Below are 72,089 nucleotides of genomic sequence, written 5' to 3'. Positions count from 1 at the left end.
CCTAAATAAATCATTATATATCTGAAAAGAAATGCATTCACTTTTTTTGCTTTTACTGGAAACAAAAAACTTTCAGGCAAATATTAAGATTTAAAAGCTACATCAGAGTAAAATAATGACCGCAGTCTCTCCAATTCTTCATGATTATTTTATCCAATTTGATATACTCTTCACAAGAAGAGTATATCTTTGCTACCTTGGGGACATGTTCAGGCAGCTACATGGTATTACAGTAGTATGCCTCAGGCCACGAGTATCCTGAATTTAGTTTGAGCATTAAGGTCCAGTCAAAAATCATGGAAAGAAATATTGTGGAAAATATACAATAAAAATAGTTGCAAGACTGAAAGCATAACAAAAATACATGGGAACATCTGTTAAACTGCAACTTCAAATTACAACTTCAAAACAGAAAACTAACAGAGAGGGTTTAAAGCACGGTAAAGTGATTCTTTAAGGTCCTTGCTCCACTGTTTTACTGGAAACATACTTTGGAAATCTCTGAGGCACTTACTGATAGTACAGATTCCTGTATTCACGTAAGACTTACTGAATCACAATCTGACAACCCAGGGGCCCAGGATCATGTATTATCACAAGTCCCGTAGACAGTTTTTATGATTATTAAGGTTATGAGACAATAATACAGTGTAGTCCGAAAGGATATTTTGAGGGTACATATTAAAAAGGAATCATTGATTTTTAGAAATTATATGCATAGTTTGTATAAACTTTTCTGTCATCTCTGTCCAACATAAGAATATGAGAAAGTAACAAAAGATGTTTAATTCTGTTTTGTTTTGTTTTTAAATACATACTGGGTTCAATCAATGCAACTATCAGGGTTGGGAGTGAGTGGAAAGGCTGCACGTTATTCACATTAGGCCCAGTGAGAGAAGATGAACTTTATTCTGAGCTCTAAATCCTCAGCTTTAAGAATGAGAAATTAGCAGAAAGTGGACAGAGGTTCTACCACTTTCAGTTCAGTTCAGTTCAGTAGCTCAGTCGTGTCCGACGCTTTGTGACCCCATGAACAGCAGCACGCCAGGCCTCCCTGTCCATCACCAACTTCTGGAGTTTACCCAAACTCATATCCATTGAGTTGGTGATGCCATCCAACCATCTCATCCTCTTGTCCCCTTTTCCTCCTGCCCTCAATCTTTCCCAGCATCAGGGTATTTTCAAATAAGTCAGCTCTTCACATCAGGCGGCCAAAGTATTGGAGTTTCAGCTTCAACAACAGTCCTTCCAATGAACACCCAGGACTGATCTCCTTTAGGATGGACTGGCTGAATCTTCTTGCAGTCCAAGGGACTCTCAAGAGTCTTCTCCAACACCACAGTTCAAAAGCATCAATCCTTCGGCATTCAGCTTTCTTTATAGTCCAACTCTCACATCCATACATGACTACTGGAAAAACCACAGCCTTGACTAGATGGACCTTTGTTGGCAGAGTAATGTCTCTGCTTTTTAATATGCTATCTAGGTTGGTCATAACTTTCCTTCCAAGGAGTAAGCGTCTTTTAATTTCATGGCTGCAATCACCATCTGCAGTGATTTTGGAGCCCCAAAAATAAAGTCAGCCATTGTTTCCACTGTTTCCCCATCCATTTGCCATGAAGTGACGGGACCAGATGCCATGATCTTAGTTTTCTGAATGTTGAGCATTAGGCCAACTTTTTCACTCTCCTCTTTCACTTTCATCAAGAGGCTTTTTAGTTCTTCTTCACTTTCTGCCATAAGGGTGGTCTCATTTACATATCTGAGGTTATTTGATATTTCTCCCAGCAATCTTAATTCCAGTGCGTGCTTCTTCCAGCCCAGCATTTCTCATGATGTACTCTGCATATAAGTTAAATAAGCAGGGTGACAATATACAGCCTTGACGTACTCCTTTTCCTATTTGGAACCAGTCTGTTGTTCCATGTCCAGTTCTAACTGTTGCTTCCTGACCTGCATACAGGTTTCTCAAGAGGCAGGTCAGGTGGTCTGGTATTCCCATCTCTTAAAGAATTCTCCACAGTTTATTGTGAGCCACACAGTCAAAGGCTTTGGCATAGTAAATAAAGCAGAAACAGATGTTTTTCTGGAACTCTCTTGCTTTTTCAATGATCCAGCAGATGTTGGCAATTTGGTCTCTGGCTCCTCTGCCTTTTCTAAAACCAGCTTGAACATCTGGGAGTTCGTGGTTCACATATTGCTGAAGCCTGGCTTGGAGAATTTTGAGCATTACTTTACTAGCGTGTGAGTTGAGTGCAATGTGTGGTAGTTTGAGCATTCTTTGGCATTGCCTTTCTTTGGGATTGGAATGAAAACTGACCTTTTCCAGTCCTATGGCCACTGCTGAGTGTTCCAAATTTGTTACCACTTTACTTTATCCATTTGTCTGCTAATTAATCTTTTCATTAGGCTCAACTTAGGTCAACAATTCCTATTGTACATAGAAAAATTCTAAGGTCCTTAAGAATAATTATTCTGCAAACTTTACAAAATAAAAAGGGAAAAAAGCTAATGGTTTATATTCCAAATACACTGCAACATTTTGGGGATTTGAAATATGTTATCATCAAAACTGTACTTCTTCTACTGTTTGTGTTAGTTTTATTATCAATACAGTGATTTACAACTTTGGTTATACAGTGGCCCATATTAGAACTCTTAGAATCACCTTTAACTTTATTTCCTCTCTTCTCATTCCCTCATAATCAACCAACTAGTTGCCAAATTTAGGAAACTTCACACATACTTCATATGTCTTTGATCTGTCACCTCCTCTAAGTTCTACTACTATTGCCTTGGGAGCTGAAGGCAGCAATGCCCTTGACTTAATTGCTGCTGTTTTTTGTTCAATCACTCAGTGGTATCTGATTCTTTGTGACCCCCATGGACTGCAGCACGCCAGGTTTCCCTGTTCTTCACCATTTTCCAGAACTTGTTCAAACTCGTGTCCACTGAGTCAGTGATGCCATCCAACCATCTCATCTTCTGTCATCCTCTTCTCCTCCTGTCCTCAATCTTTCCCAGTATTCAGAGTCTTTTTCAATGAGTCAGTTTTTCACATCAGGTGGCCAAAATATTAGAGCTTCAGCTTCAGAATCAGTTCTTCCAATGATTATTCAGGATTGATTTCCTTTAGTATGGACTGGTTGGATCTCCTTGGTGTCCAAGGGACTCCCAAGAGTCTTCTCCAGTACCACAATTCAAAGGCATCAATTCTTTAGTGCTCAGCCTTCTTTATGGTGCAAATCTCACATCTGTACATAACTACTGGAAAAACCATAACTTTGATTGTATGGACCTTTGTAGGCAAGGTGATGTATCTGCTTTTTAATACTGGAGCATTATTTTAACTGTTTTCTCATTCTTCATTCTGGACATCTAGCAAATTCTGTAAACTGATATTCAAGATACTCTTCTAAATGAGGGACTGAAGATGTTGCTTACCTACTAAAAAATACCCCCTGGCTCTTACTTTCATTTAAGATCATGTCCAGAACTTCTTAGTATGGCATGTCTTTCCACAACCTGCCTTAACATATATTTTCAGTACTCTAAATATGCCAGCAAACTTGGAAAATTCAGCAGTGGCCACAGGACTGGAAAAGGTGAGTTTTCATTCCAATCCCAAAGAAAGGCAATGCCAAAGAACGCTCAAACTACCACACATTGCACTCAACTCACACGCTAGTAAAGTAATGCTCAAAATTCTCCAAGCCAGGCTTCAGCAATACATGAACCATGAACTTCCAGATGTTCAAGCTGGTTTTAGAAAAGGCAGAGGAACCAGAGACCAAATTGCCAACATCTGCTGGATCATTGAAAAAGCAAGAGAGTTCCAGAAAAACATCATTTCTGCTTTATTTACTATGCCAAATCCTTTGACTGTGTGGAACACAATAAACTGTAGAAAATTCTGAAAGAGATGGGAATACCAGATTATCTGACCTGCCTCTTGAGAAACCTGTATGCAGGTCAGGAAGCAACAGTTAGAACTGGACATGGAACAACAGACTGGTTCCAAATAGGAAAAGGAGTACGTCAAGGCTGTATATTGTCACCCTGCTTATTTAACTTATATGCAGAGTACATCATGAGAAATGCTGGGCTGGAAGAAGCACAAGCTGGAATCAAGACTGCCAGGAGAAATATCAATAACCTCAGATATGCAGATGATACCACCCTTATGGCAGAAAGTGAAGAAGAACTAAAAAGCCTCTTGATGAAAGTGAAAGTGGAGAGTGAAAAAGTTGGCTTAAAGCTCAACATTCAGAAAACAAAGATCATGGCATCTGGTCCCATCACTTCATGGCAGATAGAGGGGGAAACAGTGGAAACAGTGTCAGACTTTACTTTTTTGGGCTCCAAAATCACTGCAGATGGTGATTGCAGCCATGAAATTAAAAGATGCTTACTCCTTGGAAGAAAAGTTATGACCAACCTAGATAGCATATTGAAAAGCAGAGACATTACTTTGCCAATAAGGGTCTGTCTAGTCAAGGCTGTGGTTTTTCCAGTAGTAATGTATGGATGTGAGAGTTGGACTGTGAAGAAAGCTGAGCGCTGAAGAATTGATGCTTTTGAACTGCGGTATTGGAGAAGACTCTTGAGAGTCCCTTGGACTGCAAGGAGTTCCAATCAGTCCATCCTAAAGGAGATCAGTCCTGGGTGTTCATGGAAGGACTGGTGCTGAAGCTGAAACTCCAATACTGTGGCCACCTCATGCGAAGAGTTGACTCATTGGAAAAGACCCTAATAATGGGAGGGATTGGGGGCAGGAGGAGAAGGGGACGACAGAGGATGAGATGGCTGGTTGGCATCACTGACTCAATAGACATGAGTCTGAGTGAACTCTAAGAGTTGGTGATGGACAGGGAGGCCTGGCCTGCTGCAATTCATGCGGTTTGAAGAAGTCAGACACGATTGAGCTACTGAATTGAACTGAACTGAAATACACAAGAGGAATAGAGGAATATACCTCTATTCCACAAAAAGTTGAAATGTACCGTACTGTAACCTAAAGAAACTCCTGTAGTTTTCCAAACAAAGATGGTATATCAGGTTTTTTGCCACAGGGGTCCTCATAGTATTTGGGAGAAACTGACCCTGCTGGTCAGTTGCCAAAAAATGGAGCTATAATTTTCTCCAGCAGAAAGAATTTTATTTCTTGGTGTTTTCCCATTCAACATCTGTATTAACAGGAACACTCAGAAATAAATTGAGGTCACAGGGAACTAGAAGATAAGCATTTAGATGACAAAATATTGATTTTTTTCAAGGCAAAAGTGCTTTTATAAAAAAGTAAATAAAACTCTTTGTGGATAATTTACGAATGAAATATGTGAAATTGGCTTTTTTTAAACCATATATTGATTTGATGTTCATAAACACTTTTGTTTGGCAATACAGTGTGATCTTTGCTTGATCTTCATGAACTACAAAAGGATATAACTACCCAATTAAATTTAAGTGAAACATTATGTCAGATTAGCAATTATGAGATGAGCTTCTTTGTAAAGTTTGAATGCAAAATGTCACATCTAGACATTTTGCTAAAATGGAAGTACTTTATATCCCATTGAGTTTATTAATTTTATTTGTGTCTGATGAGAATTATATTATGAGAAAAGCTTTGCTTATATAAAGACACACCTGTACATTACAGTACTTAAATGGAAGCAATGTAAAACATAGTTGACATTTATGTAGTACTTGCTATATGACAGATCCTGTGTCTTTGATAATTGTCATTTGATCAAACTTGGTGAGTTACTGTCTTTAGTTATATAAAATCTATAATTTATGACTGTTGTAAATACATATTTTACATTTCTCTAGAAAATAAAAGATAAAAACTTAAAACATAATATTTTAGGGACTTCCCAGGTGGTCCAGTGGCTAAGACTGCAAGCTCCCAATGCAGGGCGCCTGAGTTGGATTCCTGGTTGGGGAACTAAGATCCTACATGTGCAACTAAGACCCAATACTGCCAAATTAATAAATATGTTTAAAAAATAGATAAAATATTTTAGAAACTAGTTCTACAAGTCACAGATTGGGAGGAAACATGTATCTAATAAAGACTATTACTCAAAATACACAAAGTGGTTGCAGAGGTTGTAGTGTGAGGAGAAATGAAGAGGGAGGGCACAGTGGATTTTTAGGACAGTGAAAATACTCTGCATGACACTGTAATGATGGATACATGTCACTATGAAAAGTGAAAGTGTTAGTCTCTCAGTAATGCACAACTCTTTTGTGACCCCATGGATTGCAGCCCACCAGGCTCCTCTGTCCATGGAATTCTCCAGGCAAGAATACTGGAGTGGTTAGCCATTCCCTTCTCTAGGGGATCTTCCTGATCCAGGGATCAAACGCAGGTCTCAGGCATTGCAAGCGGATTCTTTACTGTCTGAGCCACTAGGGAAGCCCACATGTCACTATATGTTTCTTCAAACTCACAGAACACAAGATAACAAAAAACATAATACAAGCGAATTGTAACATAGCACTGGCTCATCGGTTGTAGCATTGTACCAACTAGTGAAAGATGTCAATAGTAGAGGGGACTCCATGTGTTGGGGCCAGAGTAACATGGGAACTCTGTAGTTTTTGCTTAATTTTTCAGTAAACCGAAAATTGTTCTAAAAAATAAAGGTTATTAACTAACAAAATTAGTCCCAAGGCTAGTACCAATAGAGATATAATACTTTAACACTTTTATACACTTAATTTTTCTGTTCTGCTTCTTAGTTAACTGAGTGAATTAGATAATAAATTTCTCCTAAGCAACATAAGCCCATTTCATTACTGTCCACTGCACATTCTTAGCTGCTTTAGAGCCATCTCTTACTGGTCCATCTAACTTGGGGTTAATCTTCTGCTTGCTTCATTTAAGTGCCCCAGAGGCCAACAGACATAAGGGTTACAGCAAAGTACTAGAACTCAGCAGCTTTCAATACTCATTTCAAAAGTATACTAAATACTCCTCTCGAGTGTTATAATACTCCCCTTGAGATGCCTCACTGAAGATTCTTTGGAGCTGATTCTAAGAACAGTCTCTGGGAGGAGGAAGAAGCACCTGGCTGGAAATGCTCTCATGGGGAGTATCATGATAGTCGCCCTGCGTCCCTGTGGGGCTTTATTAGGAAGGCCTGCCCATGTATTGGCATTCGCTCTTCAGGCAGTTATATGGTGATGTTCACATGCTTTATGTGAAGTGCAATAGACTAATTGATGTTACTAGAGCTAAGCTATGAAAACAAAGAAGGTTTGGTAGACATATTTTTAAAAAACTGAAGCCAGATTAATTTCTAAATTGTTTGATTCTGAGATGAATTTTTTATATTCATGATAACATTATTAGAATTCCAACTAATGTAAATGTTTAAGGAATTACTAGATCAAATATACTTTTAAATTAATTAATAATATAATGCACAAACATTTACTTGAATATTTTGGTTCAAAACACACACTAAAAGAGTTTTAGACTGAGGTTTTACAATTTAAGGATATATTAATATAGTCCTAGGGTTACAGGCTGTTTGATTTAACTAGGAAGTACAATTTTTGTTATGATAGGCACTGAAATTTCAAACTGAATTTAATGTGTTGAGGGCAATTCTCAAATATGTACAGTGGCAATAAATATTCCATTAGGATAATTATGAGTAAATGAGAATTTTTTGAGCTATTATCAAGGGCAGGATTTTAATATCAAGATTTGAAGTATAAATGAAATGAAATGAATGAAAAATGCCCCAGCTCCTGGTCTCATGGACCTCTCTACTGGGCCATCTGAATGTCCCTGTGACATGGCAACTGGCCTCCATCAGAAGAAGTAACTGAGAGCAAAGGAGAAACCTCTGACACAGCATATCATCACTTCTAACATATTCTAGTAGGTATACAGACTGATCCTGGTACAAGTTGTGAGGGAAACACAGGCAGCATGAATTCCAGAAGGCAAGGATCATTGTGGGTCATCTTGGAGGCTGGCTACCACATGACTAAATGGTTTGCATTTGAAATAATTGTGCAGTCTTTGGAATAAGCTGTAGCTAATTCAGTGGTTAGTGATAGCCGAAAGCACATGGCACTCGGTGTACATAATGACACTTTATAATAATATAGACTTACGGACATAGGGAGAAGGGGAGAGAGGGTGAGATGCCTGTTGTAAGTGACTTGGAAACTTACATTACCATATGTAAAATAGATAGCCAACCGGAATTTGCTGTATGTCTCAGGAAACTCAAACAGGGGCTCTGTATCAACCTAGAGGGGGGGAATGGGGAGGAAGATTGGAGGGAGGTTCAAAAGGGAGGGGACATATGTATACCTATGGCTGATTCATGTTGAGGTTTGACAGAAAACAACAAAATTCTGTAAAGTAATTATACTTCAATAAAAAACAAATAATTAAAAATAATAATGATATAGTAAACCTTGAAGATGAAAAACTAAATACAGTTTGTAAATTTAAAGTAATCTCCTTGGATTTATAGGGGCTTCCTTCATACCGCAGTTGGTAAAGAATCTGCCTGCAATGCAGGAGACCCTGGTTCTATTCCTTGGTTGGGAAGATCCACTGGAGAAGGGATAGGCTACCCACCCTAGTATTCCTGGGCTTCCGTTGTGGCTCAGCTGGTAAAGAATCCACCTCCAATGTGGAGACCTGGGTTCAATCCCTGGGTTGGGAAGATCTGTTGAAGAAGGAAAGGCTACTCACTCCAGTATTCTGGCCTGGAGAATTCCATGGACTATATAGTCCATGGGGCCGCCAAGAGTCGGACACGACTGAGCGACTTTCACTCACTCACTCACTCCTTGGACTTTTACATAGTATTGACAATGCTGGTATTTATTAAAGGATACACTTTTCATTACGAAATTAGTTGAGAACATCAACTCCATATACCATAGAGCTCTCAGAAGAGTGTGTATTTAAGTTGTTGTTAATCTACACTGTGTAGAAGTTTAGAGGTGACAGGCTTCAATTAATGTCCTTCTATGATTCTTCCACTTCGGTTCTGAAGTTTCTAATTTCACCTCAAAATTGTCCTCAATCACAGAAAGGAGAAACTCTAATTACAGATAGATTTTCTGCCAGGCTCATTCAGCAGAACGTTTTACATACGTAAGAGCAAACTGACTTTGCCCAAAGAAAGAAAGGAAGTCTTAATTATCACCTTTTAAAAAACAATACTGAGATATTAAAGGGTTGTGGAAGGAGGCATTATGAGTATAAAATTTATTTTGATTTCTGGGGTGACATATTTCTGACATTTCAGAGCCCATTTACTATCATTTAAACTCTTCCTTTAAGTCGTTATTGAAATTTACTTTCAAAATCGTATTTGACAGTAGAACCTGTAACATTTTACACAAGCAATCTATTTCATATTCACTCATTTATGGTTCAAACCACTGGCCCTCCAGACCAAATTGCTTACCTGCATTCTTAACCAGTTCAACACCAAAGTCTAGTTGAAATTTGAGTCTCTGAACACATTTAAACACTTTAGTGATTTCAGCATTACATTTATTCCCTGTCCTTATACTCATATTGATTTGGTAAAACATATCATGTTTATAACTAAAATGAAAAGATGAATGTCCCATAGAGTTTTGGGGAGATTCAAGAAATAAGTGTAAAGTTAAGAAGAACAAATGTTTAGTAAATATTATTTTTATATATTTTAATTACAAATTAAAAGATTTTAATTACAAATCTCTGCTATACTATACTAGTCTCTATACTAATTGAGTACATGCAAAAAGCATTGTGTAAAAACTGCAAAAATGTGAAAATGAGGCATTAACTTAACTACAATATTTAAACGACAGGGGAAAAAAACCACTTTGGAGGAGCTGGGTCAAAGTAGACATTAGAAAGGGAAGTGGCAAATAACTGATCATGAAACAGAGAGAGAAATATAAGAACACTGTGGAACCCAGGAAGGAATCTGAGGTATGAAGAAAGTGGAATTCAGTCACTATGCAGTTATAAGGCTTCTGTAGCAAAATGAATAATTACTCCCACTTTGAATGATCAGCTTTGCATTTTAACTTTTACTCCTGTCATAAAACCTAGCTGACTCACTAGTGCACGTGCGGTATGTTTTCTCACAGGACAAGCCACAGGACACACTTATCTGCCCCCAAATTCCACTCTACCAATTGTCCTGTCCTTTTAAACACATACCTATATGTTCTGTGGAAATTCACAAAGGCACAGTTTCTGTTGCCTAGATTATAAATTTGCCCCGAAAAGGAGCTTTATTTTAATTTATGGTATTCAATCAATATTTCCCTCTAGGTTATCAGTCAAAACATAGAGAAGTTACTCACTCAGTTGTGTCTAACTCTTTATGACCCCGTGGACTGTAGCCCACCAGGCTCTTCTGTCCATGGAGTTCTCCAGGAAAGAATACTGGAGTGGGTTGCCATTACCTTCTCCATCAAAACAATAGAACACAAAGTTAAATTTTAATTTCAGATAAGCAGCAAATACTTTTTAATATAAGTATATCCCATAAACTATATTTTTTATCTGAAATTCAAATTTAATGGCATCTTGTATTTTTATTCCATGCCATATATATAGAGAGAGAGACAGAGAGAGAGAAAGAGAGTTGTTTTTTTTTTTTTTGGAGGGAATGACAGTAACTTGTTGTTATTGATTTACCAAATGGTCCAGAACAATAGCATTTAAAAAGTGCCTACAGTGAATCAGTCACTGGTTTCTGTAAAGAAGGTAAGGGACAAAAAAAAAAAAAAAAAAACTAGAGGGACAAAGCAAGTGAAAATATTATGCTGTCTTTCTCTTATATAATTCAAAACAAAACTATCACTAAGCTATAAGATAGGTGTTAGGGAATCCAATAAAATTCCGATTTTCAATATATTGACTACAGTGTTTCAAAATGAACCATCCAATGTCATTTTTGCAGAAATATTTTTTCTTTCTTATTTTTTTTTCCCTATCCCACATTTGTAGGAGCTCTAAAGTTGAGCCTGCTCTGATTATACAGTACTTCATTATTGCACACAGAATAGAGTAAGATATCAATGATTTTTATGATGAATGAATAAAGGAAAGAATGAACAAAGATAGGATCTAGTAGAGGAAATAGTGATATAATATCTTGTTAAGAGACAAGAGAGAATGTAAATTCTGAACAAACAAAATGCATGGAGACCAACGGGATTTCATAATGCACGAGTATATTAAGAGGAACAGGAAAATTTTTGACAGAAGACCATGGGACAGGAAACACTGGATCACTATGAGCTCTTGTACTGACTATTAGATTATTAACATAGGATTGCATTTTCACGTTTTGGTTTCAGTACCTAAAACAGTGTTTGGTACATTTTTAGTAATAAAGATCTATTAAGAAAGTACAAAAAGAGAAAAGAAGGAAGGAAAGAATGAAGGGAGAAAGGAAGAGAAGACAAAAAGAAGAAAGACTATAAATAGTAGTTGTTGGGGACTGGTGTAGAGACAGGAAACTGCATTAAAAGTGTAGGGCAAAGAATAGGGTATATTGAAAAAAATATAAAAATAGAAATGAAATTGGGTCAAGAATAGGAAGAAATTTGAAAGCAATGATAAACAAATATTTTAGTTTTTTAAAAAATTGTTACAGTATTATAATAAATCATTTGGATGATTTTTAGGACAACTTTATGGAGAATATATTAATATTAAGGACTTTTTGAGCATCTATTCCTAAAGAAAAAACACTGACATCCCCAGTAGATGCATACCATACGTATGTACATAGAGGGCTATAAAAATATTCTATATGTTGTAAAACATACATTTAAGCATAAATTTAAACGAGATAAAAGGAACATAAGAAGTCACGGTATTGGTCTCTTGGATCAATGAGATGATCTATTGGGTCATCGTGCTCTTCCCTCAGGATGTGAGCATTTCATGTGGCAGATTTTCACACGGAAGTACTGTCTCTCATACCATTTACATAAACTGATTTTCTAACTACACCCAGAACAAGAACTGTGCATTTCAGCTTCCATGATTTTGTTCATGTCATTTCCCTTTTAAAATTTAAATGTGTCTAGCTGAAGTCTATTTATAAAAACCTTCCTTATGAACCTCATAGTAAATGACTTTTTTCTCACCTGAACAACAGATAGTTTTCTGGCTTATCCAAATATTTGTTACTTAGGATAAGCTGTCTTAAATTATATTAAACAGGTTGTGTTGATTTTGTGTGTGAATATGCCACATATTTCCATTAAATAGAAATCTTTTTTCTAGGGCAGGAATTTTTAATACATTTTTTGTTAAGTCTATAGATTGATAACCCAGTGCTTTATTTACTAAAGACTTACTGTCTGACTGCAGTAAACAATAAAAGCATTTGTAACTCTCCTTAGTAATCCCTTCATAGATGTTTCATTTGGGGTTCTAGAGTTGAAAGACAAGCTGACTAAAATAAAGCAAAATCCAAATGAAAGACAGAAAAGACTGATTCTGACTCAGGAAGAGACTGTTACAGCATGAATCTCATGAAACATTGTATTATTTTCTGTTCTATGTCACACACTGAAGATTACAATTTTCATAACACAAACTATGAAGGGCTGATTTTTAGACACTCTGGGTATAACCTTGATTGTATTCTACATGACATGCATTCCTGTAATCAAAAGTTGAAAAAGGGGAACTTCACCAAAAAAGTGAGTGTGGATGCTGCAAAGGTATTAATACAAATGTGTCACAAACTATATGAAACAAAGCATGAAGACATTTTGTCTACCTAAAGACGATAATTCTGAGATTACAAAAACATCTGCATGATGGTAGAGCCTCTGAGCTAGAAGATTTGAAAAGTCACCTGGTCTCTACATCTCCTGCGGATGGGGTGAAACCTCCAGACAGCTTAATCTCAGTCCCTACCTACAGATAAGAACTCTTCAGTTCAGTCAGTCGCTCAGTCGTGTGCTCTTTGCGACCCCATGAATCGCAGCACGCCAGGCCTGCCTGTCCATCACCAACTCCCGGAGTTCACTCAGATTCATGTCCATCGAATCAGTGATGCCATCCAGCCATCTCATCCTCTGTCATCCCCTTTTCCTCCTGCCCCCAATCCCTCCCAGCATCAGAGTCTTTTCCAATGAGTCAACTCTTCGCATGAGGTGGCCAAAGTACTGGAGTTTCAGCTTTAGCATCATTCCTTCCAAAGAAATCCCAGGGCTGATCTCTTTCAGAATGGACTGGTTAGATCTCCTTGCAGTCCAAGGGACTCTCAAGAGTCTTCTCCAACACCACAGCTCAAAAGCATCAATTCTTTAGTGCTCAGCTTTCTTCACAGTCCAACTCTCACATCCATATATGACCACTGGAAAAACCATAGCCTTGACTAGACGGACCTTTGTTGGCAAAGTAATGTCTCTGCTTTTTAATATGCTATCTAGGTTGGTCATAACTTTCCTTCCAAGGAGTAAGTGTCTTTTAATTTCATGGCTACAGTCACCATCTGCAGTGATTTTGGAACCCAGAAAAATAAAGTCTGACACTGTTTCCACTGTTACCCCATCTATTTCCCATGAAGTGATGGGACCAGATGCCATGATCTTTGTTTTCTGAATGTTGAGTTTTAAGCCAACTTTTTCACTCTCCTCTTTCACCTTCATCAAGAGGCTTTTTAGTTCCTCTTCACTTTCTGCCATAAGGGTGGTGTCATCTGCATATCTGAGGTTATTGATATTTCTCCAGGCAATCTTGATTCCAGCTTGTGCTTCTTCCAGCCCAGCATTTCTCATGATGTACTCTGCATAGAAATTAAATAAGCAGGGTGACAATATACAGCCTTGACGTACTCCTTTTCCTATTTGGAACCAATCTGTTGTTCCACGGCCAGTTCTAACTGTTGTTTCCTGACCTGCATACAAATTTCTCAAGAGGCAGGTCAGGTGGTCTGGTATTCCCATCTCTTTCAGAATTTTCCACAGTTTATTGTGATCCACACAGTCAAAGGCTTTGTCATAGTCAATAAAGCAGAAATAGATGTTTTTCTGGAACTCTCTTGCTTTTTAGATGATCCAGCGGATGTTGGCAATTTGGTCTCTGATTCCTCTGCCTTTTCTAAAACCTTAGCTGAGCGATTTAGAGGGGTAAGGATGTGTCTGAGGGGGAGGAAGCGATGAGACTCAAGCCCCTGGGTATCTCTATCATCACATTCCACTCTAATTTACAAACCAGGAACCCAGACTTTCATTTAACAGTACCACAGTTGAGCATAAAACTCTGCTGCCTAGTGGCCATTCCATGTAAAAACTTTAAAAATCTGGCCCTGAGGGGCAATGAAGAGTCAGCAGGACTACCTGGCTATAGTGGTAAAGAACTTGCCTGCCAGTGCAGGAGACATAAGAGATGGGGCTTCGATCCTTAGGCTGAGAAGACCCTATGGACAAGGAAATGGCAACCCACTCCAGTATTTCGGCATGGAGAATGCCATGGACAGAGAAGCCTGGCGGGCTACAGTCCATAGGGTCACAAAGAATCGAACAAGACTGAAGTGACTTAGCAGGCACCTGGCTGTCAATGACAGTTGACCCAGGAAATGTCCCGAGATAGGAATTAGAGAAAATATTCAAAACAGGCCACACATCAGGGTCCATTTTGAGTGGTAAGTTTTACTCACACAGTTTATTATTTTTTTTAAAGGAAAAGATGTTCCATATTAGTAATTCTTAGGAAAATGCAAATTAAAACAATGACCAGATTCACCTGGCACCAGTCAGAAGAGACAGCCTCAAAAAAGTCTCCATCAGTCCTTGTGGGAGAGAGCAGAGAGAAAACAGAAGTCTCCTGCAGTCAGTGGAAGCATAAGTTGCTAAAGATCACAGTGAAGACCAGAGAAAGGAGACCTGTAAGATTAAAAACACAGCTACCCTATGATCGGGCAATCCCACACCTGGCTGTATATCTGGAGAAAACCACACATCAAAAAGACACATCCAGCCCTATGTTCAATTTAGCAACATTTTCTTTTTTTTTTTTTTTGAAAGTAGCTCAGTTGTGTCTGACTATTTGCGATCCTATGGACTATACAGTCCTTGGAATTTACCAGGCCAGAACACTGGAGTGGGTAGCCTTTCCTTTCTCCAGCGGATATTCCCGACTCAGGGATTAAACCCAGGTCTCCTGCATTGCAGATGGATTCTTTACCAACTGAGCCACCAGGGAAGCCAAGGAATACTGGGGTGGGTAGCCTATCCCTTTACCAGCATATCTTCCTGACCCAGGAATTGAACCAGGGTCTCCTGCATTGTAGGAATATTATTTACCAACTGAGCTATCAGGGAAGCCCCTAGCACCATTTAGAACCCCAAATATATGGACATATGGAAGCAATGAAAACATCCACCCAACGTGGAATAGAGGAAAAAAGTTGCACGCCACACATACGATGGAATATTACACTGCCAGCTGCTGTGACAATGATGCACCTATGGTCATACTTTGGAAGTCAGCTGGACAGAGAAAGACGAGCATATGATCTCACATACAGGTGGAATTTCAACATCGATAGGAATGAAATAACTTCTGAAACAGACTCACAGTCACAAGTATCAAGCTTATAGTTATCAAAGGAAAAACGTCCAATGGAAGGATCTCTTAGAAGCTTCAGAGTGACATGTAGACCCCAACGTTTATGTATTATGTAGATAATCAACAAGCACCCACTGCACGGGCAGGGCACACTGTATTCAACCATCTGTAATAACCACTACAGAAAAAAATATTTGAAAAAGGAATAGACAGGTGCCTATGTATCCCTGAGTCAGGCTGCTGTACACCTAACACCACGAGAGTATTTCCTCCTCAGCTGAAGAAAAAAATAAATAAAACTGAAAAGAGGGGGTGGGGGGGTGGCTTGGTGGTAAAGAATCCCCGTGCCAATGCAGGACACATGAGTGCCACCTCTGATCTCAGGTGCCCCCACATGCAGAGGAGCAACTGAGCCTGTGGGCCGCAAGCGTCGAGCCTGTGCTCTGGAACCTGGAGCCACAGCTACTTAGTACACGGCTCCAACCGCCGAAGCGCCTGCGCCCTGAAGCCGGTGATCAAGAGAAGCCACTGCAGTGAGAAGCCTGGGCACCCTGACCAAAAAGTAGCCTCCATTCTCCGCAACGTGAGACAAACCTGTGCTGCAACGAAGATCCAGCAGAGCCAAAATAAAGATATAAATAAAATTTAAAAGAGAAAATGAAACTGAAAAATAAACGTTTCTAATATGCCCCTCAGGCCTCTGGGAGCTGGGCTGGTGTCACACGCATGGAGCCTGAGCGGCCCTGGTCCCAAGACTGGACAGGAATGGGGACAAGGAAGCTGGCAAGATGTACCAGCAAATGAACCCCTGCTTGAACCTGTACTGCCTAGTCCCCTTTCCATGAAACTACAACAGCCAGATTGACACAGGCCCAACTTCAGGTAAACCAAGCTTAGTGCACCCCAAAATTGCTCCATTCCCAAGCTGGAGAGCTTTGAAAATTCTCCTGGTCTCCTCGTCTCCTGGTGGTGGGGTTCCCACCTCCAACCAGCTTCTTTGCAGTCTCTGTACTACAAACAACATCACCCACAGTGGAGCTGTTTGAGGGCATCGGGGTTATTCTGGGGCAAGATGACAAAGCAAGAGTAATGATACAAAGCCCTTGTGTGTGTCTTCTGGCACCTTCCAATCTAATGTACAAACAGGAAATGACTTTCAGGAAGGCTCCTGTTGCCCTATAACCAAAGTGGGGCATGAAGAAATGCAAAGTGGTCCTTAGGGGCCCTTCAGGGCTTCCCGGGTGGATCAGTGGTAAAAAAAATCTGCCTGGCAAATCAGGAGATGAGGGTTGCATCCCTGGGTCAGGGAGATCTCCTGGAGTAGGAAATGGCTACTCACTCCCATATTCTTGCCTGGAAAATTCCATGGGCAGTAGAGCCTGGTGGACTACTATAGTTCATGGGGTCACAAAGAGTCAGACACGACTGAGTGACTGAGCAAAGGGGCCTTTCAGAGTCAAGAGGCCTGAGAAGCTGTCAGTGACAGCTGCCCTCAAGCAATGTCCCAAAATAGTTCATGGAAAAGAAATTTAAAACATGGCCAACTCTTAGAGGTCCATTTCAAGTGGTAAATTTTCCTAACACTGTTTGAAGGGAAAAAAGGAGAGGAAAGGATGCTCCATACTAGTGATGATTCAGGAAATGCAAATCAAAAATGACATCAGACTCACCCTGCACCAATCAGAATGAACAGAATCCCTGTGGGATAGAGCAAAGAGAAAACAGAAGTTTCCTGCACTGTTGGTAACGATCACAACGAGGGACAGAAGAAAGGGTCTTTGTAAGAGCACCAATAGAGCTGCCCTATGATTGGGCAATCCCATACCTAGCTGTATCTCTAGACAAAACCAGACATAAAAAGACACATCCCACCCAGGGTTCAATGCAGCTCTGTTTAGAACAACCAACAGATGGAAGCAATGAAAATATCCATTGGAGTGTGGAATGGAGAAAGAAGTTGTGTGTCACATGTACAGTGGAATATTACTTAGGTAAAAAAATGAGGAAACGCTGCCAGTTGCAGCAATATGGATGCACTCAAAGGTGTTCATACTTAGTAAGTCAGTCGGACAGAGAAAGACAATGAGCATATGGTATTACTTATAGGTGGAATTTAAACATCGATAAGAATGAAATAACTTCTGAAACAGAGTCATGGAAATCCATAACAGTTACCGAAGGGAAAAGGCTAAAGGGAGGAGTATTTAGAAGCTTAGGATTGACACAATGACACCGCTGTATATGTATCATGTATATATTCAGTAAGCACTGACTATATGGGCAGGGCACTGTACGCAACCTTCTGAAACAAACTCCTTTGGAAATAAAATATGAAAAGAAAAACCAGGTGCCTATGTACCACTGAGTCAGTCTGCTATACACCTAAAACCAACACATATTGTAAATTCTTTCCACCTCAATCAAAGAAAAAAAAAATTAAAAAACTAAGAAGGAAGGACTTCTCTGGTGGATCAGTGGTAAAGAAGCCCCTTGCCAATGCAGGAAACAAGAGTAACCCCTGAACTGAAATGATCCCACATGCCAAGGAGTAATACATCTGTGAGCCACAACTGCTGAGCCTGTGTTTTGGAGCCAGGAGCGGTAATTAATAGCCCATTAGCCCCAACAATTGATGCCCCCGGGCCATAAGCCCTCAATTCACAGTAAGAGAAGCCAGCACAGTGAGAAGACGGGGCACCGCAACTGAAAATTGCCCCCTTTCTCCGCCAAGAGAGAAAAGCCTGAGCAGTAAGGAAGATGGAAAAGAGCCAAAAATTAAGGCGTAAATAACTAAATCTTAAAGAAGAAAACAAACTGAAATTAGAAATGTTTCGAATATTCCCCGCAGGCTATGGGAACTGGGCTGGAGTCACATCCATGGAGCCTGAGCAGCCCTGGTCCCGAGGCCGGACGGGAATGGGGACGAGGAAGCTGTGGAGGACGCGCCAGCAAAGGAGCCCCTCCTTGGACGCGCAGTGCCTAGTCCCCTAGAGATGAAACCACAATATCCCGATCAAACCAGGCCCAGCTTCAGCGGAATCAAACTTTCTGCACCCCCAGATTGCTCTATACTCAGGGGTAGAAGAGGTTTGGAAAGTCACCTGGTCTCTTCGTCTACTGGTGGCGGAGTTCCCACTTCCGGCCAACTTCCTCTCAGTCCCGGCACCACAAACAAAGGCACCCACAGCCGAGCAGATTGAGGGCATCAGGATTATTCTCGGTAAGAAGCTAAAGCGAGGAGAAGTAACGAAAAACAAGCCCTTGGGTGTGTCTCCTGGCACGTTCCACTCTAACTTACAACCCAGGACACTGGACTTTGAGGAAGGTGCCTGCTGCCCCCGTAAGCAGAATGGGGCATGAAGAAATGCTGCCTCTTCGTGGCCATTTTCTGGAACTACAGCTTCAAACCTGGCCCTTAGCGGCCCTTCAGAGTCCTGAGGCCTGTGAGGCTGTCAATGAAGCTGCCCTCCAGCAATGTCCCCAAATAGGTAATGGAAAACAAATTTAAAAGAGAGCCCACTACAAGAGGTCCATTTCAAGTGATAAATTTCCATCTCACTGTTTAAAGGGATAAAAAGAAAGGAAAGGCTGCTCCGTATTAGGCAAGATTTTTGTGTGTGTTTGTTTTGGGTGTTAGTCGCTCAGTAGTGTCCGATTCTTTATGACCCCATAGACTGTAGCCCGCCAGGCTCCTCTGTCCATGGGATTTCCCCAGGCAAGAATACTGGGGTGAGTTGCCACTCCCTTCTCCAGGGGATATTTCCGACCCAGGGATCAAACCTGGATCTCCCTCATTGCAGGCAGACCTTTTACTGTCTGAGCCACTGTACTGAGCTCCGCTGTGCTAGAGAAAGATCATGAGCATATGATCTCACTTATACGTGGAATTTCAACATTGATAGAAATGAAATAATTTTTGAAACAAAATTTGAGTTATAGAAATCCAGTTTATAGTTACCAAGGGAAAAAGGCTAAAAGGAGGGGTATTTTAGAAGCTTTGGACTGATATAGATACCCATGTATGTGTCATGTAGATAATCAGCAAGCATTTACTATACGGACAGGTCACTGTACTCAACTCTCTGTAATAACCTCTATTGGAAAAAAAATTGGAAAAAGAATACACTATATATCACTGAGTCAGGCTTCTGCACACCTAAAATCAACAATATATTATAAATCCTTTCACTGTAAATCAAAGGAAAAAACTAAACGCAAATACGACAAAACACAGTAAAAGTGGGGTTTCCCCAGTGTCTCAGTGGTAAAGAATCAGTCTGACAATGCGGGAAACATGGGTCCAATCTTTGAGCCTGTGTTCCAGAAGCCGGGAGCCACAACTCTTTAACCCATGAGCCTCAATTATTGAAGCCCCCCTTCCCTTAGAGTGTGTAGCTCACAATAAGGGAAGCCAATGCAATGAGAAGCCTGGAAAGCCTACTGCACCTAGAAAGTAGCCCCTACTCTCTGCAACCAGAGAAAAGCCCACATAGCAACGAAGACCCAGCAGAACAAAAATAAAGAGACTAGTAAATAACATTTTTAAAAGAAAATACAACTGAAACAGAAATGTTTCGAATAATCCCCTCAGACCACTGGAAGCTGGGCTGGTGTCACATCCATGGAGTCTGAGCAGCCCTGGTCTCAAGGCTGGATGGGAATGGGGCCAAGGAAACTCCCGAGGATGTGCCAGCAAAGGAGCACCTCCTCGAACCTGTAGTGCCTGTCCCCTTGAGATGAAACCTCAATATCCACATTAACTCAGGTCCACCTTCAGCGGAACCAAGCTTATTGCACCCCCAAATTGCTCAATAGTGGAGGTGGAAGATCTTGGTCTCTTCATCTTCTGGCAGTGGGGTTCCCACCTCAAGCCAACTTCCTCACAGCTGAGCTGTGTGAGGACGTTGGGATTATACTGGGGCAAGGAGATGAAGCAAGGAGAAGAAACGAAACACAAGCCTTCGGATGTTTCTCCTGGTATGTTCCACTCTGATTTACAACCCAGGACACAGGACTTTCACAAAGATTCCTGTTGTCCTGGAAACAGAGTTGGGCAGGAGGAAATGCTGCTGTTGTGTGGCCATTTTCTAGAACTGTAAGCCTGGTCTTTGTGTTAATCCCTCAGTCCTGAATTGGGAAAAGAGTACATCAAGGCTGTATATTGTCACCCTGCTTATTTAACTTATATGCAGACTACATCATGCAAAATGCTGGGCTGGATGAAGCACAAGCTGGAATCAAGATTGCCGGGAGAAGTATCAATAACCTCAGATACACATATGACACCATCCTTAAGGCAGAAAGCAAAGAAGAACTAAAGAGTCTCTTGATGAAAGTGAAAGAGGAGAGTGAAAAAGTTGCCTTAAGACTCAACATTCAGAAAACGAAGATCATGGCATCCGGTCCCATCACTTCATGGCAAATAGATGGGGAAACAATGGAAACAGTGACAGACTTTATTTGGGGGGGGGTGGCTTCAAAATCACTGCAGATGGTGACTGTAGCCATGAAATTAAAAGACACTTACTCCTTGGAAGGAAAGCTATGACCAGCCTAGACAGCATATTAAAAAGCAGAGACATTACTTTGCCGACAAAGGCCCCTTTAGTCAAAGCTATAGTTTTTCCAGTAGTCATGTATGGATGTGAGAGTTGGACTATAAAGAAAGGTGAGCACAGAAGAATTGATGCTTTTGAACTGTGGTGTTAGAGAAGACTCTTGAGAGTCCCTTGGACAGCAAGGAGATCCAACCAGTGAGTCCTAAAGGAAATCAGTCCTGAATATTCATTTGAAGAACTAATGCTGAAGCTGAAACTCTGATACTTTGGCCAACTGTTGTGAAGAACTAACTCATTGGAAAAGATCCTGATGCTGGGAAAGATTGAGGGAAGGGAACTACAGAGGATGAGATGGTTGGATGGCATCACCAACTCAAGGGACATGAGTTTGAGCAAGCTCCGGGAGGTGGTAATGGACAGGGAAGCCTGGCGTGCTGCCGTCCATGGACTCTCAAAGAGTAGGACGTGACTCAGCAACTGAACTGAACTGATCTCAGTCCTGTCCGACTCTTTGTTGACCCCATGGACTTTAGCCCACCAGGCTCCTCTGTCCATAGAATTCTTCAGGCAAGAGTACTGGAGTGGGTTGAATTCCCTTCTACAAGGGATCTTCCCAACCCAGGGATTGAATCCTGGTCTCCCACATTGGAGGCATATTCTTTACCATCTGAGCCACCAGGGAAGCCTCTAGCAATTTCAAACCTGGTCATTACCAGCCCTTTAGAGTCAAGAACCTTCAAGGCTATCAGTGAAGTTGCCCTCAAGCAATGTCCTGAAATGGTTAAAGGAAAACAAATTTAAACCTGGGTTGACTATTAGAGATCCATTTCAAGTGGTAAATTTTGGTCACACTGTTCACAGGGAAAAAAGGAGAGGAGTGGATGTTCCTTATTAGTAATGAATAGTGAAAGCAAATGAAAAGCACCACCAGACTCACCTTGCGTAAATCAGGAGGGACATCCTCAAAAAGTCTACAAACTATCCCTAAAACAGAAGTTTCCTGCACTGTCAGCAGAAGCATAAACTGGTAATAACTATAAAAAGATTAGAAGAAAAGGCCCCTGTAAAACAGAGCTACCCTATGATCAGGCAATCCCACACTTGGCTGTATCTCTGTTGAAAACCGGACATTGAAAAGACACATCCAGCCCCATGTTTAATGCAGCATTGTTTGGATCCCCCAGCATATGGGAAGCAACAAAAATATCCATCCAATGTGGAGTGGAGAAAGTAGTAGTGTTCCACACGTACAGTGAAGTATCACTAGGTAAAAAAAAGGAGGAAATACTGTTTGTTTTGCAACATGGATGCACCTATAGCTGATTCTACTTAGTAATTCAGTCAGACAAACACAAACAATGAGAATGTTATATCATTCATAAGTCGAATTTAAACATCAACAGTAATGAAATAACTTCTGAAATTGACTCACAGTCACAGAAATCAAGCTTATAGCCACCAAAGGGAAAAGGTCAAATGGATAAAAAGTTTGTATTGACACGTAGACACCAATGTGTGTGTCTCACGTAGATATTCAGCCTGCACCTACTGTACGGACAGGGAACTGCACTCAACTCTCTATAATAACCTCTAATGTAAGAAAATTCGTAAAAGAATAGACAGGTACATATGTATCACTGAATTGGGTTGCTCTACACCTAAAAGCAACACAATATTGCAAATCCTTTCCTCCTCAATGGAAGAAAAAAAATGGAAAAAAAAATCTGAAAAAGAGGGTCTTGCATGGTAGCTCTGTGGTAAAGAATCCCCGAGCCAAAGCAGGAGACATTGGTCCGATCTCTGATGCAGAATGAATGATCCCACATACCCAGGAGTAACTAAGACCCCGGGGAACACTACTGAGCCTGTGCTCTAGAGCCTGGAGCCACAACTGCCTAACCAGTCAACCACCACAACCAAGGCCCCTGGACCCTAGAGCCCATTCTCCACAAGAAGAAAAGCCGCCGCAATGAGAAGACTGGCCACTGAATATGTCAATTAAAAAATACGACATCACCCATTCTCCACAACTAGAGAAAAGCCCACCCAGCAACAAAAGTCCAGCAGAGTAAAAATTAGAGACATTAGTAAGTAAAATTTTGAAAAGACAATAAAACTGAAATAAAATGTTTGGAATATTTCCCTCAAGCCTCTGGGCTGGTACCACATCTGTGGAGCCTGAGCAGCCCTGGTCCCAAGGCTGGACAGGGACAGGGCCAGGAAGCTGGCAAGGACATGTCAGCAAATGAGCCCCACTCTGGTCCGGCAGTGCGTGGTCCCCAGAAGTAAAAGCACAATGTCTATATCAGTGGCAGGTACAGTTTCAGCTAAACCAGGCTTACTGTGCCCTGGAATGGCTCAAACCCCGGAGTGAGAGAGGTTTGGAAAGTCACCTGACGTCCATGGGGTTCCTACCTCCAGCCAGCTTTCTCCCAGTCCTGTAAAAACCACAGCACCCACACTAAGCCATTTGAGGGCGTCAGAATTATTCCGGGGCAAGAAGACAAAGCGAGAAGTAATGGAACACAAGCCGTTAGGTGTAACCCCTGGCACATTCCACTCTAATTTACAACCCAGGACACAGGCCCTTCAGGAAGACTCCAGTTGCCACTGTAACCAGAGTGGGGCATTGGGAAATGCTGCCGCCTTGTGGTCATTTTCCAGAACTACAACCTCAAACCGGCCCTTAGGGGCCCCTCAGTCAAGAAAGAGGCCTGCTAGGCTGTCACTAAAGCTGTCCTCAAGCAATGTCCAGAGTAGATAATGGAGAACTAATTTAAAACAGAGCCAAATGCAAGAGGTCCATTCCAAATGGTAAATTTTCATCACAGTTTGATGGGAAGAAAAGGAGAGGAGAGGATGCTCTTTATTAGTAATGATTGGTGAAAAGAAAATCAAACCACCACAGACTCAGCTCACACCAGTCAGAAGAGACTTCCTCAAAAAGTCTACAAACACTCCCTGAAGGAGAGAGCAGAGAGAAAACAGAAGTCTCCTGCTGTTGGTGGAGGTGTAAATTGGTAATGATCCGTATAAAGACCAGAAGAAAGGATCCCTGTAAAACTAGAAACAGAGCTACGCTGTGATCAGGCAATCCAACACCTAGGTGCATATCTGGAGAAACCATATGTCCAACAGACACATCCAGCCCCGTGTTCAGTGCGGCACCGTTTAGAATGGAAGCAACGAAATATCCATCCAATGTGGAATGTAGAAACCAGTTGTGTTCTACACGTACAGTGGAATATAAAACACTGCCAGTCGCTGCACCATGCAGGCACCTAAAGATGGTCATAACTAGTAAGTCAGTCGGACAGAGAGAGACAATGAGCATGTCACTTACAGGTGGAATATACACATCCATAGAATGAGTTAACTTCTGAAACAGACTCGGTCACAGAGGTCAAAGCTTAAAGTTACCAAAGGAAAAAGTTCAAAAGGAGGGGTATTATAGAAGCTTCTGACCAGAACACACACCCTAATGCATATGTATCACTTAGACAATAAACACACACCTACTGTATGCTGAGGGCACTGTACTCAACTGTCTGTAATAACCTCTACTGGAAAAAAAATTGAAAAATAATAAACAGGTGCATATATATCACTGAGTCAGGCTGCTCTCCACCTAAAAGCAACACGATATTGTAAATCCTTTCTCCTCAATTGAAGAAAAAAATGAATTCATATAAAAATAGAAAAAGAAAACTGAAAAACAGGGGGCTTCCCTAATGGTTTAGTGGTAAAGAATCCCCAAGCCAATGCAGGAGACACCTGTCCCATCCCTGAACCAAAATGATGCTACCTGCCCAGGAGCAACCAAGCCCACGCATCTACTGAGCCTATGCTCTGGAGCCTGAAACCACAACTACTTGGCCAACCTGTTGTGACCCTGAAGCCCCTGCAGCCTAGAGCCCCTGCTCCACAGTAAGAGAAGCCAGGGCAATGAGGAGCCTCCACTAAAATAGCCCCTGCTCTCTGCATTGGGAGAATAACCTGCACAGTAAGGAAGATGCCGCAGAACCAAAAAATAAATCAACAAATACATAAAAAGAGAAAACTGAAAAAAGAAATGTTTCCAATATGCAGCTCAGGCCTCTGGGAGCTGGGCTGTTGCCACATGCGTGGAGACTGAGCAGCCCTGGTCCTAAGCCTGGACGGGTGTGGGGCCAAGGAACCTGTGGAGAATGTGCCAGCAGATGCGCCCCTCCTGGACCTGTACTGCCTGCTCCCCTCGAAATGAAACCACAATATCCAGATCGACACAGGCCCCGCTTCAGTGAAACCAAATTTCCTACACCCCAAAACTGCTCAACCCCCGGGGTGGAAGAGGTTTGAAAAGTCACCTCGTCTCCTTGTCTCCTAAGGGTGGGGGTCCTACCGCCAGCCAGCTTCCTCCCAGTCCTGGCACTACAAACAACAGTACCCACAGCGAGCCTTGTGAGGGCGGGGGGTAATTCTGCGGCAAGAAGACAGAGCACGAAGTAATGAAACACAAGAACTTCGGTGTGTCTTCTGGCACTTTCCACTCTAATTTACAACTTAAGCCACAGGACTTTCAGGAAGGCTCCTGGTGCCCCTGTAATCCCCTATGGGGTATGAGGAAATGCTGCCGCCTCGTGGCCGTTTTCTGGAACTACAACTTCAAACCTGGCCCGTAGAGGCCCTTGAGTCAAGAGGCCTGCGAGGCTGTCAATGAAGTCGCCCTCAAGCAATGTCCCCAAACAGGTAATGGAAAAGAAATTTAAAACAGAGCAGACTCCTAGAGGTCCATCTCAAATGGTAAATTTTGGTCACTCTGTTTAGAGGAAAAAAGGAGAGGAGTGGATGCTCCATATTAAGGTTGGGGAAAAGCAAATGAAAATCAACACTATACTCACTGTAGACCAGTTTGAATGGACATACTTAAAGAATTCCCAAAAAATCCCTGCAGAAGAGACTTCAAAGAAAACATAACTTTCCTGCACTGTCGGAAAAAAGTGAAAGTGAAGTGAAAGTCGCTCGGTCACGTCTGACTCTTTGCAACCCCGTGGACTATACAATCCATGGACTTCTCCAGGCCAGAATACTGGAGTGGGTAGCCATTCCCTTTTCCAAGGGATCTTCCCAACCCAGGGATCAAACCCAGGTCTCCCTCATTGCAAGTAGATTCTTTACCAGCTGAGCCACCAAGAAGCCCTGCACTGTCAGCGAAGTGTAAAATGGTAAGGATCAAGATAAAGACGAGAAGAAAGGGTCCCAAATAGAGAGCTACCCCATGATCAGGCAATCCCACACCTGACTGTGTCTCTCTTGAAAATCAGACATTGAAAAAACACATCCAGCCTGTTGTTCAATGAAGGACTGCTTAGAATACACAACATATGGAAGCAATGAAAATATCCATTCAGTGTGGAATGGAGACAGAAGTAGTGTTCTACACACACAATGGAATATTACTCAGGTAAAAAATAAAATGAGGAAATACTGCCAGCTGACGCAACATGGATGCAGCTAACGATGATCATCCTTAGTCAGTCAGTCAGACAGAGAAAGGCAACGAGCATATGATACCCCTTGCAAGCGGAACTTCAACACTGATAGGAATGAATTAACTTCTGAAACAGATTCCCAGTCACAGAAATCAAGATGATAAGTACCAAAGGAAAAAGGTCAAAAGTTGGGATATTTTGGAACCTTCAAATTGACAAGTAGACACTGATGTAAATGTCTCACAGAGATATTCAGCAAACATCTACTATATGGACAGGGTACTGTACTCAACTGTCTAATAAAATCTATCAGAAAAAATCTGAAAAGAATAGACAAGTGCACAGTTACCAATGAATCAGGCTCCTCTGCACCAAAACCCAAAACAATATTGTAAATCTTTTCCTCATCAGTGGAAGTAAAAAGATAAACTGAATTCAAATAAGACAAAATACTGCAAATGAGGGGCTTCCCCAGTGTCTCAGTGGTAAGAATCAGTCTGACAATGTGGGAAACATGGGTTTGCATCCCTCAGCTGGGATGACCCAACATGCAGAGGAGCAATTAAGCTGTTGGGTCACAACTAATGAGCCTGTGCTCTAGAACCCTCCAGCCGAAACTCCTTAATCCATGAGACTCAATTATTGAAGCACCTCCCCCCACCCTAGAGTACAGAGTCCACATAAGAGAAGCCACCACAAAGAGAAGCCTGAACACCGCAGCCAGAAAGTAGCCCTTGGGCTCTGCAACTAGAGAAAAGTCCAGGCAGCAGTGAAGAACCAGCAAAGCCAAAAATAAAGACATTAGTAAAAAAATTTTCAGAAGAAAATAAAACTCAAATAGAAATGTTCCGGATATTCCCTCAGGCCACTGGGAGATGGGCTGGTGTCACATCCATGGAGCCTGAGCAGCCCTGGTCTCAAGGCTGGATGGGAATGGGGCCAAAGAAGCTGGCGAGGATGTGCCAGCAAAGGAGCACCTCCTTGAACCAGCAGCGCCTGTCCCCTGGAGATGAAGGATCAACTCAGGTCCACCTGCAGCGAAACCAAGCTTACTGCACCCCAAAACTGCTTGAGGTGGAAGAGGTTTTAGAATTCACCTGGTCTCCTTGTCTGCTGGTGATGGGATTCCCACCTCCAGACAGCTTCCTCCTAGTCCTTGTACGACAAACAACAGCACCCACAGCCAAGCTGTTTGAGGGCTCCAGGGTTATTCTGGGGCAAGAATATGAAGCGAGAAGAAGTAACATAACACAAGCCGTTGAGGGTGTCTCCTAGCACATTCCACTCTAATTTACAACCCAGGACACAGGACTTTCAGGAAGGCTCCTGTTGCCCCTGGAAGCAGAGTGGGGCATGAAGAAATGCTGCTCCCTTGTGGCCATTTTTAGGAACTACAACTTCCAAACCTGGTCCTTAGGGACCCTTCAGGCCTGAAAAGGCTGTTGATCAAGCAATGTCCGGAAATAGATAATGGAAAACAAATTTAAAATAGAGTCGTGGATTAGAAGTCCATTTCACCTGGTAAATTTTCGTTGCACTGTTAAAGTAAGAAAAGGAGAGGAGCCGATGCTCCTTATTAGTGATGACTGGGGAAAAGTGAATGAAAAGCATCACCAGACTCACCTTGCACCAGTCAGAAGGGACTTCCTCAAAAAGTCTACAAACAATCCTTGAGGGAGAGAATGGAGAGAAAACAGAAGTCTCCTGCACTGTTGGTGGAGGGGTAAATTGGTAATGATCTCTGTGAAGCCAGAAAAAAGGATCCATGGAAAAGTATAAATAAAGCTACCATACGATTGGGCAATCCCACACCTGGCTGTACCTCTGTTGAAAACCAGACATGAAAAGACACGTCCCACTCAGGGTTTAATGCAGCACTGCTTAGGACCCCCCAGCATATGGAAGCAATGAAAATATGCATCCGTTGTGGAATGAAGAAATAAGTTGTGTTGCAGGTGAATAATGGACAAATGTGTGCATGCTCAATCACTTCAGTTGTGTCCAACTCTTTGAGATCCCATGGACTGTACCCTGCCAGGTTCCTGTCCATGGGATTCTCCGGGAAAGAACACTGGAGTGGTAGCCATTCCCTTCTCCAGGAAATATTCCCTTCCCAGGGCATGGAACCTGAGTCTCTTTATTTGCAAGCAGATTATTTATTGTTGAGCCACCAGGAAAGCCCCACTATGCAATAATACTCAGCTAAAAAAGTGAGTAAATACTGCCAGTTGTTGAAGCATGCGTACACCTAAACACGATCACTTTAGTAAGTCAGTCAGAGAAAGACAACAAGCATATGATATCACTCATTGGTGGAATTTAAGCATCAATAGGAATGAAATAACTTCTGAAACAGACTCAGAGTCACAGAAATCTAGCTTATACTTAACAAAGGAAAAAGGTCAAAAGGAGGTATATTTTGGAAGTTTCGGATTGACATGTAGACACCAATATATATGTATCCCATAGATCATCAGCAAGCACCTAATGTATGGGCAGGGCACTGTACTCAACTATCTGTAAAAATCCTCTATTTGAAATAAATTTGAAAAAGAATAACCAGATGCAAATGATTCACAGAGTCAGGCTGCTGTACACCTTATAAAATATTGTATTGTCAAACCAACACAATATTGTCAATCCTTTCCACCTCAATCCAAGAAAAAAAAATTAAATAAAAGCAAACAAACAAACAAAAAAACTGAAAAAGAGGGACTTTCTTGGTGAGTCAGCAGTAGAGAATGCCCCTACCAATGGCTCGCCCCTGTAACCAAAATGTTCCCACATGCCTAGGAGTAAACAAGCCTTAAGCCACAACAACTGCGCTGTTGCTTGAGAGCCAGGAGCCACACCTATGGAGCACACTGGCCCCAACAACAGCTGAAGTCCCTGGATCCTAGAGCCCATACTTCACAATAAGAGAAGCCACCCCCATGAGAAGACCAGGTACTGCAGCTAAAAAGTAGCTCACCCTCTCTACAAAAGGGGAAAAGCCAGAGCAGCAATGAAGACTGAGCACAGCCAAAAAGAAATACATGAATAAATAGAATTAGGGAAAAGCAGATGAAAAGCACCACCGGACTCACTTCCCCCCAGTCAGAAGGGACATCCTCAAAATGTCTACAAAGAATCCCTGAGGGAGAGAATGGAGGGAAAACAGAAGTTTCCTGCACTGTCCGTGGAAGTGTAAATTGGTAATGATCATGATAAAGACCAGAACAACAACAACAAAAAGACCCCTGTAAGAGTACAAACAGAGCTACCCTAGAACCAGGCAGGTGGCTCAGATGGTAAAGAATCTGCCTGCAATGCAGAGACCCGGGTTCAATCCCCAGGTAGGGAAGATCCCCTGGAGAAGTGAATGGCAACCCACTCCAGTACTCTTGCCTGGAAGATCTCATGGATGGTAGCCTGGTAGGCTGCAGCCCATGGGGTTGTGAAGAGTCAGACACGACTGAGCAACTTCACTTTCACTTTTCACTTTCATGCACTGGAGAAGGAAATGGCAACCCACCCCAGTATTCCTGCCTGGAAAATTCCATGGACAGCACCATTTAGAACCTTCAACATATGGAAACAAGGAAAATACCCATCCAATGTGGAATGAAGAAAGAAGTTGTTGCACATGTATAATGGAATATTGTGTGTGTGTGGTTAATCACTCAGTCATGTCCAACTCTTTGGGAGCCCATGACGGTACCCTGCCAGGCTTCTATGTCCATGGGATTCTCCAGGAAAGAATACTGGAGTGGGCAGCCATTTCCTTTCCAGGGAATCTTCCCTACCCAGGGATGGAAGCTGAGTCTCTTGCATTTCAAGCAGATTATTTATCATTTGAGCCACCAGGGAAGCCCCACAATGGAATATTACTCGGCTAAAAAGGTGAGTAAATACTGCCAGTTGCTGAAGCATGCATACACCTAAACACGATCACATTTAGTAAGTCAGTCAGTCAGAGAAAGACAATGTGCATAGTATATCACCCATTGGTGGCAGCAGGAATGAAATAACTTCTGAAATAGATTCAGAGTCATGGACCCAGCTTGTGCTTAACAAAGGAAAAAGGTCAAAAGGAGGTATACTTTAGAAGCTTTGGACTGACATGTAGACACCGATGTATATGTATCACACAGATCATCAGCAAGCACCTAATGTATGGGCAGGGTACTCAACTGTACTCAGCTGTGTAATAACCTCTGAAATAAATTCTAGAAAGAATAACCAGGTGCATACATATCACTGAATCAGGCTGCTGTACACCTTATAGAATATTGTATTGTCAAGCCAGCACAATACTGTCAATCCTTTCTTCCTCAATTCAAGGGAAAAAAAAGTGAAATAAGAACAGAAAAAAAAAGAAATCCCTGAAAACGTGGGCTTTCATAGCTCAGTGTTAAAGAATGCCCCTGCCAATGCAGGAGACACAGGTCCTCCCAAAACAAAATGTTCCCACATGCCCTGAAGTAAGTACGTCTATAAGCCACAACAATTTTGTAATTGCTAGAGAGGGTGGAGCTGCAATGTAGAGCTCACCATCCCCCAAAACTGAAATCCCTGGACCCTTGAGCCCATACTTCACAATAAGAGAAGCCACAGCAATGAAAAGATGGGGCACCCCAGCTAAAGACTACACCTGCTCTGCCCAAAGGGAGAAAGGCCAGAGCGGCAACGAAGACCCAACAAAGCAAAAAATAAAGACATAAAAAATTTTTAAATGAAGAAAATGAAATAGAAATGTTTCAGATATTCCCCTCAGGCCTCTGGGAGCTGGACTGGTGTCACACTGATGGAACCTGAGCAGCCCTGGTCCCAAAGCTGGACTCTAATGGGGCCAAGGAAGCTGGCAGGGATGCACCCATCTAAATGAGCCCCACTTTGGAACTGTATTCCCTGTTCCATTCAAATTAAACTACAACAATATCCAGATCAACACAGGCCCAGCTTCAGCCAAACAAAGCTTCCCACACCCCCAAATTGTTTGACCTCCAAGATTGACGGGAGAAATGTCAATAACCTCATATATGCAGATGACACCACCCTTATGGCAGAAAGTGAAGAAGAACTAAAGAGCCTGTTGATGAAAGTGAAAGAGGAGAGTGAAAAAGTTGACTTAAAGCTCAACATTCAGGAAACTAAGATCAAGACATCCGGTCCCATCACTTCATGGCAAATAGATGGGGAAACAGTGGATGACTTTATTTTTTTGGGCTCCAAAATCACTGCAGATGGTGATTGCAGCCATGAAATTAAAAGACACTTACTCCTTGGAAGGTAAGTTATGACCAACCTAGAGAGCATATTAAAAAGCAGAGATACTACTTTGTCAACAAAGGTCCATTTAATCAAGGCTATGGTTTTTCCAGTAGTCATGTATCATTGTGAGAGTTGGACTATAAATAAAGCTGAGCGCTGAAGAATTGATGCTTTTGAACTGTGGTGTTGGAGAAGACTCTTGAGAGTCCCTTGGACTGCAAGAAGATTCAGCCAGTCCATCCTAAAGGAGATCAGTCCTGGGTGTTCACTGGAAGGACTGATGCTGAAGCTGAAACTCCAATACTTTGGCCACCTGATGTGAACAGCTGACTCATTTGAAAAGACCCTGATGCTGGGAAAGATTGAAGGCAGGAGGAGAAGGGGACGACAGAGGATGAGATGGTCAGATGGCATCACTGACTGAATGGACATGAGTTTGGGTGAACTCCAGGAATTGGTGATGGACAGCAAGGCCTGGCGTTCTGTGGTTCACGGGTTCACAAAGAGTTGGACACAACTGAGCAGGTGAACTGAACTGAACCAGGGTCGGAGAGGTTGGAAAAGTCACTTGGTCTCCTCATCTCCTGGCTGTGGGGTTCCTACCTCCACCCAGCTTTCTTGCAGAGCCTGTACTACAAACAGCAGCACCCACAGCCAAACTGTCTAAGGACGCCAGAATTATGGAATTATTCTGGGGCAAGAAGACGAAGTGAGAAGTAATGAAACACCGGCCCTTGCATGTGTCTTCAGGTACATTCCACTCTAAATTACAACCCAGGACACACGAGTTTCAGGAAGGCTCCTGTTGTCCCTGTAACCAGAGTGGGACATGAAGAAATGCTGCTGCCTCATGGCCATTTCCCAGAACTACAATTTCAAACCTGGTCCTGAGGGGCCCTTCAGAGTCAAAAGGCCTGTGAGACAGTCAATGACAGCTGCCCTCAGGCAATGTTCCGAAATAGGTTGTTTATTCAGGTCACTGTGATATTACTAGATGGGATCCCCTCACCAGGCCAATTAATAATGCCTGCTCTGACTCTGGCCATAAATTTGAGCTTTTTTCTATTGGAGAAGGCAATGGCACCCCACTCCAGTACTCTTGCCTGGAGAATCCTATGGATGGAGGAGCCTGGTGGACTGCCGTCTATGGGGTCGCACAGAGTCGGACACGGCTGAGCGACTTCACTTTGACTTTTCACTTTCATGCATTGGAGAAGGAAATGGCAACCCACTCCAGTGTTCTTGCCTGGAGAATCCCAGGGATGGGGGAGCCTGGTGGACTGCCGTCTATGGGGTCGCACAGAGTCGGACACGGCTGAGCGACTTCACTTTCACTTTTCACTTTCATGCATTGGAGAAGGAAATGGCAACCCACTCCAGTGTTCTTGCCTGGAGAATCCCAGGCATGGGGGAGCCTGGTGGACTGCCGTCTATGGGGTCGCACAGAGTCAGACACGACTGAAGTGACTTAGCACATTGTTGTTGTTCGGTCCCTAAGTCATGTCCGACTCTTTGCAACCTGATGGACTGCAGCACATGAGGCTTCCCTGTCCTTCAGTGCTCAAAGTCATGTCCATTGAGTCAGTGATGCCATCCAAACATCTCACCCTCTGTTGCTCCCTTGTTCTCCTGCCCTCAATCTTTTCCAATATCAGGGATTTTTCAAATGAGTTGGCTCTTCAAATCAGGTGACCAAATTATTGTACCTTCAGTTTCAGCATCAGTCCTCCCAGTGAGTATTCAAGCTTGATATCCTTTAGGATTTTTTTTTAATTTTTAAACTTTACAAATTGTATTAGTTTTGCCAAATATCAAAATGAATCCACCACAGGTATACATGTGTTCCTGGTTCAATCTCCTTGCTGTCCAAGGCACTCTCAAGAATCTTCTCCAACACCACAGATTGAAAGCATCAATTCTTCAGCACTCAGCTTTCTTTATAGTCCAACTCTCACATCTGCACATGTCTACTGGAAAAACCATAGCTTTGACTTCAGGGACCTTTGTTGTCAAAGTGATATCTCTGCTTTTTAAAATGATGTCTAGGTTTGTCATAGCTTTTCTTCCAAGGAGCAAGCATCTTTTAATTTCATGGTGGCAGTCACTGACTGCCATGGTTTTGGAGCCTAAGAAACTAAAATCTGTCACTGTTTCCATTTCTTCCCTTGCATTGCCATGAAGTGATGGGACTAGATGCCATGACCTTAGTTTTTTAAATATTGAGACTAAGCCAGCCTTTTCATTTTCCTCTTTCACCCCCATCAAGAGTCTATTTAGTTCCTCTTCACTTTCTACCATTAGGTATCATCTGTATATGTGAGGTGATTGATATTTCTCCTAGTTATCTTGATTCCAGCTTGTGATTCATCCAGCCTGGAATTTTTCTTGATGTACTCTATAGAGAAGTTAAATAAGCAGGGAGACGATATATAGTCTTATCTTACTCCTTTCCCAATTTGGAACCAGTCCATTGTTCTATGCTCAGTTCTAACTGTTACTTCTTGAGCTGCATACAGGGTAGTATGGTATTCTCATCTCTTTAAGTATTTTCCACAGTTTGTTGTGATCCACACAATCAAAGGCTTTAGTGTAGTCAGTGAAGCAGAAATAGATGGTTTTTCTGGAATTCCCTTGCTTTCCCTGTGATCCAACAGATGTTGGCAATTTGATCTCTGGTTCCTCTGTCTTTTCTAAATCCAGCTTATACATCTGGAAGTTCTTGGTTCATGTGCTGTTCATTATCCAATGTGCTACTGAGGAAGAGTGGAGAAATAGCTCCAGAAAGAATGAAGAGGCTGAGCCAAAGTGGAAGGGACACTCTGTTGTGGATGTGTCTGGTGGTGAAAGTAAAGTCCGATTTTGTAGAGAATAATACTGCATAAGAACCTGGAATGTTAGGTCCATGAATCAAGGTAAAAAAGATGTGGTCAAGAAGGAGATGGCAAGAGTGAACATGGACATTTTAGGAATCGGTGAATTAACATGGCCAGGAATAAAAGAAAATGAAGTGAAAGTGTTAGTCACTCAGTCATGTCTGACTTTTTGTGACCCAATGGACTATAGCCCACCAGGCTCTTCTGCCCATGGGATTCTCCAGGCAGGAATACTGGAGTAAGTAGCCATTCCCTTCTCCAGAGGATCTTCCCAACCCAGGAATCAAACCCGGGTCTCTAGCATTGCAGGCATACTCTTTACTGTCTGAACCACCAGGGAAGTCCCTTCCCTGGACGGGAATGGGTGAATTTAATTCATATGACCATTATGTCTACTACTGTGGGCAAGAATCCATTAGAAGAATTTGAGTGGCCCTCATAGTCAACAGAAGAGTCCAGAATAGATAATGGAAAACAAATTTAAAGCACAGTTGACCATAAAAGAGTCATTTCACATGGTAAAATTTTGTGGCACTGTTTTAAGTGAAAAAGAAGAAGAACGATGGTCCTTATTAGTGAGGCTTAGGGAAAAGCAAGTCAAAAGTCCCATGAGACTGACCTTGAACCAGTTTGTAGGGACATCCTCAAAAGTCTAAAAACACTCCCTGCAGGAGAGACTGGAGAGAAAACAGAAGTCTCCTGCACTGTCAGTGGACGTGTAAATTGGTAATGACCACAGTGAAGATCAAGAAAAAGGGTCCTTGTGAAACTACACACAGAGCTACTCTATGATGGAGGAACCACACACCTGGCTGTATATCTGGAGAAAAGCGTACATCAAAAAGACACATCCAGCCCATGTTCAATGCAGCACTGTTTAGGTCATGCAATATATGGAAGCCACTAAAGTATCCATCCAATGTGGAATGGGAATTGTGTTCCACATGTACAGTGGAATAGTACTCAGCTAAGAAAATGAGGAAATGCTGCCAGTTGCTTCAACATGGATGCACCAAAACATGATTGTAACTAGTAATTCAGTTGGACAGAGGAAGACAATGAGCATATGATATCACTTATGGGTGGTATCAATAGGATATTAAACATCAACAGGAATGAAATAACTTCTGAAACAGACTCACAGTCAGTCACAGAAGTCACACTAAAGTTACCAAGGGAAAAAGTCCAAAAGGAGGGATATTTTAGAAGCTTCCAACTGACTTGTACACACCAATGTATATGTATCACTTAGATAATAAACGTGCACCTACTGGACGGACAGGGCACTGTACTCACTGTCTGTAATAACTTCAATTGGAAAAAAATTCAAAAAGAATAGACAGGTGCATATATATCACTGAGTCAGGCTGTTCTACACCTAAAAGCAACACTATATTGTAAATCCTTTTTCCTCAATTAAAGGGAAAAAAATGAATTTAAAAATAGAAGAAAAAAATTGAAAAAAAAAAAGGGCTTCCCTGGTGGCTCAGAGGTCAAGAATCCTCAAGCCAATGCAGGAGACTCTTTTCCCATCCCTGATCCGAAATAAGTCTACCTGCCCAAGAGCAACCAAGCCCAGGCACCACAATTACAGAGCTTGTGCTCTAGAGTCTGCAACACAACTGCTCAGCCAACCTGCTGAGAAACTGAGCCCTGCACCCTGGAGCCGGTGCTCCACAGTAAGAAAAGCCCCTGCAAGGAGAAGCCTGGGCACCGCCACTAAAAATAGCCCCTGCTCTCTGCAGTGAGAGAATAACCTGCAGAGCAAGGAAGATGCAGCAGAATCAAAAATAAATCAACAAATAAAATTAAAAGAAGAAAATCAAACTGAAAAAGCAATGTTGCAATATTCAGCTAAGGCCTCTGGGAGCTGGGCGGGTGTCACATCCATGGAGCCTGAGCAGCCTTGATCCCAAGGCTGGATGGAATGGGGCCAAGGAAGCTGGCAAGGATGTGCGGGCGAAGAAGCCCCTCCTTGGACCTGTACTGCCTGCTCCCCTCGAGATGAAACCACAGTATCCAAAATGACGCAGGCCCAGCGTCACCTAAACCAAGGTTGCTGCTGCTGCTGCTGCTGTCACCTCAGTCGTGTCCGACTCTGTGCGACCCCATAGACGGCAGCCCACCAGGCTCCCGTCCCTGGGATTCTCCAGGCAAGAATACTGGAGTGGAAAAAAAAAAAGAATACTGGAGTGGGTTGCCGTTTCCTTCTCCAGTGCATGAAAGTGAAAAGTGAAAGTGAAGTGCGCTCCAAAATTGCTCGACTTTCTGGCCTGGAGGCGCTTTGAAAAGTTACCTGGTTTCCATGTCTCCTAGCGGTGGGGTTCCCACCTTCCAGCCAGCTTCCTCCCAGTCCTGGCAGTACAAAGGACCGCATCCACATCTGAGCGGTTTTGAGAGGAGTGGGATTATTCTGGGCAGCAGAGGAAGGAAGATGAAGGATTGAAATACCAGCCCTTGGGTGTATCATCTAATTTACAAGCCAGATGTGTGTGTGTGCGCGTGCGTGCGTGCGTGTGTGCGTGCGTGTGCGTGTGTGTGTAGAAATGCTGCCGCCTTTTGATCGTTTTCTGGAACAACAACTTAAAAACTGGCCCTATCCACTCCAGTATTCTTGCCTGGAGACTCCCCTTGGACAGAGCCCGACAGGCTACGGTCCATGGGGTCGCATATAGTCAGACAGGACTGAGAGACTTTCACACTTTCGCTTTCAGGGGCCTGTAGGAGTCAATGAGGATTAAGAGGCTGTCAATGACAGCTGACCTCAATCAATGTCCTAAAACAGGTAGTGGAAATCAAATTTAATTCTGGGCAAGAGTCAAGATGTCCATTTCTAGTGGTAAATTTTCCTTGCACTGTTTAAAGGGAAAAAGGGAGAGGAAAGGATGCTCCATGTTAATATCTATTAGGGAAATGCAAATCAAAAGCACCCCCAGTCTCACTTTGCCTCAGACAGAAGGGACATCCCCAAAATATCTACAAACAATCCCTGCAAGAATTGCAGAAATATTGGCAGAATATATAAATTGGCGGAAATACGAATTGGTAATGATGGCGATAAAAAACAGAAGAAAGGGTCCTTTAAATCTACAAACAGATCTACCCTATGATTGGGCAATCTTACACTCTGCTGTGTCTATGGGCAAATCCTACATAGAAAAGACATATCCACCCATACGTTCATTGCAGCACTGTTTACAATCCCCAAGACATGAAAGCAACAAAATGTCCATCCTCTATATTTTGGAGAAAGATGTTGTGTTCCATATGTACTTTGAAATACTACTCAGCTAAAAGAAAATAGGAATAATGCCAGTTTCTGTGACATTCAGGGTCGAAATGAGGATCAAAGTAGATGCAGTCAGCGAGAACAAAAATGTAAACAGCATATGTTATCGCCTATTGCTGGAATCCAAAAATTGATACCAATGAACTGATAAAAAGGCAGAAAAACACTCTAAGACGTAGAATTAAACTAATGGCTAACAAAGGGGGAAGGTAGAATGAGGGATAAATAGAAGCTTGGGATTAATACACACACACATACATATATGTATATGTATAAACATATAAAACACAATTGATATATATCAATTGGGATTTATATATATATATATTTGCATGTGTATATATATATAAAACATAATTAGCAATCTTGGTCTAGAGAAGGTACTCTACTCAACACTGTCAGTTCAGTTCAGCGTTCAGTCGTGTCCGACTCTGTGACCCCATGGACTGCAGCACGCCAGGCTTCCCTGTCCACCACCAACTCCCGGAGCTTGCTCAAATTCATGTCCTTTGATTCGGTAATGCCATCCAACCATCCCATCCTCTGTCCCCCCCTTATCCTCCTGCCTTCAATCTTTCCCAGCATCAGGGTCTTTTCTAATGAGTCAGTTCTTCATATCAGGTGGCCAAAGTATTGGACTTTCAGCTTCAACATCAGTCCTTCCAATGAACATTCAGGACTGATTTCCTTTAGGATAGACTGATTGGATCTCCTTGCAGTCCAAGGGACTCTCTAGAGTCTTCTCCAATACCACAGTTCAAAGCATCAATTCTTTGGTGCTCAATTTTCTTTATAGTCCAACTCTCACATTCATACACAACTACTGGAAAAACCATAGCTTTGACTAGATGGACCTTTGTTGGCAAAGTAATGTCTCTGCTTTTTAATACGCTGTCTAGGTTGGCCACAGCTTTTCTTCCAAGGAGCAAGCATCTTTTAACTTTATGGCGCAGTCACCATCTGCAGTGATTTTGGAGCCCTCCAAAATAAAGTCTGTCACTGTTTCCATTGTTTCTCCATCTATTTGCCATGAAGTGATGGGACCAGATGCCATGATCTTAGTTTTCTGAATGTTGAGTTTGAAGCCAGCCTTTTCACTCTTTTCTGTCAATTTCATCAAGAAGCTCTTTAGTTCTTCTTCACTTTCTGCCATAAGGGTGATGTCATCTGCATATCTGAGGTTATTGATTTCTCCAAGCAGTCTTGATTCCAGCTTGTGCTTCATCCAGCCCAGCATTTCTCATGATGTACTCTGCATATAAGCTAAATAAGCAGGGTGGCAATATACAGCCTTGATGTACTCCTTTTCCTATTTGAAATCAGTCTGTTGTTCCATGTCCAGTTCTGTTTCTTCTTGACCTGCATACAGATTTCTCAGGACGCAGGTCAGGTGGTCTGGTATTCCATCTGTTTCAGAATATCTTCTGCTTCTGTTAGGTCCACACCGTTTGTGTCCTTTACTATGCCCATCTTTGCATGAAATGTTTTCTTGGTATCTCTAATTTTCTTGAAGAGATCTCTAGTATTTCCCATTTATTGTTTTCCTCTATTTCTTTGTATTGATCACTGAGGAAGGCTTTCTTATCCCTCTGTGCTATTATTTGGAACTCTGCATTCAAATGGGTATATTTTTCCTTTTCTCCTTTGCCTTTGGCTTCTTTTCTTTTCTCAGCTATTTGTAAAGCCTCCTCAGACAACAATTTTGCCTTTTTTCATTTCTTTTTCTTGGGGATGGTCTTAATCACTGCCTCCTGTACAATGTCTTGAACCTCCATCCATAGTTCTTTAGGCACTCTGTCCATCAGGTCGAATTCCTTGAATCTTTTTGTCACTTCTGCTATATATTCATGAGGGATTTGACTTAGTTCATACCTGAATGTTCTAGTGGTTTTCCCTTGTTTCTTCTACTTAAGTCTGAATTTGGCAATAAGGAGCTCATGATCTGAGCCACAGTCAGCTCCTGTTCTTGTTTTTGCTGATTGTATAGAGCTTCTCTATCTTTGGCTGCAAATATAATCAATCTGATTTCAGGATTGACCATTTGGTGTTGTGTGTACTCAACACTGAAATATCCTCTGTTTTTAAAAACCCACCAAAAATATATAGGTGTACATGTATCAGTGAATCATGTTGCTGTATACCTAAAACAAACAGAACATTGTTGATCAACTATATCCCAACAGAAAATCAAAATGAAATTAATACGTAAATAGCAAATTAGAAGCAATGACTAGCGTATTCTCATCCTGCTTTGTGATTTGGTCTGATGCACATCCCTGTTGCCCTTGCTCCCTTGGGTCCCAAAGCTGGGCTGTAATGGTGCTATAAGAACATGTCACCTCCCACTAGTGAGAAGGACCATTGTGAAAATATCTACAAATAATAAATGCCTGAGAAGTTGTGGAGGAAACAGAGGCTGCCAACGCTGTTGGCAGGAATGTAAAATGGTATAACTCCTGGGTAAACTATACGAAGATTCATCAAAAACTGTAGGGAGAACTACCATTTGATTCAGCATTCCACTTCTGTGTCATTACCTGCAGAAAGGAGAAATACTAATTTCAAAAGATATATGCACCCCAAAGCTCATCACAGTACTATTTACAATAGCCAAAATATGAAATCAGTGTGAGTGCCCATCAGTAGATGAATGGATAAAGAATGTGATATATTTATGTATTACATTATATGTAATGGAATGTTACCTATCCATTAGAAAAAGACATCTCGCAATATTTCTCAACATGGTAGGACCTAGATGGTATTATTCTAAGTGAAACAAGTCAGAATGTGAAATACTAATGCTGTTTGAGTTCACTTTTTTGTAGAATGAAACAAATCAGAAAACATAAAACAGCAACAGATACACAGATGCAGAGAATAAAGTAGTGGCTGCCAGAGAGGAGAGAAGTAGGGACATGAGCAAAATAGGTGAAGGGGATTTAGAAGTACAAACCCCAGTTATAAAATAAGGAAGTCATGGGATTTAATGTAGAACATGTGGGATACAGTCAACCTGTATTATAGAAACTTTGTATTGTGATACACGGTAACTAGATTTTTAGTAGTGATTATTTTGTAGTGTTTAAAAATACTGAGTCACTATGTTGCACACTTGATACTAATACAATATTGTAAGTCAACTATATATCAGTTTAAAATGTAAAGTTTAACTAATATTTCTCAAATGTGCTATTTTTTCCTTTTAGTGTGGAGAACTATAGAATAACACTTATTTCAGACAATTTATTTCAATGATATTTTAAAAACTAATAATAATCAGTTAAGGGCTTGAAAAGAGATAGAAAATAGATATAGTTAGATCTAGCTATATTTTTTTTTTTATAAATACCCACTACTGGAAAAAAACACAAAATTTCTGAGTACAAAACAAAAAGATCTCATAAGTTGAAACATTTGTAATATTTTAATGTCTGTAAATATTTGAAGGAGTGAGGGGAATGGTAAATGACATACTTGTTTCTGAGACATGTGCATATGAAGTTAAGTCTATAGAGATCTGAGGTTACAGAACTTTATATTAATACTAGGAGGTGTAAAACCTGTTTGGTTGAAGTAAATACTGAAATAAAATATTTAAATTGGACAATGTTTCATTTTTTCCGAGTTTATCCTTGAATGGCTAGAAATTCATTTGTGTCCTGTTTTATTCTCAAATAATCAAATTTGAAACTTTGAGGTCCTTATAGTTCTCTTGTGAATTATGGAAATAGAAAATAGAAATATGAATGTATATATATTTATTTATTTTTGGTATATTTATACAATGTCCCTAGTTTAAGATTTTGGGGTGTATCATACAATGAAAGTCTTCCCTGTCTTATTTAGATATGATATGACTGACAGAATTAGAGGGATACTGGAGAAACTACTATATATTGGCACTTATAAAATCTTTGCAATAGTTTACTTTTCTTTTTTTAACTAAAGACATATTGGCTTAATCCCATGGCTTAGTAGATGCCAGTTGGTCTATTAAATCTCATAAGATGTTTTGGGACTAAATGTCTTTTTTCCTAACTTAAATAGATATTCAAACTGAAATGTGCATACAGATTTCATGGTGCTTCCACTTAAAATCCACATTTCTGTGTCCATCTCTAGAGATTCTAATTCAGTGGTCTTCAGGGGAACTTGGGAATTTATATCTTTTTGTAAAATAGCCAAGAAGATTTTGATATAGGTAATCTAGACGTCACACTTGGAGAAGTACCACTATCTGACTTATGACTTCCTCTTGATAACCAATTCTTCCCCCTCTTCCTCCTCATGATGGTGATGAGAATAATTACAAGTCACATACTGAGAGCTCCTTCAATCAACTTTCCATAATTTTCCCAGATGGGAGAATAGTGATAAAGAAGATCCAATGCTGTTTACATGTTACTGCAAACTGATTTTTATAATAGAATATCTGCTCTTAGCTGCATCTCCCAAACCTTAGTTCTGTTGATTGTTAGTGGATGCTCTACATGAAACATGGTCAGATAGTTCACATGTTATGTGACAATACTTTGCCTTTGATTAGAGAGTTACAGACACACACCCACACACAAAATCATGTAGCTGTGGTTTAAGCAGGCTTCCCATCATTCTGACTTTGAAACCTTATGAATAAAGGACAACTGTTAATATCTTGCAGAAATACTGTTTCTTGCAGAGAGTTAAACCTCATCTTGCTCTCTTGCCAAACCTAGTATCTTTTCAACAATTCAAACTACTGCTTTGGTCTAAAAGTACTCTCTTTGGCGTGCTTGAAGCTTCCATGGAGTAAGATTAGTCAGAAATGGCAGTGCCAATAGCAGCTAAGAACAAAGTATATCCCAAACTAAATCTGATTATAGGGACTAAAGGATTTTCACATGGCTAAAGATGATGACAGGTGCAGGGAGTATAAGAGATCCTTCCAAATCTCCCTTTTTATATGATTTGGAAATAAAATCAGGTAGATTTTGAGTAAAAATAAAGAGTTCAGTGTTTAGTGGATGAAATCAAAGATACATAAAGTCACACTTAGAGACTGTTAGTATAGACTGGACCATGGTCAAATAAACCTCATAAGTATATTTGAATAAAGGTTCATTTTTCATCATAAGGTCTTGGAAAACAACAAATAGGAAAAAAATTGTCTATGTGCTCAGTGTTCAATAGGAGAGAGAATATTTTGTCAGTGACCAGGAGTAATACTATCTGGCAAGTTTGTGTCTTTCAGAAGCTGTTTAGAATCATTCACATTCCTAGTGCTGGTTCCTTGGACCACAAGCAAATTTCTGTTTTAGTTTTCATGTAATTCTGCCATAAAGAAAGCATATTTTGATCATGGCAATGTATCCATTCTGGTCAGAATAAAGCAATAATTCTTATTGCAAATGAATAAATTGGTATTCTGGTTCACATTCCAGTCTCTCATTAATTTAATTTAGAGTAAGTTAACATCCCTGAGTCTGATCACATCTGAGGAACTACACAATTGATTTTCAGGCAAAGAAGTTTCAGTGAAATTCAGACTGCAATGAAATCACCTCTTAAATGCTACCGTGGGAGATTTTTAGTAGACCAGTACAAAATACTTGCTGGGGAAATCCCCTTGTTTTCTATTTGCTTCTCTTCAAAATGCAACATATTCAATATAAGATTTTAATGAGGATACTAATCTTGTTTTGAGTGAGGGTATTTTTCTTGTTTTGAGAAGAAGAAAGTAAATTTAGTTCCCCCCATTTGCTATTAGCCCCATGTTTATTATGCTTTACAAAAGGGATTATTCACTTAAGAATTAGTGTCTTCTTTCATTGCATTTTTTTTCTCAGAATACTGGCAAAATAGAGGAATAAATGGAAGTTACTTTGGGTAAATATCTAATACTCTGTTCTTAAATCTTGCAAATGCAATTCTCAGTGTCCCTCATTCAGAGTCACCAGGTAAACTTGGCTCATTCATGCAGGTCCAAATGAAATCCACTGGGACTGAGGCTGCAGAGTAAGTGTTCAACTTGCAAGTTCTCCCTGGACCTTATTTTCACCCAGTGGAAATATATGTAGTTATCACAGTAATTGTAATGAGAATTAAAGTATGTATAACTTTTTAATACTTTCGACAGTGAGTTCTATGTGGGGACTTCATGAGTGAGATAAAAAAGTTTCTTCTGCCTTTTTTTCTCCCTCTAATGCAACATTTGCGATATTAAAAATTAAAAGATTTTAACACATATTACAAAATATTAATCTCTCATATTTGATAGGAATTAGGAAAATCTCCTCACATATAAATACATAATCTCAAAGCTGTCTTTATCTTCTCACACATGTCAATTGAAAGACTACTTCATAGTCTCTCTTTTATCAATACTTTTTATTGTAGTTTCTGGTTATTATTTTTTTCGAAGAAATATCTGCCTCCCTAATTTTCTAATGTACATATATTAAGACTGGGCAATGGAGACTTTTTTCTCTTTTCTTTTCTTAGCTGAGTTAATGGTAACTATCACTAGAGTATTAATCAGTTCCAGTAGCACAGAGACTTATCTATAGAACAATTTAAATTAACTATTACCCTGATATTGCCTCCAATTCTATGATAAGAAAAGTTTTTTAGCTCTTTTAGGGATACTCTTAATCTCCTCCTATTCCCTACCAGACCTCTGGAAAGATAACATGTTTTATTTCATGTCAAAATGTACATTTGTTGTTTTCTTATGCCATGTTATAAGTAAATTTAAGTGGAATGAAAATTAATGTTTACTTGAGTCAACACACCCATTTACATATTAAAACAAATATTTATAATCAGCTGCAATGCTTGTCAGAATTATTTATTGTGCCATAATCAGGTAAAACTCCTGGGATACTTGCCAGTTGAAAATTTTCAAAAATACTTTTTTCCTTAGTCTCATTTAGCATGGTTTCATTTCCACTGTAAAAAATTACTACCCTTTTAAGAAATGAGGGGATATTAAAAATCAATAGTTAGGCCACACGAATAATTCATGACTTACGTTGAAATGAATCAGGAGACTATCTCTTTAGTCAGTTTTCATATGAACTTTGATAGGTGTTTACTGGGTACTCGAGTTACTGGTTCTGGTCTGGTCTGATTTCTGGTAGGGCCGAGTTCCAGTCCTCCCTTCTCTGGAGGCCCAGGGAAAATCGTCCCTATGGGACTGGGTATGCCTGGGTATCTGTAGGTGGCAGGAGACGTCTGTAAGGCCACCCCTTTTGCCCCCCTCTCCCACCTCCTCCCCCTTCTTTCAACCTGGCTTCCTTTCCTCCCTTTGAAATCTTTGATGTTAGTACTTGGATCTGAAGTTCTGTGTCTCTATAGGAGGTTTTCTGGGAGACTGTATTCTTGTATTTAAGGACTTCCCTGGTGGTGCAGAGGTTAAAGCATCTGCCTGCAATGTGGGAGATGTGGATTCGATCCCTGGGTTGGGAAGATCCCCTGGAGAAGGAAATGGCAACCCACTCCAGTATTCTTGCCTGGAGAATCCCATGGACGGAGGAGCTTGGTGGGCTCATGGGTCGCAAAGAGTCGGACACGACTGAGCGACTTCACTTTCACTTTCACTGGGTACTCATTTCAGGCCAAGTGCTGAGCGTGGCAGTAGACTGGAGATACATTAATTGATCATGGTCAAATGGTTTTTAAAAACTACTGGAGGAGTCAGATAATCACATAATTATTTATACCATTATTAATTACAAGATCCCTTGGAAGAAGCGTCTATTAACTTTGTAAGAACTGACAAAGAAAAGTATGATTAGACATAATGTTATATGAAGATAAATGTCATTCTATGCGACTTTAAGTTTCAGGGAGTGGTCCATGCATATAGAAAATATATTTGTTGTTGTTCAATCACAGTCTATAAAAAGATACATGCATCCTAATATTCACTGCAGCACAATTTACAATAGCTAGGACATGGAAGCAACCTAAATGTCCATCAACAGAAGAATGGATAAAAAAGATGTGGCACATATATACAATGGAATATTACTCAGTCATGAAAAGAAATGAGATACAGACATTTGCAGAGACATGCATAGATTTATGCAGAGTGAGACTGCCATGCAGAGTGAAGTAAGTCAGAAAGAGAAAAACAAAATTGTATAATATCGCTTATATGTGGAATCTAGAAAAATCGTACAGATGAATGTATTTGAAAAGCGAAAATAGAGATGCAGATACAGAGAACACACTTATGGATACCACAGTGGGAAGGGGGATGGGATGAATTGGGAGATTGGGACTGACATATATACACTACTATGTATAAAGCAGGTAACTGATGAGAACCTACTGCACAGCACAGGGAACACGATTCAGTCCTCTGTGGTAACCCAAATGGGAAAGAAATCCAAAAAAGAGGGGGCATATGTATATGTATAACTGATTCACTTTGCTGTACAGCAGAAACTAATGCAACATTGTAATGCAAGTATATTCTAATAAAAATTAATTAAAATAATAAGTTAATTACAATATTCTATTGTATAAATATATGACTGCTTGTTTACTCATTTCCTATTGGTGGCTACCTGAGCTGTTTCCAATTTTGGCTTTCATGGACATTTTTAAATAGGACTTTTATTTATATATATATATACACACACATATATTTATTACTCTCAGGTAAATATCTAGGATTGAATTTCTTAGTCATGGTATTAAGTATATGCTTAGTTTTATTTCTTAAAAGTCAGACTTTATTCCAAAGAGATTGTATCACAAACTTAATAGTTTTAAAAATAATGCTGCCTGTAAGGATAGAGAAGGACTTGGCAATAGGTAAAAGTAGATAAGGGAAGACAAATAAAATGCTGGAACATTACTGGAACCAGTGGAAATAGAGAAGAGTGAATATAATTAAGATCCATTTAGAAGATAGAATAAAAAAGACTTCATAGTGGATATGATTTGAGGGGAGAAGGATGAACTAGTTAAGTTTCAGGCATGAACAAATGGTTGGTGGAGGTGTGATTTACCAAGAGGGAAAGCACTGAGGGGGTGCCAGGTTTACAGGTGAAATCCTGAGCTCCATTTTGAACAGGTGCACTTTAATGTGACTGTTTTCTCTCTTGGAAAAATGATTAGCCAATTTGTTATAATTTATATACTTTGAGAATCAGGAGAAAAATAAAAAACAAATGCAACCCACTTTGAAAATGGAAGTGTTAGTTGAGTCAGTCGCTTCTGACTATTTGCCACCCCATGGACTGTAGCCCCTCAGGCTCCTCTGTCCATGGACTTCTCCAGGCAAGAATACTGGAGTGGGTAGCCATTTCCTTTCCCAGGGAATCTGCCCAACACAGGGATTGAACCCGGGTCTCCTGCATTGCAGGCAGATTGTTTACCATCTGAGCCACCAGGGATGCCTGCAACCCATCTTGCTAAGCACCAAATAAACTTGTGTTTTCTAAACTTACCCTTTCCTTGAACTAAAACACTAAATAGTTTATCTTCACTTATGATTTACTCAAGAAAAGGGAACATAGATTTCTATTATCTGTTCAAGAAAATTGGAGATACAAAGGGAACATTTCATGCAAAGATGGACACAATAAAGACAGAAATGGCAAGGATCTGACAGAAGCAGAAGAGATTAATAACAGGGGGCAGAATACACAGAACAGCTGTACAAAAACAGTCTTAGTGAGCCAGATAACCACGATGGTGTGGTCACTCACCTAGAGCCAGACATCCTGGAGTGTGAAATCAAGTGGCCTTAGGAAGCGTTACTATTAACAAAGCTAGTGCAGGTGATGGAATTCCATCTGAACTGTTTCAAATCCTAAAAGATGATGCTATTAAAGTGTTGCACTCAATATGTCAGCAAATTTGGAAAACTCAGTAATGGCCACAGGACTGGAACATTTCAATCCCAAAGAAGGGCAATGCCAAAGAATGTTCAAATTACTGTAAAAATGCACTCATTTCACATGCCAGGAAGATTATGCTCAAAATCCTTCAAGCTAGGCTTCAGGAGTATGTGAACTTCCAGATGTACAACCTGTTTTTAAAAAAGGCAGAGGATCCAGAGGTCAAATTGCCAACATACACTGGATCATAGAAAAAGCAAGGGAATTCCAAAAGAAACATCTACTTTTGCTTCATTGACTATGCTAATGCCTTTGACTGTGTGGATCACAATGAACTGTGGAATATTCTTAAAGAGATGGGAACATCAGATCATCTTACCCTTCTTGAGAAACCTGTATGCAGTTCGATAAACAACAGTTAGAACCTTACATGGAACAACTGACTGGCTCAAAATTGGGAAAGGAGTACTTCAAGGCTGTATATTGTCACTCTGCTTATTTAACTTCTGTGCAGAGTACATCATGCAAATATCCAGGCTGGATGAATCACAAACCAGTATTATGACTGCAGGGAAAAATATCAATAACTTCAGATATGCATATGATCCCACTGTAATGGCAGAAAATGAAGAGGAACAACAGAGCCTCTTGAGGAGAGTGAAATATGAGAGTGAAAAAGCTGACTTAAAACTCAGCATTTGAAAACCTAAGATTATCCAATACCATCCAGTACCATCCAGATGGCATCCAGTACCATCACCTCATGGCAGATAGATGGGGGGAAAATGGAAACGGTGACAGATTTAATTTTCTTGATCACCAAAATCACTGCAGATGGTGACTACAGCAATGAAATCAAAAGACACTTGTTCCTTGGAAGAAAAGCTATGACCAATCTAGACAGTGCATTAAAAAGCAGAGATATCACTTTGCTGACAAGGGTCCGTGTAGTCAAAGCTGTGATTTTTCCAGTAGTCATGTATGGATGTGAGAGTTGGACCATAAAGACAGCTGAGCGCCGAAGAATTGATGCTTTTGAATTGTGGTGCTGGAGAAGACTCTTAAGAGTCCTTTGGACAGCAAGGGGATTAAACCAGTCAATCCTAAAGGAAATCAGCGCTGAACATTCATTGGAAGGACTGATGCTGAAGTTGAAGTGAAGCCACCTGATGTGAAGAGTTGACATATTGGAAAAGACCCTGACGCTGGGAAAGACTGACGTCAGGAGGAGAAGGGAGAGACAGAGGATAAGATTTCTGTATGGCATCACTGACTCAATGGACATGAATCTGAGCAAACTGTGAGATAGTGGAAGGCAGAGGAGCCTGACATGCTGCAATCCATGGAGTAGCAAAGAGTCAGACACAACTTAGCGACTGAACAACAACATTTAAGTTATATTCATGTCAATACCTTGGAATGTATGACTTCTGCTGGAAGTCATACTGGACAAGGAGATGATGTATTACAAAAGACTTAAGTAGGATAAATGAATGGATATGATATGGTACAATATTTTCACAGATGGTTGCAATCACTTTGGGAAAAGCTTGGATTCATGTTCATCTATATAAGCTGCTTAGAATAATTCAGATGTAATTCAAAAGTAAGTTTACTGGTAATTTAAATCACTAAGCTTATAAACAAACACAAAAAGTAATTATAATTCTTTTTTAAGGTGCTGCAGAACTAAAACTCTCTAAACAATGAAGTTAAGTAAAACCTTGAAAGAAACTTTTAAAGATCTTTGTAATTTGTGTTTTGCTCAAAAATACATCACAGCAGGATCCTCTATGACCCACCTCCCAGAATATTGGAAATAAAAGCAAAAATAAACAAATGGGACCTAATTAAACTTAAAAGCTTCTGCACATCAAAGGAAACTATTAGCAAGGTGAAAAGACAGCCTTCAGAATGGGAGAAAATAATAGCAAATGAAGCAACTGACAAACAACTAATCTCAAAAATATACAAGCAACTCCTACAGCTCAACTCCAGAAAAATAAATGACCCAATCAAAAAATGGGCCAAAGATCTAAATAGACATTTCTCCAAAGAAGACATACAGATGGCTAACAAACACATGAAAAGATGCTCAACATCACTCATTATCAGAGAAATGCAAATCAAAACCACTATGAGGTACCATTTCACACCAGTCAGAATGGCTGCAATCCAAAAGTCTACAAATAATAAATGCTGGAGAGGGTGTGGAGAAAAGGGAACCCTCTTACACTGTTGGTGGGAATGCAAACTAGTACAGCCACTATGGAGAACAGTGTGGAGATTCCTTAAAAAACTGGAAATAGAACTGCCTTATGATCCAGCAATCCCACTGCTGGGCATACACACTGAGGAAACCAGAAGGGAAAGAGACACGTGTACCCCAATGTTCATCGCAGCACTGTTTATAATAGCCAGGACATGGAAGCAACCTAGATGTCCATCAGCAGATGAATGGATAAGAAAGCAGTGGTACATATACACAATGGAGTATTACTCAGCCATTAAAAAGAATACATTTGAATCAGTTCTAATGAGGTGGATGAAACTGGAGCCTATTATACAGAGTGAAGTAAGCCAGAAGGAAAAACATAAATACAGTATACTAACGCATATATATGGAATTTAGAAAGATGGTAACGATAACCCTGTATACGAGACAGCAAAAGAGACACTGATGTATAGAACAGTCTTATGGACTCTGTGGGAGAGGGAGAGGGCGGCAAGATTTGGGAGAATGGCATTGAAACATGTGAAATGTCATGTATGAAACGAGACGCCAGTCCAGGTTCAGTGCACGATGCTGGATGCTTGGGGCTGGTACGCTGGGACGGCCCAGGGGGATGGTATGGGGAGGGGGGAGGGAGGAGGGTTCAGAAATAAATAATTAAAAATAAATAAATAAATAAATAAATATTTGTAATGGAAAAAAAAAAAAAACAGATGACATGAAACAAAGAAAACAAAAATCAGCACACAGACACACACATAAAAAAAAAAAAATAATATGGTTCCTTAATATTAATGAGGATTCAAACTGATTTTAGACATGATTTTAGCCGAAGCACATGGTTCCAAGTTAGTTATCCTTGAAACAAGATAATAATATTTTAAAAAATATAAGTGTTGTGAAAGATATTAATAGTAAAAATGATAAATAGACTTGCTCCACATATGAAAGGGACATCTACTATCCATTTAATCAATAAATGTGTTTTTATTACTTGAATGTTATAAATGTTGAGAAAAACAATTCAATCTGCATTAGCAGTCCCTAACCTCATGTTACCACCTAACACAGTTATGTAAAATAATAAGAGTTGTCATTAAAATGTAATTAAAGAATCACATTTCATGCCAAGCTGTCAACAAGCCTCATTTTGCTAAATTATCTAGATTTTCAGGACCACCTGTCTTCGGGAGGGCTTTTCCTTTCCAGGAGGTCAATGAAAGGAAAGAAAAATGAAGATTTTGCCAACCACCTTGTTTATAACCCATTTGCTCCTCACTGAAGAATGACTCTGGCTTTCTTTCATGCTTTGTATTTCACTCTGATCTAGTCCTCAAAGGCTTTTTACAGCCAGGTGAAAAATCTAACTAGGAGCTACAAAGAAAAGGGAGAACTATTTTAACAAATACAATTTAAATACTGTAAGATCCAATTTAAATACTGTAAATTTGGTAACAATTAATTTGTTTTTCTGTCCACCAAAGGCCCTACATTTCCTCCTTTCAATTTTTTTCTTTTTTTTTTTTTAATATTTCCTTCTTACTGTTAAATATTTCATTCTTTAGTGACTCGTTGTTTCCAACTTGCTAATGTGAAGTCTGGTAACATAAGTTTTGATTAGAAAGATTATATTAAGTTTCTAATGATCTACATGTATATTATATTTAAAAATAAATAATACTAGATGGGTTATTATATATAAGAATTGATGCTAAGGGAAGAACCCTGGCTTACAAATTTAGTGACTGACTAGTCAATATTTTGCTTTGATTCTTTTTTTTCCCCAGTATAGTTAGAGATTTATTGGTGTTTAGAAAGTAAGTACTTATACTTACTAAATCACACATCATAGTGTTCCTTTAAATTTCTTAAAATGGTACATTTCTTATGGAAATGCAATGTAGGACAGTGGTTAAAACTCATGCTTTATTGCCAAACTGCTTGTTTTCTTAAAAAAAATTTTTTTTTAATTGGTGGAAAATTGCTTTACCATTCTGTGTTGGTTTCTGCCATACAACAACAGGAATTAGTCATATATGTATGTGACTGATTTATATATATATATATATTTATATGTATATATATATGCTGTATATATATATATTTATATATCTTCCCTCTTCAACCTCCCTCCCCTCCCACCAACCCACCTTTCTAGGTCATCACAGAGTCAGTGGGCTCTCTGTGTTATTTAGCAACTTCCCATTAACTATCTATTTTACACATGATAGTGTATCTATGTCAATGCTACCTTCCCAATTCGTCCCACCCTCGCCTTCCCCTCTGTGTCCACCAGTCCATTCTCTAGTAGGTTCATAAGTACCATCTTTCTAGATTGCATATATATGGGTTAAAGGTATATCTAGTCAAGGCTATGGTTTTTCCAGTAGTCATGTATGGATGTGAGAGTTGGACTATAAAGAAAGCTGAACACAGAAGAATTGATGCTTTTGAACTGTGGTGTTGGAGAAGACTCTTGAGAGTCCCTTGGACTGCAAGGAGATCCAGCAAATCCATCCTAAAGGAGACCAGTCCTGGGTGTTCATTGGAAGGACTGACGTTGAAGCTGAAACTCCAGTACTTTGGCCACCTGATGTGAAGAGCTGACTCATTTGAAAGACCCTGATGATGGGAAAGATTGAAGGCAGGAGGAGAAGGGGACAATAGAAGATGAGATGGTTGGATGGCATCACCGACTCAATGGACATGAGTTTGATTAAACTCCGGCAGTTGATGATGGACAGGGAGGCCTGGCATGCTGCAGTTCATGGGGTCGCAAAGAGTCGGACACGACTGAGTGACTGAATTGAACTGATACAAGATTTGTTTTTCTCTTTCTGAGGCTCTAGGTTCTCTCACTATAACTGGTTCAAACGTATTCCTTTTTATGGATGATAATATCAGTTCAGTTCAGTTGCTCAGTCGTGTCTGACTCTTTGCAACCCCATGGACTTCAGCACTCCAGGCTTCCCTGTCCATCACCAACTCCTGGAGCTTACTCAAACTCATGTCCATTGAGTCAGTGATGTCATCCAACCATTTCATCCTCTGTCGTCCCCTTCTCCTCCCACCTTCAATCTTTCCCAGCATCAGGATCTTTTCCAATGAGTCTGTTCTCACAGCAGGTGGCCAAAGTATTGGAGTTTCAGCTTCAGCATCAGTCCTTCCAGTGGAATGAAAGGATGATAATGGAATGATGATAATGGAAGGATGATTATTCAGGATGATAATATTCTACTGTATAAATGCACCATGACTTCTTTATCCATTCATCTGTTAATGGACATGTAGGTTGCTTTCATGTCTGTGTTATTATAAATAGTGCTGCAGTGAACATTGGGGCACATGTGTCTTTTAAAATTGTGGTTTTCTCAGGGCTTTCCTGGTGGCTCGGGCAGTAAAGAACCTGCCTGCAATTCAGGAGACCCAGGTTTGATCTGGATCAGGAAAATTCCCTAGAGAAGGGATTGGCTACCCACTCTAGTACTTTTGCCTGAAGAATTCCATGGACAGAGAAGCCTGGCGAGCTGTAGTCCATAGGGCTATAAAGAGTTGGACGTGACTGAGTGACTGCTACTACTCTGCTGCTAAGTCCCTTCAGTCGTGTCCGACTCTGTGCGACCCCAGAGACGGCAGCTCACCAGGCTCCCCCGTCCCTGGGATTCTCCAGGCAAGAACACTGGAATGGGTTGCCATTTCCTTCTCCAATGCATGAAAGTGAAAAGTGAAAGTGAAGTCGCTCAGTCGTGTCCGACTCTTAGCGACCCCATGGACTATAGCCTACCAGGCTCCTCTGCCCATGGGATTTTCCAGGCAAGAGTACTGGAGTGGGGTGCCTTTGCCTTCTCCGGACTGAGTGACTAACAATAACTAACTAACTGGGTATATGCCCAGTGGTGGGCTTGCTGGGTCACATGGTAGATTTATTTCTAGTTTTGTTAAGGAATCTCCCTTCTGTTTTCCATAATGGCCATATCAGTTTTCTTCCCATCCTCTCCAGAATTTGTTTGTAGACTTTTGGATGATGGCCAGTCTGAGTGGTGTGAGGTGATACTTCACTGTAGTTTTGATTTGCATTTCTCTAATAATGAGCAATGTTGGGCATCTTTTCATGTGTTTATTGCCAGTCTGTATGTCTTCTTTGGAGAAATGTTTGTTTAGATCTTCTGCCCAGTTTTTGATTGGGTTGTTTGCCTTTCTGATATTGAGTTGTATAAGCTGCTTATATATTTTGGAGATTAACCCTTTGTTGCTCCATTTGCAATTATTTTCTCCCATTCTGAGGATTGTCTTTTAATCTTATTTATACTTTCCTTTGCTGTGCAAATGCTTTTACGTTTTATTAAGTCCCATTTGTTTAATTTTGCTTTTATTTACATTAATCTAGGAGGTGTATCTGAGAAAATCATGCTGCCATTTTTGTCAAAGAGTGTACTACTTGTTTTCCTCTAAGAGCTTTATATTTTCTGGCCTTGCATATAAGTCTTAATTCATTTTGAGTTTACTTTTGTGTATGGTGTTAGGAAGTGTTCTAATTTTATTCTTTTACACAGTGCTGTCCCAAACTGCTTGGCTTTGAATTGCAGCATTTTCACTGAATTTTCACTGGTTTTCACTAAAAATGACTTTGGGGCTTCCCTGGTAGCTCAACTGGTAAAGAATCTGCCTGCAATGCAGGATATCTTAGTTCAATTCCCAGGTCAGGAAGATCCCTTGGAGGAGGGCATGGCAATTCACTCCAGTATTCTTGCCTGGGGAAATCCCATGGACAGAGGAGGCTGGTGGGCTACAGTCTATGGGATTGCAAAGAGTTGGGTATGAATGAGCGACTAGGCACACAAAAATGACTTTGGACAAGTTTCTTAATATCTCTGCAATATTGTTGCAGAAGGGGAACCCCTTCCAGGACCCTAGAATGGGCTCTTGTCTAACACTTGGAAATGAATTGTCCAAGGACACACAAGTGCTGACAAAGCAAGAGACAAAGCATATTAGTAAATAAAGGATATCATAGTCATCAGGACTGCAGCCATGCAGCCGCCACCCAAGGTGAGCTGGTGAACCCTTAGGGAACTTGGGAAGGAAACAAAGAATACCTCTCACCTATCAGCCACCAGACTGCAGCCACTCTGTAAGGTGATACTTGACGAAACTCGGGATGTGAAAACACAGGATACTGAGATGACTGAGGCGCATATCAAAGAAATGATTTCAGGGAGCCTGGACTCTTGCATCTTCCCATACATCAGTTCAGTTCAGTCCCTCAGTCGTGTCCGACTCTTTGTGACCCCATGAATCGCAGCACGCCAGGCCTCCCTGTCCATTACCAACTCCCGGAGTTTACTCAGACTCGTGTCCATCGAGTCAGTGATGCCATCCAGCCATCTCATCCTCTGTCGTCCCCTTCTCCTCCTGCCCCCAATCCCTCCCAGCCTCAGAGTCTTTTCCAATGAGTCAACTCTTCTCATGAGGTGGCCAAAGTACTGGAGTTTCAGCTTTAGCATCAGTCTTTCCAAAGAAATCCCAGGGCTGATCTCCTTCAGAATGGACTGGTTGGATCTCCTTGCAGTCCAAGGGACTCTCAAGAGTCTTCTCCAACACCACAGCTCAAAAGCATCAATTCTTCGGTACTCAGCTTTCTCCACAGTCCAACTCTCACATCCATACATGACCACTGGAAAAACCATAGCCTTGACTAGACGGACCTTTGTTGGCAAAGTAATGTCTCTGCTTTTGAATATGCTATCTAGGTTGGTCATAACTTTCCTTCCAAGGAGTAAGCATCTTTTAATTTCATGGCTGCAGTCACCATCTGCCGTGATTTTGCAGCCCCCCAAAATAAAGTCTGACACTGTTTCCACTGTTTCCCGATCTATTTCCCATGAAGTGATGGGACCAGATGCCATGATCTTTGTTTTTTGAATGTTGAGTTTTAAGCCAAATTTTTCACTCTCCACTTTCACCTTCATCAAGAGGCTTTTTAGTTCCTCTTCACTTTCCGCCATAAGGGTGGTGTCATCTGCATATCTGAGGTTATTAATATTTCTCCCGGAAATCTTGATTCCAACTTGTGCTTCTTCCAGCCCAATAGAAAACTGCTAAATTTCTTAACTTGGGATTTCTGGTTTTCTTTAATTAACAGTAATCTTTTGATGTTCTGACTACCTGCCCTTCGCTGAAAAACTCCTATATTTCCTCACTCTCCTCCTTACTTCCTCAGAGCTGGAGATACAGGGTTACTGGAGATACTGCCTTCCAGACTTGAAGTCCTAAAAATTCCTGATGAAAAAAGTACAACTCTCAACTTTCAGGTTGTGACTATATCATTTTTTTAGTTGACATACATCAGAAGGCAATCACTTCCTCAGTCATAGCTGGAAATACATTTCCTTGGGCATATCAACCGGAATGACACACTGAGGTGGGCAAAATGGAGTTCACCTTGGGATCAAAGAAGAGCTGGGGATAAATCTGAAAATGGAGTTGAAAGTGTGAGGGCTCCCAGACGAGGACAATCTGCCCAGAAGAAAGCAAAAGATTTTGGTTGTTGTGGCCAGTGAGTGTGTGAATCAATGGAATCCACAAAATGAAGGTTACTATAAAATTGGCTACTATTAATATATACCTAGCACCCTGCTACAGAGAAGGTAATGGCACCCCACTCCAGTACTCTTGCCTGGAAAATCCGATGGACGGAGGAGCCGGGTGGGCTGCAGTCCATGGGGTCGCTAAGAGTCGGACACGACTGAGCGACTTCACTTTCACTTTTCACTTTCATGCATTGGGGAAGGAAATGGCAACCCACTCCTGTGTTCTTGCCTGGAGAATCCCAGGGACAGGGGAGCCTGGTGGGCTGCCGTCTATGGGGTCACACAGAGTCGGACACGACTGAAGTGACTTAGCAGCAGCAGCAGCAGCACCCTGCTAAGCACTGGTAAAATAATGTAGAATATGCTGAAGTACCAGGAGTTGCTCTGCAGTGGAGGGAATAGACATATAAACAAAATTACAATATAATTCAGCAAATGCAAACAAAGAAGTCTGCAGAAGGAGGTTAACTTCTGTAGGCAGCTTGCTCAAAGTTATATAAGTAACTCCTTATACAGATGGCCAAGAGGCACATGAAAAGATGCTCAACATTGCTATTAGAGAAATGCAAATCTCAGTGCAAATGCAAAAATACAATGATATATAATCTCACACCAGTCAGAATGGTCATAATCAAAACTCTACAAACAATAGATGCTGGGGAGGCTGTGGAGAAAAGGGAACTCTCCCACACTGTCAGTGGCAATGTAAGTATAAGCACTGTAGAGAACAGTATGGAGGTTCCTTAAGAAATTAGAAATTGAGCTACTGTATGACCCTGCAATCCCACTCCTGGGACTATATCTGGAAATATACCCTGAGCATGTATCCAGAGAAAAGTATGGAAGGATACATGCACCCCAAACTTCAGGCAGCACTGTTTACAATAGCCAAGACATACAGGCAATCTAAATGTTCACTGACAAATGAGTAGATAGTGAAGTTGTTATTATGGACTTTACTCAGCCACTAAAATGAATGAAATAATGCCATTTCCAGCAATATGGAGGGGCCTGGAGATTATCACACTAAGTGAAGTAAGTTAGACAGAGAAAGACAAATACATGACATTACTTCTAGGAAACAAAAAAAATTATACAAATTAGTTCAGTTCAGTACAGTTGCTCAGTTGTGTCTGACTCTGTGACACCAAGAACTGCAGCACACCAGGTTTCCCTGTCCATCACCAACTCCCAGAGCTTATTCAAACTCATGTCCATTGAGTCGGTGATGCCACCCAACCATCCCATCCTCTGTTGTGCCCTTCTGCTCCCACACTCAATCTTTCTCAGCATCAGGGTCTTCTCCAGTGAGTCAGTTCTTTACATCAGGTGGCCAAAGTATTGGAGTTTAAGCTTCAGCATCAGGCCTTCCAATGAATATTCAGAACTGATATCCTTTAGGGTGGACTGGTTGGATCTCCTTGCAGTCCAAGGGACTCTCAAGCGTCATCTCCAACACCACAGTTCAAAAGCATCAATTCTTTGGTGCTCAGCTTTCTTTATAGTCCAACTCTCACATCCATACATGACTACTGGAAAAACTATAGCTTTGACTAGATGGACCTTTGTTGGCAAAGTAATGTCTCTGCTTTTTAGTATGCTGTCTAGGTTGGTCACAGCTTTTCTTCCAAGGAGCAATCATCTTTTAATTTTATGGCTGCAGTCACCATCTGCAGTGATTTTGGAGCCCCCCCCCCCCCAAATAAAGTCTGTCACTGTTTCCATTGTTTCCCCACCTATTTGCCATGAAGTGATGGGACTGGATTCCATGATCTTAGTTTTCTGAATGTTGAGTTTTAAGCCAGCTTTTTCACTCTCCTCTCTCAATTTCATCAAGGGGCTATTTAGTTCTTTGCTTTCTACCACAAGGGTGGTGTCATCTGCATATCTGAGATTACTGATATTTCTCATGGCAATCTTGATTCCAGCTTGTACTTCATTCAGCCTGGCATTTCACATGATGTACTCTGCATATAAGTTAAATAAACAGGGTGACAATATACAGCCTTGATGTACTCGTTTTCCTATTTGGAACCAGTCTGTTGTTCCATGTCTGGTTCTAATTGTTGCTTCTTGACCTGCATACAGATTTCTCAGAACGCAGGTCAGGTGGTCTGGTATTCCCATCTCTTTCAGAATTTTCTACAGTTTGTTGTGATCCAAACAGTCAAAGGTTTTGGTGTAGTCAGCAAAGAGGAAGTAGATATTTTTCTGTAACTCTCTTGCTTTTTTGATGATCCAACAGATGTTGGCAATTTGATCTCTGGTTCCTCTGCCTTTTGTAAAACCAGCTTGAACATCAGGAAGTTCACAGTTCACATACTGTTGAAGCCTGGCTTGAAGAATTTTGAGCATTACTTTACTAGCGTGTGAAATGAGTGCAGTTGGGCAGTAGTTTGAGCATTCTTTGGGATTGCCTTTCTTTAGGATTGGAATAAAACTGATCTTTTACAGTCCTGTGGCCACTGCTGAGTTTTCCAAATTTGCTGGCATATTGAGTGCAGCAAAAACTTTCACAGCTTAGTCTTTCAGGATTTGAAATTGCTCAACTGGAATTCCATCACCTCCACTAGCTTTGCTTGTAGTGATGCTTCCTAAGGCCCACTTGACTTCACATTCCAGGATGTCTGGCTCTAGGTGAGTGATCATACCATCGTGGTTATGAAGACCTTTTTTTGTACAGCCCTTCTGTGTAATCTTGCCACCTCTTCTTAATATCTTCTGCTTCTGTTAGGTCCATACCATTTATGTCCTTTATTGTGCCCGTCTTTCTATGAAATGTTTCCTTGCTATCTCTAATTTTCTTGAAGAGAACTCTAGTCTTTGCCATTCTATTGTTTTCCTCTATTTCTTTGCATCGATAATTGAGGAAGGCTTTCTCATCTCTCCTTGCAATTCTTTGGAACTCTGCATTCAAATGGGTATATCTTTCCTTTTCTCCTTTGCCTTTCGCTTTTCTTCTTTTCTCAGCTATTTGTAAGGTCTCCTCAGACAACCATTTTGCCTTTTTGCATTTATTTCTTTTGGGGATGGTCTTGATCACTGCGTCCTGTACAACGTCATGAACCTCTGTCTATAGTTCTTTAGGCACTCTATCAGTTCGAATTCCTTGAATCCTTTTGTCACTTCCACTGTATAATCATAAGGGATTTGACTTAGTTCATACCTGAATGGTCTAGTGGTTTTCCTAGTTTCTTTAATTTAAGTCTGAATTTGGCAATAAGGAGTTCATGATCTGAGCCACAGTCAGCTCCTGGTCTTGTTTTTGCTGACCGTATAGAGCTTCTCCATCTTTGGCTGCAAAGAATACAATCAATCTGATTTTGGCATTGACCATCTGGTGATGTCCATCTGTAGAGTCTTGTGTTGTTGGAAGAGGGTGTTTGCTATGACCAGTGTGTTCTGTTGGCAAAACTCTCGTAGCCTTTGACCTGCTTTGTTTTGTACTCCAAGGCCAAAATTGCCTGTTACTCTAGGTATCTCTTGACTTCCTACTTTTGCATTCCAGTCCCCTATAACGAAATGGACATCTTTTTTGGGTGTTCTAGACGGTCTTTTAGGTCTTCATAGAACTGTTCAACTTCAGCTTCTTCATCAAAACTGGTTGGGGCATAGACTTGGTTTACTGTGATATTGAATGGTTTGCCTTGGAAACGAACAGAGATCATTCTGTCGTTTTTGAGATTGAACCCCCCGTACTGCATTTTGGACTCTTTTGTTGACTATGAGGGATACTCCATCTCTTCTAAGGGATTCTTGCCCACAGTAGTAGATATAATGGTCATCTGAGTTAAATTCCCCCATTCCAGTCCATTTTTGTTCACTGATTCCTAAAATGTTGACGTTCACTCTTGCCATCTCCTGTTTGACCACTTCCAATTTACCTTGATTCATGGGCTTAACATTCTAGGTTCTTATGCAATATTGCTCTTTATAGCATCAGATCTTACTTCCATCACCAGTCACATCCACAACTGGGTGTGGTTTTTGCTTTGGCTCCATCTCTTCGTTCTTTCTGGAGTTATTTCTCCACTGATCTCCAGTATCATATTGGGCACCTACCGACCTGGGAGTTCATCTTTCAGTGTCCTATCTTTTTGCCTTTTCCTACTCCTCATTGGTTTCTCAAGGCAAGAATAATGAAGTGGTTTGCCATTTCCTTCTCCAGTGGACCACGTTTTGTCAGAACACTTCATCATGACTTGTTCATCTTGGGTGGCCCTACATGGCATGGCTCATAGTTACTGAGTTAGACAAGACTGTGGTCCATGTGATAAGTTTGATTAGTTTTCTGTGATTGTGGTTTTCATTCTGTCTGCCCTCTGGTGGATAAGGATAAGAGGCTTAGGGAAGCTTCCAGATGGGAGAGACTGACTGAGAGGCAAACTGGGTCTTGTTCTGATGGGTGGGGCCATGCTTAGTAAATCTTTAACCCAATTTTCTGTTGATGGGCAGGGCTGTGTTCCCTCCCTGCTGTTTGACCTGAGGCCAAACTATGCCACGTGGAGGTAATGAAGATAATGGAGACCTCCTTCAAAAGGTCTGGTGCACACACTGCCAAGCTCAGTGTCCCTGACCCTGCAGCAGGCCACCGTGGACTCACACCTCCATTGGAGATTCCTGGACACTCATAGGCAAGTCTGGGTCAGTCTCTTGTGGAATCACTGCTCCTTTCTCCTGGTTCCTGGTGCACACAAAGTTTTGTTTGTGCTCTCCAAAAGTCTGTTTTCCCAGTCCCATGTAAGTTCTGGCTGCTCTATGGTGGGGTTAATGGCAACTTCCTCCAAGAGGGCTTGTGCCATACACAGGTCTGCTGCACCCAGAGCCCCTGCCTTTGTGGCAAGCCGCTGCTGACCCATACCTCCACAGGAGATGCTCAAACACTCAAAGGCAGGTCTGGCTCAGTCTCTGTGGAGTCTCCTGGTGTGCACAAGGTTTTGTTTGAGCCCTCCCCGTGTCTCTGGTGCGTATAGACTATATAGAGCTATATAGTGATTCTAAACCTGATTTCACCCCTCCTATCATTTTGTTAGGCCTTTCCTTTGTCCGTGGACATGGGGTATCTTTTTTTCATGGGATTCAGCATTCTCCTGTCAACCGTTGTTCAGCAGTGAGTTGTAATTTTGGAGTTCTTGCAGAAGACAAAGAGCCCATGTCCTTCTACAAACTTATGGTGACCAGGGGGAAGGGTCAGGGAGGAGGCTCAGATTTAGAGTTTTGGATTGACATGTACACACTGCAATACTTAAACAGATAACCAACAGGGGCCTACTGAATAGGTACTTATAGGAACGCTGCTGTATGTTCTGTAATAACTTAAATAGGAAAAGAATTTGAAAAAAAGAATATGTATATTATAACTGAATCACTTTGCTGTACACCTAAAACTGATAAAACATCGTTAATCAACCACTCCAAAAGGAAAACAAAAAAACAAAAAAAAAAAACCCAAACACTAACTCCTATCACGAAGGGAAGAGAAAGTTTACTTTTCCTTTGGATAAAGCTACTTAGGAAATCCCCTTCATGGATCACAGCCTTGTCATGGCAAAGGGGCTTGGGTAACTCAATGAAGCTATGAACCATGCTGTGCAGGGCTACCCAAGACAGACGGGTCACAGTGAAGAGTTCTGACAAAACGTGGTCCACTGGAGGAGGGAATGGCAAACCACTTCAGTATTCTTGCCAGGAGAACCCCATGAAACTATGAAAAGACAAAAAAACAAAAAGAAGACATTGAAAGGTGAATCCCCCAGGTTCAAAGATATCCAATATGCTACTGGGGGAGAGCAGAGGACACTTACTAAAAGCTCCAGGAAGAATGAAGCAGCTGGGCCAAAAGTGGAAACGATGCTGTGGTGAAAGTAAAGTCCGATGCTGTAAAGAACAGTACTGCATAGGAACCTGGAATGTTAGGTCCATGAATCAAGGTAAATTGGATGTGGTCAAGCAGGAGGTGGCAAGAGTGAATACTAACATCTTAGGAATCAGTGAACTAAAATGGACATGAATGGGCAAATTTAATTCAAATAACCATTATATTTACTACTGTGGGCAAGAATCCCTTAGAAGAAATGGAGTAGCCCTCATAGTCAACAAGAGTCAGACATGCAGTACTGGGGTGCAATCTCAAAAATGACAGAGTTATCTTGGTTCATTTCCAAGGCAAATCATTCAACATCATAGTAATCCAAGTATATGCCCCAATCACTGATGCCAAAGAAGTTGAAACTGACTGGTTCTATGAAGCCCTATAAGACCTTCTATAACTAAGACTAAAAATGATGCCCTTTTCATTTAGGGGATTGGAACACAAAAGTAGGAAGCCAATAGATACCCGAAATGACAGGCAAGTTTGGCCGTGTAGTACAAAGTGAAGCAGGGTAAAGGATAACACAGTTTTATCAAAAGAATACCCTGGTCATAGCAAACAGCCCTTTCCAACAACACAAGAAACTCTACACATGGACATCAGCGGACAGTCAATACTGAAATAAGATTGATTATATTCTTTGTAGCTGAAGATGGAAGAATCTCTATATATTCAGCAAAAATAAGGCATTGGAGCTGACTATGGCTCAGATCATGAACTCCTTATTGCAAAATTTAGGCTTAAATTGAAGTAGGGGAAACCACTAGCCCATTCAGATATGACCGAATATCTGAAATCAAATCCTTTATGATTATACAGTGGAAGTGATGAAGAGATTCAAGAGAATAGATCTCATAGACAGAATGCCTGAAGAACTATGGTCAGAGGTTTGTAAGATTTTACAGAAGACAGTGACCAAAACCATCCCAAAGAAAAAGAAATGCAAGAAGGCAAAGAGGTTGTCTGAGGAGACTTTACAAATAGCTGAGGAAAGAAGAGAAGGGAAAGGCAGGGGAGAAACAGAAAGATATATCCAACTGAATGCACAGTTCCAGAAAATATCAGGGATAGATAAAGATTTCTTAAATGAATAATGCAAAGAAATAGAGGCAAACAATACAATGGGAATGACTAGAGATCTCCTCAAGAAAATTAGAGATAGCAAGGTGACATTTCATGCAAGGATGGACATGATAAAGGATAGAAATAGTAAGGACCTAACAGAAGCAGAAGAGATGAAGAAGAGGTGATAAGAATACACAGAAGAACTATACAAAAATGGTCTTAATGACTGGGATAACTACTTTGGTGTGGTCACTCATCTAGAGCCAGAAATCCTATAGGTGAAGTCAAGTGGGCCTTAGGAAGCATTACAACAAACAAAGCTAGGGGAAGTGATAGAATACCAGCTGAGCTACTTAAAATCCTATAAGATGATGCTGTTAAAATGCTGCACTCATTATGTTGACAAATTTAGAAAACTCAGCCATGGACCACAGGACTGCAAAAGTTCAGTTTTCATTCCAATCCCAAAGAAGGGAAACACCAAAGAATGTTCAAACTACCTTACTATTGTGTTCATTTTACATGCTAGCAAGGTTATGCTTAAAATATTTCAAGCTAGGCTTTAGCTGTATGTGAACTGAGAATTTCCAGATGTATAAGTTGGGTGTTAAAGAGGTAGAGCAGTCAGAGATCAAATTGCCAACTTTTGTTGGATCATGGAGAAGGCAAGGCAATTCCAGAAAAACATCTACTTCTCCACTGACTATGCTAAAGCTTTTGACTGTGTGGATCACAACAGACTGTGAACAATTCTTAAAGAAATGGGAGTATCAGACCATCTTACTTGTCTCCTGAGAAACCTGTACAGGTCAAGAAGCAGTAGTTAGAATCGGACATGGAACTATGAACTGGTTCAAAATTGGGAAAGGAGTATGACTAGGCGGTATATTGTCACCCTGCTTATTTAACTTCTATGCAGAATATATCATGTAAAATGCTGAGCTGGATGAATCACAAACTGGAATCAAGACTGCTGGAAGAAATATCAACAACCTCAGATAGGCAGAGAATACCATTCTAATGGCAGAAAGAGGAACTAAAGACACTCTTGGGGGTGAAGGAAGAGAGTGAGAAAGTTGGCTTGAAACTTGACTTTCACAAAATTAATATCATGGCATCCAGTCCCATCACTTCATGTCAAACAGAGGGAAAAAAGTGGAAGCAGTGACAGATTTTCTTTTCTTGGGCTCCAAAATCACTGTGGACAGTGACTGCAGCCATGAAATTAAAAGATGTTCCTTGGAAGGAAAGCTATGATAAACCTAGGCAGCATGTTAAAAAGCAGAGACATAACTTTTCCAACAAAGGTCCATATAGTCAAAACCATGTTTTTTCCAGTAGTAATGTACAGATGTGAGAGTGGGACCATATAGAAGGCTGAATGCCAAAGAACTGATGCTTTTGAATTGTGGTGTTGGAGAAGACTCTTGAAAGTCCCCTGGACTTCAGGTGATCAAACCAGTCAATTTTGAAGGAAATTTGTCTTGAATATTCATTGGAAGGAGTGATGCTGAAGCTGAAGCTTAAGCTTCAATACTTTGGCAACCTGATGCAAAGAGATGACTCATTGGACAAGACCCTGATGCTGGAAAAGATTGAAGGCAACAGAAGAAAGAGGTGGTGGAGGATGAGATGGTTAGATAGTATCACCAACTCAATGGACATGAATCTGAGCAAACTCTGGGAGATAGTGAAGAACAGGGGAGCCTCGTGTGCTGCAGTCCATGGGGTCACAAAGAGTCTGACAGGACTTAGCTACTGAACAATAACAACTTAGGAAATACAAGGTACCTCCACCTTGCATCCCAGAGATGAGTGTCTGAACTTGGTTTGTCATCTCTCCTCATCACTTGGAATACTACCAGAATAAAATATACTTTTGTTTGCTTATCTTCTCCAGTGATACTTTCTTTAGCATTTGCCAATACATTTTGCCAATTCTCTTTCAAAATGTCTTAAATTGTACCTTATTTCACTTACCCCCCTTTATAGATACTGTTTTGTTGTTCCATCTTCCTTTTATTTTTTAATGTAGTGAAGAAAGTGTTCATCCTCTACTGAAAAAATCCATGTTTCCATTTTTGCTCTAATTCCTATCCTTTCTCACTTTTTAAGAAAAGATTTATTTACTTATTTTATTTTTTGGCAGTGCTGGGTCTTGGTAGCTCCTGCCGGCTTTCTCTAGTTGCAGTGAGCAGGGGTTGCTCTTTGTTGTGATGCGTGGGCTGCTTATTGCGGTGGCTTCTCTTGTTGCAGAGCATGGCTTCTATGCACACAGACTTCAGTAGTTGCAGTGTGTGGACTCAGTAATTGTGGTACACAGATTTAGTTGTTCTGCAGCACTTGGGATCTTCCTGGACCAGGGAACAAATCAGTGTTCCTTGCATTGCAAAGAAGATTTTGAACCACTGGACCACCAGAGACGTCTCCTCTCTCACTTATAAAGGACTTTGCTCATTCAGTCATCTGTTCTCTTTCCTGCAACACTGATGCCACTAAATATACTAGAATTTACAAATAGCCTATAAATGTGCTTTGATAGCTTCCATTTTAAAAACAAGATCCTGTAGACTCCCACTCTTGTCTCTTTTGTCAGATCATCATTCACAGAACAAAGTTCTCAAGAGTTGTGAATCCATTTGTTGAGCTACCACTCACTTTGCAACCAACTTCTATCTTGCTTCGGCCATAATTTATCCTCTAAAACTGCTGTTGTCAAGATCATTAGTGATCTCCAAGTCCAGTGGAAACTTGTCAACAGTTTTTGAGACATCTGGGCAAATTTTCCATCCAAAAATCTAGGTTCTTACTTAGTTTAAATTCTACCTTAGTGATCACACTCATTTCCATAGCTTCAAATACAAATTCACATCTGTAATGTATCACTTTCTTTAGGACTCAATATCCATATGTTCTCTGATTATCCAAACAGTTCTATTTAGATGTTTAATAAACATCTTAACTATATCTAGAACCAAACATTTTATTTCTACCTATAATTCCCTTATTTAAACAATTTTCTCTCAAGTCTATTCTTTTCCAAGAATGACAATATCATTTCCATAGCTTTTCATGCTACAAGCTTGGGGTTCATTCTAATTATTCCCACACCATCCTCATGGTCATCTCTCAGTCCAAAGCCATGATGCCTGTTAATTAACAGTGTCAAGATATATTTGAAATCTATCTACTTCTCTCCACATCTATCACTACATTCTAGCATAAGCAATCAGTTCTGACTTTTTCCCCAATTGACATTTCTAATCAATTCAATCAATTTCCACATAGTGATCACAGTAATGTTTTTAAAACATACATTTGATCATTTCGTTTCTCTGCCTTAAATCTTTCAGTGGCTTTCCTAGCATTTAGAATAAATTATACAACTCTATTAAGGCCTACAAATCACATGATGCCCCCAGCTCCAACAGAATAAAAGTTATTTCTCCATTCTTTTCTTTTTTTCCCATTTCCCCACGATTACCATTAGTCAGTCATACAGATCTTCTCTTACTTCCTGTATTCAACCCCAGGGCCTTTGAACATGTTCTTACTAAGATCAGTCTTCTTCACGCCATTCTTTACTATATCATCATAAGTTTTACATCAGCCTAAGTAATTGCTTTTATCAGATATATCCAAACTAATTCTCCCTATACTTACTATCACAGAAAACTTCATTTTCTTTATATCATGTATCATTATTCTGTTTGTTTGTTTATATCTGTATCATTTTCTGTTTGTTTGCTGCCTGCCCACTTCCCAAGCCTGACTAGCCATGAGATTTGGGACTGTGGCTGTCTCCTTAAATATTGTATCTCCCTTACCCATCACGCTGTCCAACACGTTGGGAATGCTCAGAACATTTATTGGCTGAATGAATACTTCTGTCAGAAATCCATTTCTGGCTCTATGTGGGTAAATTTTACATTAATATGTGTGGTCTAAATGGACTCACACTAAGAGGATACAAACATTAGTTCAGAATGTTCTTTCTAGTTTCTTGATCTCTTAAATCATAAGTCACCATAAGACAAGAAATGCCTTTTTCTAAACTGGTTTCTGCTTTTCGTGGTCTTTAAAAACTGTGCCTAACCAAGTTCTACTAAGATTATATTTTATAAAATTATACTGACTGAGTGAAAATTGGCAAAGAATGGGCTGAATTTGGCTGCTGCTCTACACAAATAAGAGTTTAGCTATATACTTGAGATCACATGGGATGTGCTTTTACAGCCACAGCTATTCAGTGCCGCTCGTGGCTCTATTGAGATCATAAACAATAAAGAGACCAGAATCAAGGCTTCCCCAGAAAGAAGAGGGAAACTTCAAATCTACTAAGTCAGCACAACTCTTGGAAATTGTTCCCTTGGAGAAAGCAAATGCTCAGGAACACAAATTAGTTATCAAAAGAGATTTATGGTAAAGCAATGTAAGAGAGTATTTTATATATATATATATATATATATATATATATAATATATATATATTAGATGTACAAACAAACATAAACCCAAACCCAATAAATAGCTGAGTTATGTCTAGAAATAAATTTTATTTAGTATTCAGCACTGTGAAATTCTATGATGGAGCTAAAATTTTTATAAGATTTTTTTTTTTTTCAGATGAGTCATTCTTTTATCTTGTGTATGCACTTTTCTGTGATTGTCCATAGAAATGAATGGGTATGAGCAACAACAGTTTACACATTAGGTTAAAAAAATCAAGTGTAATTAGTTTGACTTGAAATTGTATCCCCATTTTTTATTGTATGGCATAGTGAGCATATGTGAGCTGAAAGTAAGAAGGTTATAAGCAGCTGGTTTTGTCTGTTTCTAAAAATAAGTATTGCCCTCAAATTAGTTTTTTAATACTCACATAGTCTAAAATTAATCTTATAAACTCAGAATAAATAAATGTTCTATTTTGCTCAAAGCTTTTCTTGAACTCCAGGGTCTCAGTTAGGCACTCATGTCTCTGTGTTCCATAATGATTTGGACACATATGCTTTATTGTTATGTTTAGCCCCTGATGTATTTTACAACACTTGAAAGCAGAAAGAATATATTTTACATGTAGGTTTCTATGGCCCAAAGCAGATGCCAAATGAAAATTTCAGTTTGATTTATTAATAATATTTCCAAAAGATTTTTACTTTTAAAGAGTCATTGTGTGCAATATTATATATTTCTAACTCACTCTATGTCTATGTATGGTGAGAAATTGAAATTGGGGTACTCTTTAAACATGTGAATAAATAATTTACATAGAAATCAAAAAGTCCAGAAAAATTCTGAAACATAAGCAATGAAATATAAAATAATGTATGCACACATAAGCATACATATATTATGTTTGTATATGTATATAAAAATTGATCAGATATACTTTTTTAATAATAAAACTAAATGCTAGGGAGAATACAGTGGAAGAGCTATTACTATTGGCAGAAATATGAATTATTTCAACCATTTTTGAAAATAATTGAGAAAGTGGTAATCACAAAGATTATTGCTTAAAAGTATTCATTGTATTTATTGTAGTAAATACTACTTAGTGAGGGAAAAAATCTTAAGTATCCAACAATAATACTTATGATGCTCTAAAATGAATTTTGTACCATTATTAGTCTTAGGTTTACAAATAATTTTAATAACAGGAAATACTCATGAATTAAAGTTAAGCTGGAAACAAAGCATATGCAATTATTTGTGTAAAAGTGTGCATGCATGTGCACTTGTAGAATTTCTAAAAAGTAATATGAGAAAGAAAATAAGCCTCCTGTTAAAAATAGCAGAATGATTTTTTTTTCATTTATCACTGCCCTACTACAGCAATTTTTAAATAAGAGTAAAGGAAATAAACCTAGAGACAGACATCCTGGAGTGTGAAGTCAAGTGGGTCTTAGAAAACATTACTATGAACGAAGATAGTGGAGGTGACAGAATTCCAGCTGAGCTATTTTAAGTCCTAAAAGATGATGCTATTAAAGTGCTGCACTCAATATGTCAGCCAATTTAGAAAACTCAGCAATGGCCACAGGACTGGAAAAGGTCAGTTTTCATTCCAACCCCAAAGAAGGGCAATGCCAAAGAATGTTCAAACTAACATACAATTGTGCTCATTTCACATGCTAGCAAGGTAATGCTCAAACTTCTTCAAGCTAGGCTTCAGCAGTACATGAACCAAGAACTTCCAGATGTGTAAGCTGGGTTTAGAAAAGGCAGAGTATGTGTGTGTGTTTGTTGTTTGTTCAGTCACTTTAATCATGTCCAACTCTTTGCCATCTTATGGACTATAGCCCGCCAGGTTTCTCTGTCCATGGGATTCTCCAGGCAAGAATACCAGAGGGGGTTGACATGCCCTTCTGCAGGAGGTCTTCCTGACCCAGGGATTGAACCAATGTTTCTTGCATTTCCTGCGTTGCAGGCAGATTCTTTACCACTGAGCCATGAGGGAAGCCTTAAAGGAGGAATAACCAGAAATCAAATTGCCAACATTTGTTGGATCATAGAGAAAGCAGGGGAATTCCAGAAAAAACATCTACTTCTGTTTCATTGTCTACAAGAAAGCTTTTAACTGTGTGGATCACAGCAAACTGGAAAATTCTTAAACACATGGAAAAACCAGACCATCTTATCTGTCTCCTGAGAAACCTGTATGTGGGTCAAGAAGCAACAGTTAGAACTGACATGGAACAACAGACTGGTTCAAAATTGGGAAAGGAGTATGACAAGGCTGTATTTTGTCATCCTGCTTATTTAACTTCTGTGCAGAGTATTCAATTGTGCCCAACTCTTTGCAACCCCATGGACTGTAGCCCACCAGACTCCTCTGTTTATGGAATTTTCCAGGTAAGAATATTGGAATGAATTTCCATTTTCTTCTCCAGGGGATCTTCCTGATTCAGGGATGAAACCCACATCTCTTGAGTCTCCTGCACTGGAAGGAGGATTCTTTTACCACTAGCACCATCCATGTGAAATGCCAGGTTGGATGAAACACAAGCTGGAATCAAGACTGACAGGAGAAATATCAACAATCTCAGATATGCAGATGATACCACTCTAATGACAGAAACTGAAGAGGAACTAAAGAGCCTCTTGATGAGGGTGAAAGAGGAGAGTGAAAAAGCTGGCTTAAAACTCAACATTTAAAAATTTAAGATCTTAGCATCTGGTCCCATCATTTTATGGCAAATAGAAGCAGAAAAAGTGGAAGCAGTGACAGATTTTATTTTCTTGGGTTTCAACATCTGCTGCAGCCACAAAATTAAAAGATACTTGCTCCTTGGGAGGAAAACTATGACAAACCTAGACAGCATATTAAAAAGCAGAGACATCATTTTTCCAATAAAGGTCCATATAGTCAAAGCTATGGTTTTTCCAGTAGTCATGCATGAGTGTGAGTTGTACCATAAAAAATGCTGAGTGGCGAAGAATTGATGCTTTTTAATTGTGCTTTTAGAGAAGACTCTTGAGAATCCCTTGGACTACAAGGAGATCTAACCAGTCAATCCTAAAGGAAATCAACCTTGAACATTCATTGGAAGGACTGAGGCTGAAGCTGAAGCTCCAATACCTTGGCCACCTGATGAGAAGAGGCAACTGATTGGAAAAGATCCTGATGCTGGGAAAGATTGAAGCCAAAAGGATTAGGGGGTGGCAGAGCATGAGCTGGTTAGTTAGCATCACTGACTCAATGGACATGAATTTGAGCAAGTTCCAGGAGATAGTGGAGGATAGAGGAGCCTGGCATGCTGCAGTCCATGGGATCACAAAGAGTCTGTCTGATTGAACAACAAAGAACATAAAAAGTATAAATTCAATAGACATAAAAAATAAACAAGAGAAGAAATGACAGATGAAAAATTATGGAAGATAGAGAGAACTTGGATAAAACTCAGCTTTCTGCAACATGACATGAATTACTCAGAGAAAATTTTCTGTAATGAAAAAATTAAATTTTTTGATATGAAAGTCTTTTTTAATGGATTGCTGAATTTCTTTAAGAATGTCTCTTCCTGGTAAAACAAACAATCAAACAAACAAAAAGAAAAATAGCAAAAAAAAAAAAGAAGAAGAAGAAAAAAGAAATCTGTGTTCTGGGGCTCATGCTGGGAGCAATAAGTAGACTAGAAAAGCAAAGATTCCATGAAGTTGGAAGCTAATATTAGCACAGAACCAGATGTTGGAACTAGGGCAATAAATAGTAAAGTGGTTGAAAAAAATTTTCTTTTCATATTGAGGTAAGACTTTTGGGGAGCTGCACAGCCATCCCAGGTTGGTCCCATTCCCTCATTCCTTCCAGGAGCAAAAACCTTCTCAATCAAAACTTCTTACAGGTCAGATCAGCCAATGAACTCATAATCAAAAGTCACCAACCATGTGAGGAGGCAGAAGAGAAATAATAAATTTCAGATCTAGGTACTCGCATACTACTTAGAATTGACAGCTA

The sequence above is a fragment of the Bos indicus x Bos taurus genome, chromosome 4 (genome assembly GCF_003369695.1).
Source record: "Bos indicus x Bos taurus breed Angus x Brahman F1 hybrid chromosome 4, Bos_hybrid_MaternalHap_v2.0, whole genome shotgun sequence".
NCBI classification, from domain to species: domain Eukaryota; kingdom Metazoa; phylum Chordata; class Mammalia; order Artiodactyla; family Bovidae; genus Bos; species Bos indicus x Bos taurus.
Note: the sequence above shows the minus strand (reverse complement) of the source record.